Genomic DNA, 72,089 nt, shown 5'->3' with positions numbered 1-72,089 from the left:
CTTTGAATATCCCAGCACTCAACCAACACCAACAGTGCACAGCGGCAGCAACACGTGCCTTCTACATTATAAAATGCACTGCTACAATACGCACCTCTTCAGCAGCACCACCTGAACCACATCCTCAAATCAATGAGAAGGACAAAGGAAACAAATGCATTGAACCATGCTCCACCACTTGATCACCTTCAAGTCACTCACCATCCAGATATGGAATTATAAATCACTGTTTCATTATCTCTACTAAGCCAAACTCCATCAACTTCCTTCTACTAGTGCCACACAGACTGCAGTAATTAAAAAAAACAACAGCTCACACACCTTTTCAACAGGCAACTGAAATGGACAAAACTCAGCCTGCCAATGAGACTCACTTCCCAAGAACAAATCTAAAAAAAACTCTCTCAGAAGCTCATGTAGATCACTCAGCATAGAAGCGACGTGTGAACAGGACGTGGAGTAAGTTTGAATCTGGTCGGAGGATATATTAAAAAAAAACCTGCTTAGATGGTTACTGGAGGCCCTATATCACCACATTGATGGGGAGAGGCAGATATTTTGGTTCATAAATACAGCAAAGTTTGCTTTAACCAGCACCCTTGATAAAACAGCAAAAATTACATACCTCAAATACCATGTAATTTACTGTATTATTCTGTTCAATTATTATAGTTTGATTTATCTCAATGTAAATATACTTGTTCAATTGAATGGCCACACAAAATATTAACAATTGTTCCAATTTCTCCTCAAATACAACAATCTATCACTACACTCCAGTAGTCAGTTCAGGGTGCAAGTCAAAAGGCTCTCTGCCGCTAAGTTTTATTTAAGGCAATGTTGCATTATTATTTAAGTGATATTATTTAAAGTGATTTATACTGCAAATAAAAGTATAACAGTAATGTGTATACCCCCTGTATTATATTTGTTACATGGCGTGTGTTTTTACATTGATTATGTGGACCTCTTGATTATCCGAAACATCTGATAAAACTGCACACTTGTAGTCGCATATCTGCCAGTTAATAAGAAGCTTGCTGTGCATGAAAAAGTGAAGCGGAACTAATCAGTTCACTTGTGGCTGTGATCATGCCGTACACGAAAATATTTTTCAGAATAATACAGCATTTAAAGCAGAGATACTGCAGACGCATAAGCAGGCACTGTATAAACACATCTCTTTTAAACTTTTCCACATGTCTCTACCTGTAAACTTTCATTTGTTCCTATAGGATAGGTTTTGACCTGCCCATGCGATTTTTTTTAAAATGTGCTCAATGAAGCAAACAGGAAATCAATACCCATTGGACAATTTCAGATGGTCATTAAAATTACATTTTTCGTGAATTATACGTTCCTTCACTGTCGATAAGGAACTGATAAACACCTGCACACACTGCAGTTTACTGAAATCACTATTTATTATGTGTTCATACACATAATGCAACCATAAGACAATATGTAAAATCACTTTGCAACACACTGGTCTCTTCAGCAGAAGGATGCAACTTCCAGTTTCTCTGATGTTGAACAAGCAATACCCTTCCCATGGGGTCACATTTCCAACAAAAATTGAACAGAGGCCACATCTGCCTGCTAAAGTGGGGCATTTGTGGCAGCCACTATTTCACTTTTATGATTCTCTGAAGCTACATAAAAAGGCACTGCAGAGGTATGGCAACAGATATGACTTGTTCAAATAAAAAAGTGTGGCAGGATAAAGTAAAATAGCCTCCCATAAATTAAACTGCATAGAATTCATCGTATAGTTACTAAAATGAAAAAAATACTGCTATATTCCCATTCTTGGCAGTGGCCCAGACTCAGCACTTTGTTACAGATAATAGCTCATCAATAGTCTTCAAAATAGTTCACTTTTCTTCTACAGACTACTTTCTGGACCCAATTTCAGTTTCAGTTAATGATACACATTCAATGTAGTAACATGGTGATTCACAATTAAATAATGTAGTCTCAAGAGAAAAGATAAACACAGCTTGAAAATTACAGTGCTCAGCTGCAACTGAAAAATCACAAGCAAGCAGTCACACTACAGAAATATGGGTCAAAGGACAAAAATCAGCAAACTAGCTCCACCTTAAAAATATTACAATCCTTGGCATTTTAGAACAACTCAAATCACACAACATCATAATATACCACTGGCAATAAATACCAGACTCTGCATTACTACATAACATTCGGGACTTCAAATCTACGCCAGCTAAGAGAAGCTGAAGAGTTAGCTGCAGCAACTGCTAACACCAAAGGCCATGCGCAGCTTACAAAAGTAAGCATTTCCCCAAGTCTGCTTGTGTATACAGCATTTAACTCAGTAAAATGACCCAATGTACAAATTTCAGAGCAAATGCCACTCAAAGAAAAATTACCTCCCATCTCCTATGACATATAACTGTTATGCAACGAGTATAACAAATCCTGTGAAACTGAATACATGGGTAACCCAGTTATGTTACAGGAGAATGCCTTAAAACTTAAAGGATGATATGATGTAAACAAAAGCAATAGTCATGACAATTTTGCAGGTGACCTAAAAGCCAGTGGCAGGCAGCTACGTAGATTTTGAGAATCAACAGCAGCCGTCACTGCCTCACCATCAGGCTGATTCTGCAGACAAATGGTTCAGGACAAAAATAACAACATTAAGAAGAAAACCCAGTAACAATTATTACAATACACCCAATCAAGTTATCTGTCACCAGTCATCTGAACTGCTTCATTACCTCATCTATTAGACTTAAAATCATTTGAGGTTTTGATACCAGATGGTACTAATATAATCAAAATACTCCATATCTCTGAGTTTTCATATTGCATTGCTGTCAACACCCAAAATGGTAGTCTCATCCATGGCATTACTAAATTAAAATGTTTTAGGCATCATGATGCAAACACAAATCTTGGGGACATGCTGGTTGAAATTATTTTTAAAAGACAGTTTTATTTGAAATGTATTATAGTCCTGCCCTATCCTCCCAAATGGATAACTGCCCAGCTATCTGGCCCAATAAAGATTGCTCTCAATCTTCTGATCAGTCATCAATAGGCCCAAAGGAGGCGAGCAACACAGTGAAGCTTGTGATGGTGGGAAGGAAATGAACAGATACCTTTGTTTCACTCAGATTCATGTGGATGTGGATAGTATTTGAAAATATTGCATTTCTATCACAACTTTTCCAATCACAGGATGTTCCACAAATGCTTTGAAGCCAACTGCATATTTTTGAAATCCAGTCACTTTGATAATGTTTCAAATGCACTTATACCCTTCCAGCCAAGGCATTTCGGTAATAACGGTGATGTCAGGAATTGAGATTGGCTCTGTGTTCCTCAGCTAGAAGCTATTAGCAGAAACAGTCTTCCGGTGAGTGCATTACACAGTGAAGTAATGCAATCAGCTGTCAGCCTCCCTTGCGCTGCCAACTCTGCAAGGGGTATAAAGTTGAATTTTTTTTTATTTATTATAGTTAATATTTGAAAATTGACCAAATCAAAATCATTTCCAGAATCTTGAAATTCATCCTGCATACATACATCCAGCTTTTCAGAATACAAATTCAGGAAATTCAAGGTGTATGCTCTTAAAATGTTTAAGAGTAAGATTCACTTCAAGACTTTCAATTAATCCCGCATAGTGCAATTTTTTTCGCTTTGCACATTATGGCTTTTGAAATGCACATTTCAAAAGCCTGGTAACTGATATATTAAGTGGGTGAGGACAGGGTTGATGTTTGCTTCAATGATTATAGAACTAAATTAGTCAGTATTTAATGTCCAGGTTTGCATAAAATAACTTCAGTGAAATTTGGTGGGATAGGCAGTTCCAGTGGAACCAGACGCCATAACGAGTCAGTAACCTTAGCAGGGAAAAATACTGTGTTCTCATCCTCCAAAGTTATAGATTGCAATTCATTTACGGTTTAAGATAATGTATCCCGCATTCTGCAAATCTTTAAACCAACATTTTTGACATTGGTATGAGTACCAGCAATATTACTGCTAATAAATAAAAGGAACAGCAGTAAACCATTCAGCCCTTCAAGCCTGCTCTGCCATTCAAAGGCTGAGTATCCTCTTCCCATTTTCACCCCATACTCTGATTCCTTTAGGCCTAAGAACTGCAGCTATTTCCTTCCTGGAAAAATTCAATATTTTGGCCTCTACCGCTTCTATGGAATTGCACTCTCTGAATGAAGAAATTTTGCCTCATGTCAGACCTAGATGGCCTGCCTCATATCCTTAGACTGTGACCTCTGGTTCTGGACTCCCCAGTCATCAGGAACATCCTGTGACTACCTTGCCTATTCCTGTTAGAATTATATAGGTTTCTCCAGTGAATACAGCCCTAACTGATATAATCCCCATGGCTTCCACAGGTGGCTAAAGATTCAACCATGGTTTTGACTGAATAATCTATAGCCAATGATCTTCCATTGATGAGCACCCCTATTATCCTTTTATGCCATGTGCACTTCGGCTGTGCATCACTACCTTTAGGACTTCTACACACACAAGCTTCATATGAACACCAGTACCTTAAAACCAAGTACTCCTTATCTATGTTACACCAAAAACAGTTAACTGTAAACTTAAATCAGTTTAACTACAATAAACACTAGAGAGCAGAGGGAAAAAAAACAGACGATACTGGAAAAACTCAGCAGGTCTGGCAGTAACTGTGAAGAAAAATCAGAGTTAACATTTCGGGTCTAGTGACCCTTCCTCAGAAATCAGAATCAGACAGCAGTGCCGCTTGGAATGTGAGAACAGTTTCCTTTCTCCACTGTCTTCTTCCCTCTCCCAATGAATCCAACTCGTTGATGAAATACAACCTCCTGGGAACACTCCAGTATCCATCAATTTCCATGGCAAAGACAGATGGTGAGCACAGACAAAATAAGTGACCCAAGGGACACTCAAATCCTGTCCCCCATCTGATGCCCTCCTGTGCACTGCCAGAAAAGTGTAACTGGACGTTGATCAGGAGCAACAAATAAAGCAACTCTCAGCCAGCTAAGGCAAACTTTAATGCCTCAACCTACTGAGCTAAAATCAGACTAACTCAATCAAACCTGTAAACCTTCCTCACAACATTGCTGATGGGCTCAATATCTTCACAACACATTAATATGACGAAGGTCCAAAGCTATTTTCCAACAAACAAGGATGTTTGCAACTCTGGCTACTAATGATCAGGAAAGGCCATCAACATGTTTTGGTTGGGGGGTGGGGGTGGGTGGTTTTGCAGGGAAGACAAAGAGCAAATTTGCAATGAAATTACAGGTGCAAAAACTAGACTGTGAAAATAGGGGAGGGGCATGTTTAATTTTTTGAATACGAACTGGAATAATAATAGTGTAAAACGATAGAGAGAGGGGCAATAATTTCTAGAGTATTTAGGGCAATTTTCTAAATCCCAACGAGGAAGGAATTATTGCTACATCTGATTCTAGGGAACAAGAGGGGCTAAATGGATTAGACAACATTTAGGGAACAGTGATCACAACAGATCATAAGTTTTAGGTTAACTGTAAGAAAAGAAAAAGTGAATCGAGTACTTAAATGGAAAGAAATCAATTTCAGTGGACTGAGATCATGTGTGGACAGACTGGAATCAACAATTCGTGGGTAACTTTGCAACAAAACAATGGGACGCCTTTAAAGAGGAAACAGTTCAGGGACAAAAAGGGGGAAAAATAAGCTTGGGCAAACAAACCAGAGCTCCTTACATGGCAGCAGAAAGAGAAAAATGAAGCAGAAAAGAAGATTGCATGATAGATAACAGATACAAGGATGATAACACAAATGAGAACCAGTCTGAATATTGACCAGAGGAAAAATCTGAGAAGATGAACCAGAAGCAAAGGGACAGACACAGACACACACACACACACACACACACACACACAGAGAATGGCGCAGTGGTATGCAGTCAAGAGTCCGCAAGAATGACTTGGAATCCCATGATGTCTCATGCCATCAGATCAAACATGGAGAAGGAAGCCTCCTGCTGATTACCAACCAGCTGAAAAGATATTAAAAATCACCATTACACACCAAGCTGGTCAAGGCCTAAAGAACAAAGTTGTTAGACTGGATCTGTGACTAGTGGTGAGGGAACCAATTGGGAAAAACATAGTTTACCTTGGCATCTCCAATCTGCTTGTCACAAATGCATTTGTCCATGACAGTATCTGCAGGAGTGACCACTGCATGTACTCTTTGCAGAGGTGAAGTCCCATCACTGTACTAAATGGGATAGACTTTGAATAGACCTAGCAATTCAGACTAGGCATCAATGAGGCACTGAGGTATCAGCAACTGAACTGAACTCCAACATAATCTGCAACCTCATGGCCCAGTAAATCCCCCACTCCACCATCACCATGAAGCCAGGGATCAGCCCTGGTTCAAAGAAGAATGCAGGAGTGCATTCGACGAGGAGTGCCAGCCATACCTAAAAATGAGGTGTCAACTTGGTGAAGCTACACCCCAGAACTACTTGCATAACAGCATGCACAGCGAGTGAGGCAAAGCTAAACAATTCCACAATCAAATGGTAAGATCTAAGCTCTACAACCCTACAGAATCCAGTCATGAATGGTGGTGGACAATTAAACAACTCACTGGAGGACGCAGCTCCACAAATATCCCACAAATATGATGGGGAAGCCTTGCACATCAGTGAAAAAGGCTGAAGCATTTGCACCAGTCCTCAGCCAAAAGTGTCAAATGGATAATCTATTTCTGCTTTCTCAGGAGGTCCCCAGCATCACGCGTGCTAATCTTCAGCCAATTCAATTCTCTGTATGTGACATCAAGGAACAACTCAAGACAGAGGATACTATGAATGCTATGTGCCCTGGCAATAGTACTGAAGACTTGTGCACCTGAACACCTCCAGCCATGCTGTTCCAGTACAGCTAGAATACTAGCAATTACCCTGGAAGTGTGGAAAATTACCCAGGTTTGTCCGGCACACAAAAAGCAGGATAAATCTAACCTAGACGATCACTGTCCCATCAGTCTATTCTCGATGATTAGCACAGTAATGGAAGGGGTCATCAACAATGCTATCAAGCAACACTTGCTTAGCAATAATCTGCTCATTGATCCTGGCTGAACACAAAATGCACATCATTCATTACAACGTTGATCCAAACATAGACAAAGGAGCTGAACTCCAGAGGGGACGTGAAGCTGACTGCCCTTGACATTAAGGTCACATTTAACTAAGCAAAATTATAGTCAATGGGAATCAGGGGAAATCTCTCTACTCTTTGGAGTCACACCTAACATAAAGTAAGACAGTCATGGTTGTTGGATGTCATATTGTCTCCAAGACATCACTGCAGGAGTTTCATACAGAGGTGTCCTAGGCCCAAACATCTTCAGCTGCTTCAGTTATATTCCCTCCATCACGAGATCAGAAATAGGATGATGCCTGATAATTCCATGATGTTCAGCACCATTCACAACTCCTCAGATGCTGAAGAAGTCCTTATCTAAATGTACCAGGGCTGAGACAGAATCCAGGCCAAGGCTGAAAAGTGGTAAATAACATCTGTATCACACAAGTCCTGGGGAATGACTATCTCCGATTTGAAAAAAATCTAACTATCACTCCTTGACATTCAAAAGCATATCATTGTTGAAACCTGGACAGTGTTATAACAGGACTCAACTTTGCTGGCATGGCAAAAATAAAAGGGACAGTGGTTGCATGGACCCAAAGTTGTCAAAGTGATAGGAATCAGAACATAGTAGTGACTGCTGTTTTTCACAGACTAAAGTAATGTGAAACTGGGTTTCCCCAGGTGCTGCTATTTGAACGACTACTTTGCATTTAATGACTGAGGGTTTGGGTGTACAGGGCACAAATTCAAATCAAGTCTCATGAAGAGAAAGGTGATAAAGCTTCTAGATGACAAAGACTGACTTTTAGAATGGCCAGACACAGAGTCGAGTCATACAACAACACGGAAACGGACCCTTCGGTCCAACTCGTTCACATGGACCAGACATCCCTATCTGACCTAGTCCCATTTGCCAGAATTTGGCCCATATCCCTCCAAATCCATTCTATTCATATACCCATCCAGATGCCTTTTAAATGTTGTAATTGCTCTCACCTCCACCACTTCCTCTAGCAGCTCATTCTGTATATGCACTACACTCTGTATAGAAAAGTTACCCCTCACGTCCCTTCTAATCCTTTCTTTCCCTTCTCACCTTAAACCTATAGTTTGGGACTTCTCCACCCTGGGAAAAAGACCTTGGCTATTCACACTAACAATGCCCTTCATGATTTTATAAACCAACATGGCAACTGAACTTTAATGTGAAGTGTGAAATGATACCTTTTGGAGAGAAGACAAAAGAAAATGGACTCCAAAGCAAGTGCACAAACAAAGACTTAGGGAAATATGCGTATAAACTATTCAAAGTAGCAGTGGAGGTTGAAATTAAATCATTAATAGACCATGTGAAGGCTAGACTTTCTAATAAATGAGCAAGGAATTTACAATGAACTTTTATAAAATTCTGGTGCAACACTGCTGATTTGTTAGTTATGCACAATTCTTGGATATATACATTGGGAAGGATGTGAAGCTTATGGAGAGGGGCAAAGATTCATAAGAATGGTTCCAGGGTTGAAGGATTTCAGTTCCATGGATAAACTGGCGAAGTTGTATTCTATTTCCTACAAAGTATTGAAGAAAAAAGGATGAATGTGTACAAAATCATGAGGGGTCTATAATCAGAGAGAGCAAGAAAGAAAATCTGTTTCTCTTAACAGAAAGGTCAAGGACTAAAGGAGACCAAAATCAAGGTGAATAGCAAAGTAACAGGAAAGAGTGGTAAAATGAGAAAAAAAAGCTTTTCTTTTAAAACACTGTGTGTTTAAAATCTTGACTCCAGTGCCTGAGAGCATGGAAGGGGCAGACTAAATTATAGTTGACAAAGAGGAACTAAACTTACCTCAACAGAAAATATCTGGAGGGCTACAGGCAAAGGGCATAAAAATGGAACCAGCTGCAATGCTTTTGCAGAGAGTAAGTAAAGATAGAACAGATCAGTTGGAAAACATAGGTGATTTACAGTTGGTGGTTATTAGATGAAAGAAGTATATCATGGGTGATTTGGTGATAGGAAAAAAAAGTAAAAGGTACAACAGATCAAATGGCCTCTGTGCTATAACCATTTGATACTTCTACAAACTGAATAAAAAGTATCAAACAACTTTAATTTCATGAATTAACTAGCAAAATGCAAATATTCCATTGATGAGAACGATAGATTCTTCTGCTGGTTAGTTAACAATATTAAAATGGTGAAACTTTAATCACATTAGCAACTTTACAAAAAGGGAAACACATTACATCTCAACATCATTGTGCTGAAGGCTTCCGAGTAACTTTCATATCAAAGAGGATTTCTTAATAGCACATAGAAACCAATTGCTGTGTGTCTAAAATCACACATAGGCCAGACAAGGCAAAGATGGTTGATTTCCTTGCCTAAAGGACATTAGTGAACCAGTTGGGTTTTTCCAAAACAAAAAAAAACAAAATCGACAACATGCATAGTCATTACTACGATTTTTAATTCCAGACTTTTTTCTTGAATTCAGATTCCAACAACTACCATGTCAATTCTCAAACTCAGGTCCCCAAACATTTCCTGGATCTCTGAACTAATAACCTCACTAGGCCACTGCTTCCCCTTATAAATCATTTTCCTACTTTTTCTGGATGTTGCTGGTAAATTCTAACTAGAGGGACTAACTTTTAAAACTAAAATCATAGAATTGCAGACCAGGAGGCAAAGGTGATCGTGATCACCCACATTATACTGAATAATGTTTCAAACAGGTTATTTAACAAGCTGCCTGTTAACATTGCAACATTGAAAAACAAGGAAAGAGATGGATATCAGATGAAACCACCACCACCACCAACCCCCTGCCCCATCGCCCCCTAAAACATATATTGGCTGAATTGTACAACAGATTTGCACAAAAATGAGCTGTAATCTTTAAGTTAGGTTGCTAATACAGAATATACAGCCAAAAGCATGGTGACCCTTGGGTTGGCAATGCCCCAGCAAGCAACTGCCCACTCACCTCACTATCGTTAAGTGTAAATTTACTTTCTCCTTAGCCTTACTTCAACAGAAATTTCTTTTAGGTGGATATTTCCTGGTTGTTCAGCTCCGTAAACCTCTCAAGGACAAAAATATTTTTATAACACAGTAATGCTGCTGAGATTCAGTGCCCTCCATTCAAACAGTACATTGGAGTTTGAACATACTGGTCAACCTGTGATCACATAAAATAAAATACAAGAACCTTCTGAAAATAAAATTAGTTGACCAACAGTACAGCAACAGATTACAGGTGCAATTTAACACAGTGGCTGCTTGTACTTTTGTGGAAATAGGTGCTTTATAATCTCAATCTCATTCATGTCTGTATTACCCATAGCTTTGCATTCCTGGCTGACCTCCCTTCTTTCACCCTCCTTCAACATTAACTCATTCAAAGGTTTGCTGCACACATCGCGATGTGTACCAATTCCTATTTAACCACGACTCCCCTGCTCACTGATTTATAATGAGACTTTGCCAGAATAGGATTTATCACCAGGATGCTGTGTAAAGATGCTGAGAATAACATTATATAATCATCAGGCTGTGAAGGTGTATACAAATACTTGATTACTGCAGCGGTTTTGTGACATCATTGCACAATTCCCAAGGAAATTTTACAACCCAAATGGGAAAACTACAGACAAAGAGACTTCTGTATTTCACAACAACAACTTGCAGTTAAATAGCACATTTAATAAATTAAAAACATCTCAAGTCACCTCTCAGGAGTGTCAAACACAATCTTGATACCAAGTCATCCAAAAAATTAGATTGGATGACCAAAAGATTTTCTTTCCCTAATGTCTTAAAGGAACAAGAGGCAAAAATAGGGAGTGGTTTAGGAAGGGAATTGCCAAGGCAGCTGAAGGAACAATAACTAATGGTGCAGCAATTAAAACCGAGAATACAAATTACAGTAAAAGGAGTGTAGACATCTCAAAGGGTTATAGAGCTAGGGATGGCTTTAACAGAAAGGGAGGGAACAAGGTCATAGAACATGGGAATTTTAACATTGGGGCTTTGCCAGAATGGGCACCAATGTAGGTTAGTGATCACAAGTGTGATGGTTAAATAGGAGTTGGCACACATTGCAACATGTGCAACAAAACTTTGAATACGTTTGTATTTGATGAGCGTGGAGGAAGATGGAAGGCCAGCCAGATGTGTACTGGCGTTGTCGAGTCTATGGGTAACATAGGCATGAATGAGGGTGTCAGCAGCAGGTAAACCAAGACTGGGCAAAGTTGGACAATTTACCGAGGTGGAAATAGCCAGTCTTATTGATGGTGCAAGTACATGTCCAGGAGGTCCTCTCAGGAAAAAAGAACCCAGTTTAGCTTTTTCCTGTTAGTGAGAGAGAGAGAGAGACCACGAGAGAGCGAGCGACAGCGTTGGACAGTTAGGGAATAAAGTTTATAGCAGGAACCAAAGAATGGTTTCCCATTACTTAGTCACACTGAGTTTCTAATCAATCAGCACTTAAGTTGCATGGCAATCCACAGAAAGAGGAAGGGTTGAGAGAGGCAGTACTGCAGGTAGAACTGGATGTCAGTGTACATGTAGAACTGAATTCACATTCTGATGATGTCATTAACAAGCAATAATGCAGAGGGGAAATAGGAGGGGGTGATCAAAGATAGAAATCTGGGTAATCCCAGAAGGAATGCTATGGGAATGGGAAAAGAAGCTATTGTGATTGATATATATGTAATTGTAGCCAAAGTAAGAAAGTAACCAAGCAAGGTAGTGTCAAAAGAATAAGATCAGCCATCTTAAAAGCTGCAGATAAACTGACAAGGATGAAACGGATGGTTTACCACTTCAGAAAAGATTTACCAGGATGCTGCCAGGATGGAGGGTTTGAATTATAAGGAGAGGCTGGGACCTTTTTCACTGGAGTGTAGGTGATTGACAGATGACCTTATTGAGACTTATAAAATCATGAGTGGCATAGATAAGGCAATAGCAAGCATCTTTTCCCTAGGGTGGGGGATTTCAAGACGAGGGGTCATATTTTTATGCTGAGAGGAGAAAGATGTTAAAGAGACATGAAGGGCATTTCTTCCACAGCGGTTCATGTGTGGAATGAATTTCCAGAGGAAGTGGTGGATGCAGATACAGTTACAACTTTTAAAAGATATTTGGATAAGTACATGAATAAGAAATGTTTGGAGGGATATGAGTCAAATACAGGTAGGTGGGATTGATTTAGTTTGAGATTATGGTCAGCATGGACTGGTTGGACCAAAGGGTCTGTTTCTGTGCTGTATACCTCTATGATGTGATTTTGATGATGACCATCCACACCACATAATTCCACGCCATCACAAGGAAGAAAATCTGATTCAGGAATTCAAACACGAAGTTCTGGGAAAGATGAGCATAATAGGAGACATGTTCAAAGAATTTTCAAAAATGTCAGTGCCATGTATATGGCTGATCACAGAAAACGGAAAGTTTACAAACAAGCTACTTTGATCACCCCGAGCCACATATTACAGATATTTTCAAATCAGCCTGTTCAAAAAAGGAATTACACACCTCCGCAGCAGATGGGAGGTATTACACAGTCTTCCTGGCAGAGGAAGTTCTGGATACAGAAGAAAATGGTGGAAATGGGGACGTCCTCCGTTCCCCAACAGCGTTCACTACATCTAAAGTGTAAAACTAACACTATCGAAGGAAGCAACGCTTTGAAATCAAAGAAGCCTTTCAATCTGGTCCAGTTATTGAGAATGTATGTGCACATGTGTGGGAGGGGTCAATCCTAAACTTTTAAAACGAAAGAAATTCGGATTTAGAGAATGCTAATCACATCCTCAGAATTTCTCCATACTTCCGAAGTTCAATCACTGTAGAGCGCTAGACAAACGTTCCAACCATTCTGAACACGAGTGAGATAAATGTACTATTTTATTGATGTTTGATACTGAAGGTAGCCAACATTCCAAAACAATAAAGACAAAATATTAAGCTAGTCAGGGAATTCTGCACAGCAGTGTCAGATGCCCTGAAGTCTCGACAAAGTGGTGACAGACAAGCTCTCTCCTAGCCGGGGAGTTGGAGGCAGGCAGGAAGCATGAACCTATGTTCAAAGCTATCCAGTGAGCCATAAAATCTAATGACTAGACAATCCCGAATCAGAGGTGAAACTGGCCACCTCTCGGTTCAATTTTAATGAGTTGTTCCGATAAATCTTAAGATCTCAAGTTTAAAATCAAAGAATCTCTTTCTCTAATCATAGATTTTCTTTTAATTCTGTTTACAAACAGCTTTGGGGGTGCTATGGCTATCCTACCTTGAATTCACGGCTGAGCTGCGGAGTGTATTCTGAAGTCCAGAGTGCTCGGACCAAAGAAGCGAGCTGTTCAGTGACTTCTCCTCTCTGGTCCGCCTGGGTTTTCGATCGGAAGAAAACTCCGTTGGATTTGGAAGTTTTGTCCAGCTCTTGCTCGTCCTCTGCCTCCCGGCTCGGGGTCTCTGTCCCCTCGGGGGCATCGAGCCAGCCGGGCGGCCGCTCCCGGTACTGCTCCAAAGCCAAGAATTCGGCGAAGAGTTCGGTGTTGCTCAGACACTGAAGCACAGCGTTCATGAAGCAGGTGTTGCCGTGGTTCTTCAGGCCGGCCACGCCGGGGGGCTGCCAGCGCTCCCCGGAGAAACAGCTTTCGGACGAGTCGCTGTGGCCGGCAGCGGCGGCGCACCGACCGGCAGCAACAGCGGCCGGGTTGATGCCGCTCATCATCATGATGATGGAGGAGGCCGAGGAGACCACCCCGACTCCCGGCCCCAGCCCTATGCCTAGTCCCATAGCCGCGCCGGCCTCGGCCGCTCGGAAGTTCTTGAAGCCGCCGTCGTCCTTGTCGTCTTCAGCCGCCTCCTCGGTACCGAAGTGCGAAAGGGTGGACAGTGTCTTCAGCACCCTATTCATAAAACTCCCGACCGACCGTGCCGAGCCCCGCCGGAAAAGTTTCTTACTAAAGGACTTTTTCTCCTTAGCTACCGCCTTAGACATGTCCCCAACCTCCTCCAAAACAGTCGCTACAAGGAAAAGTTGTACGATGGATTAGAGATCCAACACCCCCAAAAAAGTGCAACTACAAGAACGCTTAATTTGTACTTGTTTTTACATTGCGTTAAAAAAGTAAACCAATTGTTTCATTTGCAGTTTGAGAAAATGCATTTTTTTTTCCAAATTGCAGTTTGAAAATGTTTTAAACTTGCGATTTTTTTTTTAAAAAACTGTTGTTTTTCCCAAAAAAAGAAGCAAAGCAACGATTTGTAAAATGCAAAAAAAAGAGACTTTCAAAGATGCAAAAGAAATCAATGGGAAAGTGTTCAGATTTGCAATGCAGTAATTCAAATGGGCTGGGGGTGTATTTCAAGGCGATCTTTCCAATGGATGGATGTTGTTGTTCAAGTTGTGAGGGTGAACTTGCAGCGGCCCCGGGGTGTCGAATGCGCGTGCGCCCCGGCCGGCTGCCCGACCCCGTGCTGACCCCCGGCGCTGCTGCCGTCCGCCTCAGAGAGGCGCTCGATCCATGAGGCGCCGCTCGGCTCGGCTACCCGGCTTTCTCCTTCGGCCGGGGATCGGGATCGACATCGACATGGCCCCTGCAGCCGGGCGGAGTCTGTGTGGGTTTGTGTATTTCTCTCTCTCTCCCCCCCTCCCTATGGTCGTTTTCCTTCGCGAACGGTTCTCTCGCTCAACCAGACTCGAGATTTACTTCGATCCTCTAGAAAGCTGTCGGCCTACAAGCCGACCGTCGGAGCCCACGCTCCGTGCCCGGCTCATTCTTCGCCCCGAGACGCCGGTGTGTGCCGAAAGCCACAAGTCACCGCCAGCCAGGCCTTTCCGCCCAACCGTCCTCCTGAACCATCGCTGGGGGCGGGACCGCTCCCCGTTGGGCGGTGTCCTACGACCTTTCACCATGACAACCACCGCGTCCTCACCCACCCGCCACTCTGATTGGCTTCTATTACTGTACCTGTGCTTTTGATTGGGTACAAATTATGTCACTCACCTGCCCCGCCCTGCGGCATTGAGTTGAAGCAGTTTAAAGGGCGAGGGACATTCCTTTAAAGGAGAGGGCACATTGTGGAAAAACGTTTGACAACATTGTTTTCCTGCATAAGATCGTAAAGATTCTTTATTCAATCCATGCTACGATGCATCACAATCTGCTCCTCAGTTTCTGGTTCTGTTTTCTTCCCAAAAATCATGTGTTGATTTCTCAACAACAACATGCACTAAATGTATGATCTTTAACGTCGTAAAAGCATCATTCAAAATTGGGCATTAAGTCAAATGAAGAGATTTTAAATAAAAACAGAAAGAACTGCGGATGCTGTAAATCAGAAACAAAAACAAGTTGCTGGAAAAGCTCAGCAGGTCTGGCAGCATCTGTGAGGAAGGATCACCGGACCCGAAACGTTAAATTTAATTTTTTTTCTTCACAGATGCTGTGAAGAGATTTTATGACCTCGGAGCAAAACTTGGTCAAATTGACATGAGTTAACAAGTGCCTTAACAGTGTAGAGTAAGATAAAGAAAGCCCGAGGGAGGGAATTCCAGCGCTTGGAGCCTACACAGCTGAAAGATGCTGCAAGATAAATGATCGCTGTAGCTCATAGGGTCATAGAGATGTACAGCATGGAAAGAGATCCTTCAGTCCAATTTGTCCATGCCAACCAGATTTCCTAAATTAATCTAGTTCCATTTGCCAGCATTTGCCCCCATCCCTCTAAATGGTTCCTATTCATATGCCCATCCAAATGTAGTAATTTTACCAGCCTCCACCAATTCCTCTGGCAGCTTATTCCATAGACGCACAAACCTCTGTGTGAAAAAGTTGCCCCTTGGGTCCCTTTTATACCCTTCCCCTCTCACCCTAAACCTATGACCTCTAATTTTGGACTCCCCACCCTGGGGAAAAGCCCTTGTCTTCTTACCTTATCCACGTGCCTCATGATTTTATAAACTTCTATAACGTCACCCCTCAGCTCCAGAGAAAAAAGCCCCAGCCTATTCAGCCTCTCCCTATAGCTCAAACCTTCCAAACCCTGGTAACATCCTTGCAAATCTTTTCTGAATCCTTTCAGGTTTCACAACATCCTTCCTATAGCAGGGAGACTAGAATTGCATGCAGTATTCCAAAGGTAGCCTAACCAAAGTCCTGTACAGCCGCAACATAACCTCCCAACTCCTATACTTAATGCACTGACCAATAAAGGCAAGCATACCAAACACCTTCTTCATTATCCTATCTACCTGCAACTCGACTTTTAAGGAACTATGAACCTGTCCCCAAGGTCTCTTTTATCAGCAACATTCCCCAGGAACTTACTGTTAAGTGTATAAGTCCTGCCCTGATTTGCCTTTCCAAAATGCAGCACATCACATTTATCTAAATTAAATGCCATCTGCCACTCCTTATCCTGGTGTAAACTCTATATGACAGATTTTCTTCCATCGTTCTCTTTCCTGAATGTGATCTTGCAAGACCTGTTGAGCCTAGTGTAGATCTAGAGCCTAGTGCAGAGTAGATCTCAAAACTGTGTGACCATGGTTTTGACTCCACCCTCTGCAATTGGATCCTCAGCTTTCTGACCCATCGGCCACAATCAGTGAGGATAAGTACTTGCACATCCTCTACAATAACACTCAACACTGGAGACCCCTAAGGATGCGTCCTCAGCCCCCTACTGTACTCCCTGTACTCCTACAACTGTGTTGCCAAATTCCGAACAAATGCTATCTACAAGTTCACTGACAACACCACTGTAGTGGGACAGATATCTCGCAAGAACAAGTCAAAATATAGAAGGCAGATAGAGGGCTTGGTGACATGGTGTAATGAAAACAATCTGTCTCTCAACACTGGCAAAACTAAAGAACTGATCATCGACTTCAGAAAGAAGAGAGGAGAACGTACGCCAACAGAACTGTGGTTGAGAGGGTGAAGATTGCCAAGTTCCTCAGAGTGATGATAACTGAAGACCTCCCCTGGACTTCCCACATAGATGTGACAGTCAAGAAGCTACAACAATGCCTCTTCTTCCTCAGGCAGCTCAGGAAATTTGACATGTCCATAAGGTCCCTCACCAACTTCTACAGATGCATCATTAAAAGCATACTGTCCGGTTGCATAATGGCCTGGTATGGCATCTGCTCTGCCCAGGACCGTAAGAAATTGCAGAAGGTGATGTGCACAGCCCAGACCATCACGGAAGCCAACCTTCTATCCATGGACTCTATTTACATGGCTCGCTGCCGTAGAAAGGCAGCCAACACCATCAAAGACCCATCTCACCCTGATAATGACCTCCTACAACTTCTTCCGTCAGGCAGAAGCAGGTTCAGGAACAGCTTCTTTCCAGCTGTTATCAGACTGTTGAATGGACTCTAGCCTCAAATAATATAACCTGCAATGTAACCTGTATGTCTCTAAGTCTTTTTGATCTGTACATCCTTTGCTTGCTGTGATCTGCCTATATCGCTCGTAAACAAAGCTTTTCACTGTAATTCGGTACTTGTGACAATAAAGTCAATCAAATCAAATCAGAATTTAACCACATGGTTGTCTAACAGGGAAAGATATTTTATTGCATGATAACAGCTAGGTACAAGTTGCGTTGGTATAATAGAAATTTTACTGAAACTATGAGACGACCTCAATGGTAGGTTTTACACCTTACACCTTACATTGGCAGTGCTTAATGCACTCCTAAGCATTAACTCTTTCAGGTTATCATCCCTGCCATGCCCCCAAACTATTTTCTCATTATTAACATTATACGTATGTGTATATAAATACATTTACTACCAACTCATCTCCCCGAAGTCCCTGATTTCATAAATTCAACAGTCTAGAGGTTTCACTATCCTCCCAGAACATGTTATCTCCAGACTTAGAAGATTTTTAATTGAAAGCTGTAGCCTTTGGGCTGAATTTTCCCTCTTTTGGCAGTGTTTTTTAGGTTGAGATTCATAATGGGCAGTCACCTTGGTTTACGTTGACTTTTGTCATACATTCTTCCTTTCTTCACCCCATTAATTATGCAAGCAGCCTCTATGTGCCCAGTTCGTGGAATTGTGCAGCAGGAAAGGCAGTGGTACTCGCCATTTGTTGGAACTTATTGACGTTCGAGCTCTGGCACCATATTTAAACCTCAGCTCCATAACACAACAGATGCTGCAAGCCAGGAATTGGCATTCATACTCTAGTTCTGAACTATTATCCTGAACAATATTGTCCGGAAAGGCAAGTTAGCTCCTTGTTTTGCCAGCAGAGACCTGGAGGTGCTTGTGAAAATGATAGTCAAAAGAGGGGAGTTTTTTTTTACTGCTGACCGGCAAAGACAGCTACGCTACCAAATGCAGCCAGCCTAAATCAGGTCAGTCTTGTGTCCCAGGTTAAAAGAAACACCCAGCCATGGACATAAGAGTAAGTGTTACCATCTTCTCTGCTACCTCACATTCACACCACTATTCACTCTAACACTACCAGTGCATGTTCCTCTCAGAAGGCTCAAGGATAACAACTCTCACATTGCATGCATCATTCAGTGCCTCACAACCACCTCATTCTGTTCTTTGAGTTTCCTACTTGGTGAAGACATCTATACTACCCCAGCATGACCACTAATACCTCTCCCATTTACCTCCTTGATACTCAAAACTTCCCTTTGTGACATTGCGGGAAAAATTTCTCACAACTGGGTTGAGAAGCTGAAGACTGGCAGCATGGCAAGTGGGCATTAGGTTCCTCACCCCCGGGAAGAAAAAGTGCCGGGGTGAAATGTTGGTCTGGAGATGCAAGATCTTCATTAGCAACCAACCAAGTGAGCTTGATCATGCTGTGCTGCACTATTCTTCCATTACCGACAGTGCTAGCTTATTCTTATCCTGAACAAGCTTGTAGTCCTTCTTTACAACTAACTTCAACTCTTGTCTTATATAGGCACCTATGGGACTCAGTGATCCACCAGGAGAAAGAGACCAATACTGGAAACCCTCCACCTCTGAGTAGGAAGCCACTCAACTCACAAAGGATTAAATGGCAAGTCCATCAGTTCAAAGACTTTCACCTCAGTGGGTTTTTGACCTAGATTAGTAAAATCTGGAGAGCACATTACTGACCACATCACTGGTCAAGAGTTATTGCATCATTGCATTCTCACTTTCAGATTTTCAAGGGAGTACACTGCCATTCAAGCTAGTCAAAAAAGAAAGAACCCGGGTCTCTGGCACTCAGTGGACCTCCGATGATGAGGCACCTGCTCAACCTAAAGCAGAAGACAATCTCACGGTTTTGGCCATTAATGACGTTGGTAAAATATACAGAGAGATTTAGAAACATCAGACAGGCTTGTCAGGGGCAATTGGTAAACTGGATTAAAGGTTGGAGGAATCCACCAATGCTATCAATTTTGTCCTGGTTCCAGCATGCATGCATCTTGCATGTTTCCATCAACAGGTCCAGCACACTCACTGACTGCCAGATATGCGCACAGACACATTGCTCAGCAACAATGGCAGACAAGAGAGATACAACAGACCTCAATCTCACAGGTTGGTGCCAACAGATACCCACAGGGAGGAGGACCCACATACAGAATCCCAGAAGCTTCCTCTCGAGATACTACAGACTCTCCGGTCCCTCCTCCTTCCCCTTGTGTTGCTGAAGCCTGCATTAGTCTAAGCTGAGGAGGGTGAGCCTGCATCTGGGAAGGACACTGGTAGCAGGCCTGGTCCCTCCAGGCACAAATGCCCCTGGGTCAAGTCTTCCAGGCCAACAAGACCTATTGAGGAGCAGGCATCTTCTACCCCAGCTGTGCAAACCAGGACTACACTTAATGGTTGTGGGAGGGAAAGAAATAAAAAAAACCCTGCTGCCGAGACATAGGTTGCACAGGTGACACAGCATTGTAAATATATCTTGCACTTTTGGAAATATGTGTTCACATACACATCAAAAATGTCTGCTGTATCATTTTGTAACTGTTATACCTGGTAAAGTTTCACCCATTTGAGATCTTTTTCAGACGTCCCAAAATTGAAAGAAGGTGTAATCAACAAGTATTATTTATCTCCTACAAGCAACCAACTCCTTGACTGCAGAAATCAGGAATCCTTGTTTTGTCACATTGATGACTGCAGTCAAGGCATCGCATTTTAAAGCAGACAACACTGATACTACAAAAATATTCCAATTTGTGGTCGGCTCTACCGTCCATAGATCATCCATACTTATACTCATCCTATGAGTGAGAGGACTCAATCAGTGATGATTCCACACATCTGTGAAGGTATTGTTGCATTCTAGCTTTCAGCTTTTCAAGGGAGCACACTGCCATTCACAGTGAAGTGGTATACAATGGGATGTTCAAGTTTCCACCCTCCCCCATAGTTCAGTGGGCTGTTGAAAGAAGCTGCTCACAGCACTACAGCAATCATCCTCTAGGATGCTCAAATGTTTGATGGGTGGCATAGTGGTTAGCACCACTGTCTCACAGTACCAGGGACCTAGGTTTAATTCCACCCTTGAGCAGTTGTCTGTGTGGAGTTTGTATGTTCTCCCTGTGTCAACAGAAAGTAACTTGGCAGAATTTGCAAGTTGTAATTATCCCTGAGTCCAAAAGTGAAATCCTGAAGTGTTCAAGTGATATGTGAGTTGGTCTAAAAGTAGCCATAATGATGTGATGAGCCTGCAATAAGATTAATTTTTCAAGGAAGTAGAGGAGACCTAGTTGTGTAGAAATGAGGTGAGATTCTCTAATAATGAGATGCAAATATAAGAAAATAAGGTAGTTGCTACTTTTTCGTGAGATTCAGAACACAACTCTAAGGGGAAAATTTGAATTTTTTTCTTGATGTTGAGAATCTAATGTTACAATTTTACTAAATCTTCCCAAATTTCCCGCCATTGCCCACGTTCCTCAAGAGCACAGAAAATACCATCTTTTGTTTTTGTTTTTGACAGTGTGAAATCTAAAAAACCCTTCAAACTGGACGACCTTTTACCTCTTGGATTTCCATTGCTAAGGATGTCCTTCTTGATGAAGCTGGAATTGTTCCATCTTAATATCTGGCGGATTTAATCTTATGAATTTGTTTTGCATTAGATGATTGTCCTGTTAAAACAGGTACTTTATTTTTTCAGTATCCTGGATCTCTGGGACGTCCATTTTTGTTCTTCTTGGCAGTATCCTCAATCTCTGAGTTAGGCAATTTAATCTTGACAATGTCCTGATTCCATGGACATTAGTTGTCCCATCTCAGTGTTGGCTTCAATGGAGTTGTGTGTGCTGCACCTTCAGTCTGTGTGAGCAGATTTTTAATGTCAGTTTACTGACAAACCATGAAGTGCACAGACCTTTCATTTCAACTTGTTCATTAAGTTTTAATGCATCCAGTTGCCCACAGTGATTCCATTATTGGTGAAATCAATATGTTACACTCCTCTGTTCTGCTATTCTGTCACTGAGGATTAGTCCTAGGGAGATTTTAAAAAAATGAAATCCTCTGTTTGAACTGATGTCTTCCCAATCACCTCAGCATCTGACATAACTCTTTGTTCACCAAAGTGTGTTCCACTTTATTACATCAATTAAAGATTTGTCAGTTAATTCAAATAAAGTATACTGCTCATAAACTAAATGACTGATTTTGTTTTCTTGCAAACCTTGTTGATCCTTGCAATCAAAATTCTCTTCAGTATTGATGGCAGTTGTAAATGTTTCTGACTTGTATAGTAACGGGGTTTCACAATGGGTTATGAAATCTTCAATGTCCTTGGAAATCCCCAGCCATCACACTGTCGGCCAAGCTCTGACTCTGTAATTGGCAAACCAAAGTGTCCCTAGTGTATCTCTTCCAGGACATCTTGCCAAAGTGACATTGGAATAATTAGTCTTCCATCATGCACCAGATTGTGAAGTACTGAAAACCATTAAAATATGTGTCAATTGACAACACACTGAATTTTTGACCTGATCATTCTTCAACACAGTATCGAGGAATGCTGACACATCTTATTCACTCTTCCTCTCCTGTCATGTATGGTGAAGTTAATTGTTTCTTTCTGGTCATTCTCTCTAATCAGCAGAATGAAACAAATTTCTTCTGCCAACAGGTGATTTTAAAGCATTCTATCTTTTGTTTGGGTTCTGCCATAAGTCTAGGAAGCCCAATGAAATTCTCTTCTAGTTGCCCCTGGACCAGTTGTTCAGTAACACGAATCTCTTCCACTTGTTGTTCCCTGACTGCCTGAACCTAGACAGGTAGTTTCTCCGCCTAACTAATTTGACTCCATCTGCCGTTTCAAGAAGATATACATACCCAAGAGTAAGAATTCTTGATTGTGAAGAATGTACAAGTTCTCTAGTATCTGACACCTCATGTGTTAAAGCATAACTTGTACCATTTGTTTAAATGCTAAACCTCCCAGACCATGTAGTTACATTGTTCTAAGCTATAAACAGTATTTCTTCAACCACAATACACTTTCTGATAATAGACTGACATCTGCCTTTGTATCAAGCTTAAATCAGTGAGATGTTGACATAAATATCTTCTTGCCAGAAATCTAAATATGGTTCACCTATTTCCCCTAGAAATGCCGTTAGCCTTGTTTTCCATTGTAGGCTGGTATACCTCATTATCTTCTTTGTTTGAGTAGCTATTTGTCTTCTTGCTGCTCTGTGGCCTACTTTGGTACATTTTCCGAAAGTGATCTATTGTTTAAAGATAAAGCATTCTTTCATAATAGCTAAGCACAACTTGTCCCTTGAGCTTCCCTTCTCCACAGCACTGACACTGACTTTTAGTATCTGGTGTTTGTCCTATTCTCTGTAGGACCTTATGAACTGAATGGATTCTTCTGAGTTCATATGATAAGGCTGATCCTCTTCTCACAGGATTGATTTGGGTTGCTCCTGGACTTCTGCCTCACTCACCAGCTGAATAGTTTTCTCCAGAACCAAATCTTCTTTTGACTATAATAAAGTCATAGAGATCCACAACACAGCAAAAAACACTTTAATTCATCGTGCCTGCGTCACTCAAAAACAACCCTTTACTAATCTAATCCCATTTTTCAGCACTTGGCCCATTGCCTTGTATGCCTTGGCATCACAGACGCACATCTAAATATTTCTTAAATGTTGTAAGGGTCAATTACTAAATGCCTCGACTAATAAAGACCAAATATACCATAAGCCTTCTTAACTACTTTATCCACACGTCCTGATACTTTAAGGGGACCGCTGGACATGACACCAAGGTCCCTCTGATTATTGGTGCTTCCCGGGGTCCTACTGTTCATCATATATTCCCTTGCCTTGTTTGTCCTGCCCAAATACGTCAGCTCACGTTAATCCACATTGAAATCCACTTGTTCCTGATCAGCCCATGTGACCAGCATGTCTATCGGTCATCAACAGTGCAACAACAATTGTGCTTATGAATTCTGACTTTAAAGCTCCATAGTTACATTTTTCTATTAATCAGTAGAGATGATTAATGAAATTATCTGTGGATTCCCCTTGAATGTGAAGATTTCTATTAACTTTTCCTGTTTCAAGAATTGTATTTGTTCTAAGATTAAAATAATTGTCAATGCTTGCAGAAAGTATCTGTTGCTCCGGTTGCCCATCGGTAAACTATGTCATCAGGTATTAACCCATTTGAATTCAAAAATGTATTTACTTGTTCATCTTATAATTTAGTCTCTAGTTTGAAAGTAATTCTGTATCTTAAACATTGATTCCTCCTAGATATCAATTCTATATTTTATTTGGACCATCTTGGAAATTAAATCTTCCCAGCAATATTGTTTCTGTTGCTATTTGCTTCTGATGTGATTACTTATTTACCTTGCTTTTTCTTACGTTCCTTGCTATACAGCTTTTAATTCTGCAGCACACCTTTATTGCTGATGTGTACTGTTATACAGGAGGTTTCCCTCATTTGGGCAGTCAAAATAGAGGATTCACAACCATTGTCAGTAAAATGGGTGATTCCCACTTTTTTGCAGCTTCTCTAGATGAATCTTGCTAATTGTGGATTTAATAGGTGATTCGTGTTTCCTTAATGACTTTACAGAGTGAATCCTATGCCTATGGTTTTAATGAATGGTTTCCATTCTTTTAACAGCTACACTGATTTAATCATGCTCTTCACAGCTTTATAAGGTGAGTCTCAAAATGATTAATGCTGAAGTTCTACCATTTATCCCCAGTTCTTCACTGGGGTCCATGTGATGTCATCATATTGGATTATATTTAATGCATTCTTCAGCATTAACCTTTTGAGATCCTTACCTTATTAGCTTTTCAGGCTCTTATACCCTCATCCACCAGAAGATACAACTCTTAATGGTGAAGCAAAAGCAAATGGGGGGCTCAACAGACCAGAGTTGGAGGAGATTAGATTTCTTCCTTGCTGTTGCATCTTAGTGCCATGATAAAAGCCCAAGTTCTGGTGTAGGTCTTGAATTCCCAATCTTCTGACTCAGGAAAATAAAGTTATCTAAGTTTATAAAGCAATGATTTTCAAGTGGTAATTGACAGATAGCATAAGTGAATGTCTCAGCCATTAAAACATTCACTGAGATGCACATAAACTCTGTTTCTGTTCTTACATTTGCCTCAGAGAAAACCCAGAAACAATGAATCCAATAATAGGGTCATGGTTGATGATATAGTTTAAATATGATATTGGTATATTGGTCAAAACAGGAAATCAATCTTGGTGTCACATTATCTCTCATATTATTAGTAACCTTGTGTGTTGCCCAAGAGTGATAGCGAGCATATCCTGATATATGATGTAATTGTTTGAACAGTATTACAATAAAATCTGACCACAAAAACCACACTGTACAACTATTGGCTGAGTATTCAGCAGTAAGAAGCAAAAAGATGCTATTTACTAGCATGGTTTGGGTGGAATATCTGGCTTGAAAACAAAGTCAATGGTGGAACTAACATCAATATCAAGCTCAAGGCAAGTGTAATGCAAGCTGTAATGGATTTTGAATGACTTTATTTGATTTTCAAACATTTCTTGATTCCTATCAAAACTGATTCACTGATTTAGATCTCCAATAACCACATAAGTTTAAACAGTAAGGCGTTAAACAGTAAGGTATTCGAATACTCTGTGCGTCATTGTCAATGTTTCAGTATAACTCAGCCAACAGAAATTGAACATTTAATGAGTCATTGGTTGGGAGTATGATTCCGTGATTACACCATTATAATTATCCAGATACATGTGAACTATATGTTGCAATGTTGTAAGTTAGATATTTGCAGGGCTCTGGGGAAAGATTGGGGAAAGGAACATATTGAATAAAAGCAAAGGACTGCGGGTGCTGGAAATCTGAAATAAAAACAGAAAGTGCTGCAGAAACTCAGCAGCTTTGTAAATAGAGAAACAGAGTTAACATTTTGAAATAGTAAGAACTGCAGATGCTGTAGTCAGAGATAACACAGTGTGGCGCTGGAGGAACACAGCAGGCCAGGCAGCATCAGAGGAGCAGGAAAGTTGATGTTTTGGATATTTTGAGTCCTGTACAACCATTATAAGTTTGAAAAAAGAGTTATAGTGGATCGAAACATTAACTCTGTGATTAAATGGATAGTTCTTTCATAAAAACAAACAGAAAATGCTTTAAATACTCAGCAGACCAAGCAGTATTTGTAGAGTAAAAAAAAAGAGTTAAAATTTCAGTTCTAACAAAAGGTCATTGATTTAAAATGTTAACTCTATTTCTCTGCTGCTGCCTGGTCTGCTGAATATTTATAGCATTTTCTATTTTTGTTTCACATTTGCAGCATTCTTTGTGTTTTGCTTTTGTGCTAGAGCTTTTTCAAAGATCTTGCATTTACACAATGGGTCAAATACCTTCTTCTGTGTGTATGATGGCATTGATATTGTCTGATAACCTGACCAAGAAAGAACAAAGGGATTACTAAAAGGTCCCTGAAATACCACTAGAGTCATTGCTGTATCTGGTGACTGATCAAGCAGAAGTCAGCTAAAACCCTGAGTAATGGAAGTAATGGAAAGATGATGGTTTGTTGGTATTGTTCTGGGAAACTAAACTCAGGTCCAACCATGGCAGATGGAATTTGAATTCAATAAAAATCTGGAATTGAAAGTCTAGTGATGGCCGTGAAACCATTGTCAGTTGTTGCAAAAAAAAAAGCTGGTTCACTAGTGTCCTTTAGGGAAGGCTGTCCTTAGACTTGCAGCAGTATGGTTGACTTTTAACTGCCCTCTGGGCAAATAAAGATGGTCAGTAAACAATTGCCTGCGAGCAACACTCATATCCCATGAACAAATGAGAAAAAGATCAGCACAATGTTACACAGAGGCTGGAAATAAGGTGAATGTTAAAACCTGCTGTACTCATGGTTAGCAGAACTTTCTCTTAAAAAATGCCATTACATTTCTTCAGAATAAATTATTAGGAAAGCTAACCAACATATTAAGAGCCTATTGACTTCCACTTTTAGATTATAACATTTGTTAAAGTTTGGGACACCATAGCACCATTTAATTGTAAATAAATTCAGGAAAGGTAGTCCATTTGAGGCTTACTGTCATTCATTCCAAGATAAGATGATGCCATTGTAACATAATGTCATGTTGACCAAGCCAATTACACATGACAGGCCACTACCGTGGTTCCTACACCAAAACTTCATTCTCTGTAGTAAACTGTCTCTCGCTTGATGGAGTCTAGTGTCCAGCACTGCCATTCCTGATGTTGTTTCACCACCACCCCCAGGTCTCAGAAGATCAGAGATCAGATTTAACTTAGTGTGGAGTCTTCTCCCTATTAACAACTCGACTGGAGCTATCCCTGTTGTTGTATAAGGGGTAGCCCTATAATCAAATAGGAACCGGGACAGTTTGGTATCAAGCAAAGCTGCAGGCTGTTTCTTCAAGCCTGCCTTAAAAGTTTAGACCGCACTTTCTGCCAGACCATTAGATGATGGATGGTGTGGAGCTGCCCTTATGCATTGAATCTGATTCAACTTTAGAAAATACTCAAATTCCCTGTTGGTAAATGATGACCCATTATCTATGGCCAAAACTTCTGGGAGTCCATGTATTGCAAAAGATGTGTGCAGTTTTTCTCTCTTCATTCCTGTGATTGAGAAATGAATTCTACACATGTCCAACCACTTTGAGTGAGCATCTACAATGACTAAGAACATTGACCCCATGAAAGGACCTGCATAGTCAACATGTAAACAACTCCAAGGTTTACCCAACTATTCCCACAAATGTGAAGGAGCTGCTGGAAGTAATTTTTGTTCTTATTGGCACTCTGGGCGCTGCTCCACCAATGCAACTGTGTCTGCATCTGTACCTGGCAACCAGACATAACTTCTCACCAACATCATCATTTTGGAAATCCCTGGATGACACTGGTGGGGCTCAGCCAGTATCTGGCAGCAGCCTTTGCATGGGACAATCATTCTTGCTGCCCAAAATAACATGCCATTCTGTACTGTCCCTCTGATTCCAAAAAAGTTTCAATTCAGTTAAGGATTGTAATGTTGAACCTGTAACTTTATTTCTTTATTTTTCTACTTTATAAGGACTATAATGTTGAACTTTTAACTTCTTTTTCCTCTACTTTGTACCCAAGATCGTGCGAGGAATGGTGACTTTGTACACTTTTCACTGTATTCTGGTATCCCTGTACTTGAGTAAAATCTAATTCTAATTCTAGTTATTTTTGTCTATCAGCCAGGGCTCTGTGATTGGTCCATATTAACAGCCCCAATCAGGAAACTCATATTCTATGAAGTCCATCCGATTGACTTCTTTACAATCACTACACATGTTGGTCATTTTTATCAAAAGGAGCTGGGCAATAACACTATACACCTTCTACAATTGGAAAACAACTGTTCTTCATTAGTCTGCTTTCTGTTCCTTAGCTAATTTTGTATCTGTGCTGATTTTGTATTTAATTCCCAATAATTTAATTCCCTTTAATTTGACTAACATCTGTTTTGTGGTACTTTGTCAAATGACATTAGAAAATGCATAAACACATTAACTGCATACCACCATCAGTCTTCTCTGTTACTTCATTAAAAATTCTGTTAAGTGAATCACAAAATTTACCTTTAACGAATCTCTGTTGATTTTTATTTATTTATATTACCAGTGCAATGTTCTTCCATCCACTCATGAGTGTTGTTGCATGTGGCTCTCCATTAGGTTGGTCATTCTCACAAGGGAAGAGGCCCCGAGCAATGGTGGTAATTATGAACTGAATGGATACCTCTACCGTCAGCCAATGATGCCATTCTGCCTCAGAGACTCTGTCTTGTGGGCACACATCTGTCACTACTGACCAATTTAGAACCATCTTTCTTATATTTCCTAAGCCCTGCATCTGCACTCTACTGGGCAAAACAGTGCCTATCCTCCAAGTGGAACTATGTAAGCTGGCTCTGACTTTCTCAGCTCTTCCTACTCACTAGCATCATGCTGTTTATCCAGTGCTATCCCGTTAGCCATGTGCAAGGACCCACTGATATGACTGTCAAGTGCTGTCGGAGTGTGCTTTTGTATGATGCGACAATGTTGACTTTGTTGGTTCAAATGCTTGAAATAGCTCGTCTGACATGGTGGAACTCAATTATTCACCCTGTGGGAGACACAAGATGGACATTGCGAGTACTCGTGTCTAAAAGCAAAAATCCCCGAGGCTTCCAAATACAGCTGATTCTTTGGTACTGCAGAGATCATTAACATTGGAGGCAGTCTGTTCTACAGTTGGATTGACTATTCCTTAAACAAAACTATTGAAAATTTTAATATGTCATTGCACCTTTTTAAAGGGTACAAACAATAAATGGCAAATTTTATCAAAAACTCAAACTATAGTATTGTCCCTTATATCTAACATACATTCTAGTGCCCTTTAGTTGCAAAAGGTCTCAAACCTATTGGCATCTTTTCTCTCCAAGAACATTCAGGAAGACTGCAGTCCAGATTACTTTGGGTTTTGTGAGTATGTTCATTCTTCTTGTGGAAGTCTGTCCCAAGAGTGTGTCTAACAGTCAATGGCTAGGTGGCAGCAAAACACTGGTTTGCAAAACACTGCAATTTTGCTGAACTCACACGCTAGTGGGCTGTATTCACATCAAGCTACAGATGTACATACCATTAATTAATCACACCTCATAGAACTGTTGGAATAGAATCTATGGATTGACTCTTACATTTTTTTGGCTAAATCCAAGTCGCTTCAAGATTTTCGGAGGGTTTTTCACAGCAAGGCCGAGCATGTTTTCTCGCTGCATCTTACCAAACCCACCTCAACTAGGTACCCTGCCCAAGGTAGGGCAGTCACTTCTGATTCTAGCTCCACCTTACCATGTGCCATTCCCCTACAACTTACCACTCAACTGATATGTGCCAAAAGTCCAACATCCCTGCATGCATGTTATCTTTAAAAGGCATTATGCATCCAGATGAGCATTGACATTCTGATACTGCCCTTCTCGGTCATTTGCATAAGGCATTAGAGAAGGGGTAAATGATACCTCGATTTTCCAAAAAGAACCCAGACGTCTTCGTCGCAGGGTCAGTGCAAAGGTAAGGCGTCCTCTTCCTGGAGGACTGGCAGCAGCGTTCCCTCTAGTTGTCTTTCCAGCTGTATAGGCCTCTGAGATCTGTGTACATCAGTAACCTCTGCAAATGGAAGTCAATTCTGTGATTGGTAAGCAGACACGGATTGCTATGTGCAGATCATTGCAGTGGCTGTGTGGGCAGATTAGAAGGAACACTGACCACACCTGCACTCCAGCATGCAGCCCATTGGTCCTCAAGACTAAAGGCATGGCGACAGGAAACCTAATGCACACTCCAGATGCCCCTTCCTCACGAGGAGATAGGGCGTTATCAATAGACACACATTCTGAGGAGGAACTGTGCAAAAGCCTCCCCAAAAGTCTCCTTTCACAACACACCAAAGGTGGTCAGGCCTTCCATTGAACCCAGCCTCGTGTCCTGAGCCCCACGGCACTTCAAGTTGAGGTGGGTTCCAAACAAGACACTCTCAGCATGTCTGGGCCATCGAGACACAAATACCCCAGCATTGTGCTACCAAATCTGCAACACCACAGGCTTCACTGTAGGGAACAGCCACCCCAGCTGTGGAACCCAGGATTGCACTGAGACGTAGTGGGAGGGAAGGAACAAAGACCTTCTGAGGGCACATTGATGGCATGAGTGACACTTGAATATAAATAAGTTATCACATTTGTAAACATCTGTTCACTTCAGCTATCCATGCCATTGACTGTCTAGCTGTAATCACAACTTTGAAGTCAGCCTTAGCGCTATACAATGTTCATTGGGCCAAGGTGTGAAGTGAGAAGCTCCTGTACCATGTGCAGGCAATGCATAAGTTGCAGGTGATTGCAACTTTGGCAACTGAGTCAATCTTTCCAGGAAGCAAAACATTGATAGTCCGTCACTGCCATTAGTGGGATTGATTTATTATGTTGCATGATGTGGTCAAGAATGCTTGAGGCAAGGATTTGGACTGCGCACATTAGTTTTATGCCTAACATTCCCACATCATGTTCTCCCAGGCATCTTTCAACTTTGATGTATGGGTATCTGTTTAATACTGGTATGCGGAAAAAGCAGAGATTAACATTTGGTAATACTGCTTATTTGAGGAGCCAGTGCAGGTACAATAGGCCAAATGGCTTCTGCATCGTAAGACTTCTGTAGTTCTGTGAATGGCATTGAATTTCAAGGGATGATGGCTAGGTTCTCCCTTTTTAGAGACAGTTATTGACTGGCACTTGTGTGGTGTGAATTTACTTGCCACATTTCAGCCCAAGCCTGAATATTGTCCAGGTCTTTTTGCATATAGACACAGATTGCTTCAGTATCTGAGGAGTCACTATTATTGCTGAGTATTTAGTAATTATCAATGGCTATCCCCACTTCTGACTTTATTATGGAGAGACGACATTGATGAAACAGCTGAGGACAAATGGGCCAAGAACAATAACCAATGGAATCTCTGAAATGATTTCCATGAATGAAGCCACAACTACGCTCCTTGTGCTAGGTATGTCTCCAATTAGGGGAGAATTTTGACCTGATTTCCACTGATTCTAGGGCTCTTTGATGTGATACTCAATCATACGCTGCCTTGATTTCAAGGTGAGTCACTGCACCGTCACATCTGGAGTTCAGCTCTTTTGTCTATGTGTGACCCATGGCTGATGTGAGGTCAGGAGCTGACTGGAACCCAAACTGAGCTCTGTTGAGCAGTTTATGACTTTGCAAGTGATGTTTGATAGCACTGTTGATGTTCCTTTCATCATTTTGCCAATTATTGAGAGTATGGCAATAATTGGCCAGGTTGGATTTGTCTTGCTTTTTGTGTATGGGTCATAGATGGACGATTTTCCATTTTGCTGGGTAAATGCCAGTGTTATTGCTGCACTGAAATAACTTGGCTAGTGGTGTGGCGAGCTCTGGAGCACAATTCTTCAGTGCTGTTGTCAGAATGTTATCAGGGCCCTTAGCTTTTTCAGCACCAGTGCTTTCAGCCATTTCTTGATTTCACGTGGAGTAAGTCAAATTGGTTGAGTACTGACATCTATAGTCCTGAGGACTTCAGGATGAGGCTGAGGGTGAAGGGGTTTTTAACAGCTTTCATTCAAGAGACAAACACAAGGGTGAAATTTTGAGATGACCTTGGAAAAGGTGCTTCTAATTGGTTCCAGCCCATGCAACTAAAGCTGTCAGGCATTGTACATAGCATAGGACAGCAACCCAATCCGAAGTCCCCCATCCCCCACCACTCCATTGGAGCTAAAATGCTAATGGCAGCAGGATATGGCTCCTAAAGTGGCTATTAATTGACCATATAAAGGCTTCAATAGGCCAAATGTGGGCAGGCTGACTGACATTACCTATGTAAAATTTCAGACACATCAGAGTGGGCAGGAATGTGGCAGAAAGGCACACCATCTTCAAATGTGTTAGCAAGGGAGTGTGAAACCAGCTCAGAACCACATAGAATGACAGAATTGTTATGGTGTCAAAGGAGGCCATTTGGCCCATCGCATCTGCACCAGCTCTCTGAGAATTTTAACTTAATGTTGATCTCCTGTTTCTTTCCCAAATAACCTTGAATGTTATTTTTATTTAACTAAGCCTCTAATTTCCTTTTGAATGCTTCAATTGAACCTGCCCTCATCACACTTCCAGGCAGTGCATCCCAGACCCTAAACACTTGCTGTGTGAAAAGATTTTTCTCACCTCTCATTTGCTCTTTTGCAAAACATTTTAAAACTGTACCCTCTGGTTTTTAAACTTCTTGTAAGTATGTACAGTTTCTCTCTATCAACTCTATCAATACTCCTCACAATTTTGAAAACTTCAATCAGATCTCCTCTTAGCCTTCTCCTCTCCAATCTATTCTCATAACTGGAGCTTCTCATAACTGTGACCATTCTTGAAACCTCTTCTGCACTCTCTCCAATGTATCCACATCCTTCCTGTAGTGTGGCATCCAAAACTGTGCACAATAATTCAGCTGAGATCTAACTAATGTCTTATATGAACTTACGATAACATTCCAAATGTTGTACTTTATGTGTCTATTATGAAGCCTTGAATACCATATGATTTATTATCACGTCCTTCTACAGTTAATATATTATACTGACTTACACCAGATCTCTCTGTTCCTGCGCATCCTTTAGAATACTATCTTTCATTCATGTATTTCCAAATGTATCATACTTCTCCACATAGAACTTCATCAGCCACCCCATTTGCCCACTCAACCAACTTATCTGGGGCAGGACGTCCCATGCGGTAGTGGGATTCAGAGTGTGGGATTTACTCCCTTTCCTGTCCTTCGTTGTTGTTGCTCCACCTCATAATTTAAATTTTGGGACTAAAAGCATGTTGCAGCTTAATGGACAAGCGACCACCATTCTGTATGATTAGCAACAAGCTCTCCCCATTAATGCCAATACTGCAACACTTCAAGCAGAGTTTATGGCTTTGAAGCATTTGCTTTATTTTCCAAACCTTGACCCCACCCTGGAACACTGACAATTTGAAAGTTGAGAAAACAGGTCCTATATGGGAGATGGTATTCAGCCACCTGGACAGAGTGTCCAGTCCAGTGTAGTTGATTTTGTAGGAGTTTTGCCTGAATGCTTATGGAACTGGCTTCAAGAAAGACACTAACCTTTGTTTAAAGGTCCTCTCATTGAATCTGAGGAATGTAGCAGAGGAATTAAAGATTATAAGATCATAAGAAATAGGAACATGTGTAGGCCATTTGGCCCCTGAACAGAATCATGGCTGATTCGATATTCCTATGTCCACTTTCCTTCCCTTTTTCCATAACCCTTGATTTCCCTACTAATCAAGAATATATCTATCTAACCTAAATATACACAGAACACTACCCCTACTCTCTGGCAAGGAGTTCCAAAGATACACAATCCTCTGAGAGAAGGAATTCCTCCTCATCTCAGTCTTCAATTGCCACCCTTTGTTCTGAGACTATGCCCTCTTGTCTTAGACTCTCCCATGAGGGGAAACATCTCCAACCATTTACCCGTCAAGTCCCTTAAGAATCCTAAACACAAACAGAAATTGCTGTAAAAACTCAGCAGGTGTGCAGAGAAAACAGAGTTAATGTTTCAGCTGCAGTGATCCTTCTTCAGAATCAATTTTCTTGGATGTGTCTGGCAACAAAGACCATTTTAGAGGATGGTCTATAAATGATAAAGTATAAAGATAAAGGAGCAAATTTCAGCCACTTGGCCCATCAAGTCTGCTCTACCATTCAACAATGGCTTATATGTTTCTCAGCCCCATTCTCCAGCCTTCTCACCATAACCTTTAATCACCTTTTTAATCAAGAACCTATCTACCTCTTTCTTAAAGACATTCAATGACTTGACCTCCACAGCAGCAATGAATTCCACAGAGTCACCACCTCTGGCAGAAGAAATTCCTCCTCCTCTCACTTCTAAAGTGTTGTCCCTTCATCCTGAGGATGTGCATTTGGGTCCTCATCTCTCCTACTAGTGGAAACATCTCCTTCATTTCCACTCTTTCCAGGTCTTTTTGAATTGTGTAAGTTTCAATTAGATCGCCCATCAACCTTCTAAATTCCATCAAGTACAAACCCTCAGTCTTCAACCACTTCTCACAAGATAAGCCGATCATCCCTGGGATCATTCTTATGAACCTCTGCTGCTTGCAATATTCCAAATGTGGTCTGACCAGAGCTTTATACAGCCTCAGCAGTACATTCCTGCTCTTGTATTCTAGCCCTCTCAAAATTAATGCTAACATTGCATTTGCCTTCCTAAATGCAAAATGAATCTGCATGTTGACCTTAAGAGAATCCTGAACTAGGATTCCCAAGTATCTTTGTCCTCCTGATTTTCGATGCCTTTTGCCATTTGTAAAATAGTCCATGCCTCTATTCTTCCTACCAAAGTGCACAACCTCGGGCTTTCCCACACTGTATTCCATCTGCCTTCCTTGCCCACTCTCCAAGCCTGTCCAAGTCCTTCTGCAGCCTCCCCACTTCCTCATCACTACATGTCTCTCCAGTTACCTTTGTGTCACTGACAAACATGGCAACAACGTCCTCAGTTCCTTCACCTCGATCACTAATATATAACATGAATAGTTGTGGTCCCATCACTGAACCCCATGGAACTCCACAAGTCACTGGATGCCATCCTGAAAAAGACCTCTTTATCCCCAATCTCTGCCTTCTGCCAGTCAGCAAATCCACTATCTATGCCAGTACCTTGCCCCTACCCCATAGGCACTTATCTTATTGCATAGAATCCCTACAATATGGAAGCAGGCTATTCAGCCCATTAAATTCACACCGATCCTCCGAAGAGCATCCCACCCCCCACCCTATCCGTGCATTTCTGACCCCAGACACTATGGGCAAATTAGCATGGCCAATCCACCTAACCTGGATTAATTCAGAATGTGGGAGGAAACCCATGCGGACATGAGGAGAATGTGTAAACTCCACTTAGATTGTCACCCGAGGCTGGAATTGAACCTGGGTCCCTGGTGCTCTGAGGTAGCAGTGTTATCCACTGAGTCACCATGCCGTCCCCTATTTAGCAGCCTCCTGTATGGTGTCTTGTCAAAGGCCATCTGGAAATCCAAATAAATCACTCCCACTGGCTCTCTTTGCCTAACTTGCTTGTTACCTCATCAAAGAATTCTAATAGATTTGTCAGGCATGACTTCCCCTTGACAAAACCATACACTTCAAAGTACTCCGGAATCTCATCCTTAAAAATGGATTTTAAAATCTTATCAATGACCAAGTTCAGGCTAACTGGCCTTTAATTTTCCATCATCTGCCTCCCTCCTTTCTTAAACAGAAGTGTTCAATTAGCCATTTTCCAATCCTCTGGGACCCCCCTTGACTCCAATGATTCCTGAAAGATCACCAACAATGCCTCCACAGCTATCGCCTTTAGAATTTTAGGATGAAGTCCATTTGATCTGGTGATTTATCTGGTGGCAGATCTCCGACTCACTTACAGAATGCTCCTGCATTTCAATGCTGCACCTTAGGCTGCACCTGGGTGATTATTGTAATGCTGCAATAAGGACAGTTTGCACTCAGGAACATGCCCATGGACTGGAGCAGACTGCATTTCCACATTGTCTTAGCACTCACTATGAGCCTACCTGGATGCTCCCAGCATCCCTGCCTTGCAATGCACATCTTGCCTTGCCTTTTTGTGTCTTTCCCCTTTAGCCAGAGATTCCTGGCTGAATGTACTGTTGCATTGCCTTAGCATTTAGTGCAGACACAAAAACAGAAAGTTTTCATGGTTGTCAGCGATCCTCAAGTAAAGCCAAGGTATATAGCCTTCAGTGAGGGGGTCCGGGACAGTCAATCAAGCCCAGCCTCCATTACCTGTTCAGGAACTTGGACACTGTTGGTCAGTTACTGGGGGCAGTCAGAGTAAGGATCCTTTTCACAAGGGGTGAGGAACCAAATGTTGGCAACCCAGTACCTGTTCCTGTATTACTGTGAGCTGTTTTCCTCCTTGAATGAGAGAGAGAGATAAGTACTAAGGGAGATGAAAATAGATGGCTAAGCAATTACTTCTAGTGCAGTGACTAAGCGAATGAGTCAGTAGTGCAGAAGGCACGCAGAGTTAGTGCTGTTTGGGGGTTGGGGTCAGCGCTATTGGATGTTGGAGTCGGTGATATTGAGTGAGGGAAGATTTGCAGGCAACAGTCAGAATGGTAAAGCATGGGCTTTGGTGGGCGATCAGTGACTGTAACTCTCTCAGATTGGTCTCCTGGTTGAGTCTTGTCTGACTAGTTACCTCTGGGTCAGTTTTCATGCAGTTTTGCCCGACACAGTTGTGCCTCCATGTGGCCCAGCAGTGACAGAGATAGCACTGCTATTGGCTATGACTGTATCAGTGCTGTTGCCTGGCTAAATGACGCAGAGACAAACTACAAAGTGGCTGTTTGATCCGCATAGATCCAGGTGGTTAGCATAGCTTAGTACCCACCCATCAAAAAGAAAAAGAAGAGACTGGTTGGGAGCGTCCAGGGCAAACAACTTCCTGCAGGAGTGTCAGTGGTGGTGCTCTGTGATAAGTACAGATGCCACACAAAATCCAGTTGTCCATCAGAAGAGACACTATACCGTTATACTGTTCCTGTGTAGAACTGGATTCGGTCTCAGGCTTGTTAGAGCAGGGGTTCCATAGTTGAAGACTAGCGTATTATCAATGAGGCTGTCTGGGCAGCCCGCCCAAAGGGTTGTAAGACTCATATCATCTATATCAGAAGGACTGGACTGGAATAATAGAATAGATATTTATACCTATGTTAAAACTGAGCTGGTTTTATGCAATGAGGACAAACATTTTCTCTTTGATGCCAGGGTATCGTGTGTATATAGGGGAATTGATGATGTGGTCAATGTTGGCACTTACACATGGTCTTACTGTATGGATGGTTAATTTGTGAATTGGTTGTTATTGTTACTTGATGTTTAATGAGATTGTAATTGTATTGGTGCTATTAAAGAAAGCAAAAAGGGCACATCAAATGATGTTTTCAGTAAACTGATTAAAATAGTTTCTGGCTCTATGTTCCAAGGGCGATGATAATCCATGCTTGGTGATCTGATTCATTTAGCATTCTAGGTAACATATAATGCCACTCCTCTATAAGACCAGTGGTTAGCTACTAGAGGTTTTAAAATATCAATGGACAATGTATAAACCAGGACAAAATCACACATCAGTGTATCTCAAAATAGCAAAGATAGAGTGAGTGAGTGTGAGATATCGGAGAGAAGATGGTGACACTTATGCTAGCAAAGCGGAGAAGGTTATTGACCTTCTTCCTATATTGCTGTGGATTTATCTAGACAGCTGAGACTACACTGACCCAGATAGTGACCACTATCCAGACTAGCATGGTTGGGTGTCATGTCCTCCAAGCCAGTTCTGCATGTAGTGAAAGTCCTGCCTCTGCATTACCTTGTCCACCAGGTCCTCCAGGTCCTTGCCCACAAAGCAGGGTGCCAATTTTCCCTTGTCTACGATATCAGGAACAATATAGGGCAGCTCCAGATGAGCAGTGCTTGCCTGGGTGCAGAATGACCTTTTAAACATGGCCACTGCACCAGGGAAGGCAATCCATTCTGGGATATCCCAATAGTGATGAGTTATTCCGGGTACTGCAAGTGCTATAATGGATCGAGAATCAGGCATGAGAAAAGCCATGGGTGGAGTAGGTAGTTAATGATGTGAGTTCAATAAGGTGAGTTTGGTAAGATACAGCAAGAAATTTCATTTGCCCTCATGAAGAGCAACCCTCCATGAGACTTGACAAAACTGACACTTATCTAAAAAAAGACTCAGCTCTCAGGTTTTCATTTCCTACCACTAACTGTTTTCTTCTGGACTTGTCTTTGACAGTGAGTTGTTGAAGTGCTTAGAATCTTTTTTTATTTGCAATTTTGGGTTGTTCTGCCAGACAAGGTAGGCTGCTCAATTTTTATTCTAGGAGGTCTCATATTCATCATCGTTTTCATCAAATCAGTTCTGTTGACAACAATATTAAACCAAATGGTCTCATGTAGAAGTTTAGAACAGCAGGCTGTATTCAACTCCACTATTAAGGAATTGAGTTGGTGTATAAAGCTTTTCCAGATTCATCATGTGCTGCATTTGGATTTCCACTCTTTTGTTAGGCTGATTTAGAGCTGAGACATTGACTTCCTCTTGCATTTTTGAGCCTTGCAATGACTTGGTGCCTGATGGATGTTCATCACCAATCGACCAAGACAAAGTACTGTCATTCAGGGGAATGTTATTATCCAAACAATCTCAAGGGGGTGATGATCAGATTTCAGGGATATGTTAAACCATGATGATTGGGATCACCCTGCCAATGCTGACTTCTTCTGCTTTTGAAATTGCCAGTGAAATGCCTAGTCTTCATCTGTCTGTTTTGCTATGGATAACATTTTGGATTGTACTTTGTTTGGCATCTTCATGCCTTGCACTATGGATCGCCCTACCAGGAGCAAGTGGCTCTCAAAACCATTCAAGGGATTGTTGAAGCATGGAAGTCTCTTCACCAGGTAAAGGTGATGATCCATGCACAAAGATCCAATCATAGTGTATCTCACAAGAGTTGGCATGTCACACATAAATTATACTGGTCTACCAGTTGTAGTTTGTTTAACACCAGGCATAGTGAGTTTCATCATTCATTGCGTATCTCATACCTTATATAGTGTGTTGTAAAGTGTGTGATTTATATGTGTATATTAATATAATTTAACTTACAATTTGGATTTTGAACTAATGGCATGCAGAGTTTGCTCTATGTATATGAGGGCGTTTAATAATTAATTTGTCAGTCCTTCTGGAGCTATAAATTTTTGAACTAGTTTGAGAGAAAGAAAGAGCTCCAAAGTGACAATGTGAAATTATTGGAATTGTGGGAGCTTTACAAATGACCAGAGTAAACATTGAAAAACATTAGCTTGCTTTCAGTTCAGTTGAATCAGGAATTGATATTTTTTGCTGAGGGGAAGAATCTATAGATTGGAAAGATTTTGGTTCATTGTTCACAAAATTCCTGTTTAAATTTAGATGCAAACACAGCTTATCCTGGAGAAAGAAATTAGTTCAGCATAGTTAGAAAATAAATTTCAGACCAAAAGTGTGTGGTTAAAACCCTGAGGGATTCTTTGAAAATGAGAAAATCTAAACTCAGTTGTGTGAATAACCAAGGAAAAAGCTATCAAACTCTCAAGATCAACAATCGAAAGAAACAGATAAGTCATGCCTATAGATGTGATGGAAAAGGGAACTCTCTCTAAAAAGTACTGTGAAGTGATGCTGTTGGGACAGATGGTATTGTACTTTTACTGTGTTTAGGAATCTTTCAAATATGGACAATGTAAATAGCTTGGTTTATTCTAATTCATCTTAACTTCTTTTAAAAAATACATTTCTGTTTTACTGTTAAAACTAAATCTGCAACATTGTGTGCTTGTGTTTCATTAAAAGACCACCTTGTTCAATTAAGAAAAGCAGAATATGATATATCAAACCAAATTTCAATCCAGGACCTAACTTGTCCAGTAATAACACCAGCTGGCATCATAACAGTAATATGTCTCTTTCAGTTGTTATGTGTTTCACCCATAGCTCAAAATGACTATCCAAGATACCTAAAACTTTATCCTCCCACAGATCGAGCAGTCAGATCAACACCTATGCAGATTGAGTATTGGGACCTCCCACTGCTACATTGGTGCAGTTTATGCCTGTTTTACATTAAAAAAACAGGTACAACCTGTACCATTTACTGTCCCCTGAAGTGGTGGAACAAGTCCCTCAATTGTATCATCAATCACTTTTAGCAGTTAGGGTTGGGCAGTAAATGCTAACTTTGCAACTGTTCCCATCCCCTTACAACCTGCTGTTTTATATTTTCCACTATATTCTTAAACTGGTAATTAATTTGGTCTCCCAGCTTTCTTCAATTTATCGATGTGTGCTGGACGTAGGGCCCAGTTTGTTTGTATGTAGAATAAGGTTGTTAGGTCATTGACCAGGGGTTGTACCAGAAGGTGTCACTCTGAGTCTTGGAGCAGTCTCTTCAACTGGGGGTGGCTCTGTTCAGCAACAGCTGGCAGTCAAATCAGACTGTCCAAATTTACAAGCCACACAAACAACTTCAGGACTCTGCATTCCCAGCTTCCAGGATTTGCTTAAACTGCAGCTCTGTGTGTCTCTCTCTCACCTTAAACAGGTATGTTCAAGGTTTTTTTTTAATGTGAATAATCCCTAGTTATAAAGTAATGTAAAATGTAATATAACTAAATACAGTTAAATAGATAATCTAAACAAAATCTCATTGAAGTGTTGGTTGAAATACCTTTTTTAACATCGTTTACGATCATGTTTGATTGAAACTGTTTCCCTACACCCTCACTACACCTGAACCTTTTGAAGTGGATTTTAATGAGATTGATATAAGAGAGGACACTTTCTGGTAAGTTGTGCAATTGAATTTAATGTGACTCCAAGTACTGAAGCTTTTTGGAATTTCATTGTGTTCCTTCTTTAAGTGGCAACCCTAACAAGCTTAGAGAAACATTTACTTCAAATATCTTTCAGTTGTAAGAAGGAGCAGTAATTTCCCCAAATCCTTTGGGGATTTGGAGTTGGCGAGTACTGACTAATTGCCTGTGCTGCTGGTAAGTACAACTAGAGTCACTTCAAAAGACACAGATCTTCCTTTAAAAAAATTAAAAACGTTTATGTATAAATATTTATTTTCAGAAGATTTATCTTCTGATAAAGGAGTTCATCATTTTTTTTACTGCAATTACCTTCTCAATCTACACGCACACCCCCACCCCCATCCCTACTCCCACCCCACCTCATCACAATGCCGTCAACACTGATTTATTTCTGGGGCGTGTGCCCCAAAGTGTAAGTCATATTTATGAATTGTACTTGGTTGCTTATTCTCCAAATGTGGGACCAGAGTAGGAAGACTGCCTTTTACCTTCAATGTGGGCATTGTTATCTGGCTGTTGGCTGTAACTCAATGAAAATAGCTGACAGACATGAGCCTGACCCAGCTATTTGACTGTGGGTATCTTGCTCATTATTGTTGAGGTCAGACACATATTTTACAATTCACCTGATTTTACTCATCAGTGACCTCAATAAATTTCAACCTCAAACTATTCCTTTCTCCCCCTGGCAAGCTGGTTTAAAATTGGACTTACAATATGCTTGCTATTTATTTTCCATTTAAGCAAAGCCATGGGAAGTAGATGCTTATTTATTACAAACAACCAAAATAGGAATAGAAGTAAACCATTTCACCCTTTGAGCTGCTGCATCATTCAGCAACATTTGTTCTCTGCATGTTTAGAATTCTACATTCCCACCTATCTCCCAAAAGCATTTGATTTCTTGCCTACCAAGAATCTACTGTCCTTCATCTTTAAAATATTTAATGACCCCACTTCTATCGCATTCACTATGTAAATAGTGAATTTCACAGTGTAAATTCACTATTTACACTGTGAATAGTGTAAATTCACAGATTTACACTATCCATGAGGGGCATGGATAGTGTAAATAGCCAAGGTCTTTTCCTCAGGATAGGGGAGTCCAAAATTAGAGGGCACATGTTTAGGGTGAGATGGAAAGATTTCAGAGAGAAAAAAAGTTCTCCTCATCTCTGTCCTGAAAGGGAAACCCCTAATTTTAAAACAGTGGCCCCTATTTCTGGACTGACCCACAAAAGGAAACTTCTTCCCACATTGACTTCATCAAGACTATTTAGGATCTTCACCTCAGTCAAGCCACTCCTGACTCTCTGAAATTCCAGAGGAAACAAACCCAGCCTATCCACCTTCCCCATGAGCCATACCACTCATTCCAGAGATCATTCCAGTAAAGTTCCTCTGAACCAGTTCAAATATGTTTAATCCTTCTTTAATTATGGAGACCAAAATTGCGCACAGTATTCAAGATGTGGTCTTACAAATGCCCCTATTCTTGGAAAGAGGCTACAGGGTGGAGGGATTTCGGATATGTTGGAATAGAGAGGGAAGAACTGGGAAAGGGAACAGGATAGCATAAGGGAGAAGTGGGGAAAAGGAATAAGGGAGGAGATGGGGCATGTGGAAGAAGGACGAGAGACAGAACACGGAAAAAGAGAGGTAGATGTGAGGCAGAAACAGGATGGGATGGAGGCATAGGACAGGTGAGAAAGTGTGGAAGAAGGGAATGAGGAAGGGCTGCTAGGGGAGGGGAAAAGGACAGGGCATAACAGTGTTGCCGGAGTTGGAGGGTTTGAGCTATAAGGAGAGGCTGAATCGGATGGGGCTATTTTCCCTGGAGCATAGGAAGCTGAGCAGTGGCCTTACAGAAGTTTATAAAATCATGAGGGGCATGGATAGTGTAAATAGCCAAGGTCTTTTCCTCAGGATAGGGGAGTCCAAAATTAGACGGCACATGTTTAGGGTGAGAGGGAAAGATTTAAAAGGGAATTAAGGGGCAATTTTTTCAAACAGAGGGTGGTGCGTGTGTGGAATGAGCTGTCAGGGGAAGTGGTGGAGGCTGGTACAATTACAACATTTAAAAGGTGTCTGAATGGGTATATGAATAGAAAAGGTTTAGAGGGATATTGGCCAGGTGCTGGCAAATGGGACTAGATTAATTTAGGAAAACTGGTCGGCATGGACAAGTTAGACCAAAGGGTTTGTTTCCATGCTATACAGCTGTATGACTCTATGACTCTAAATGGTCACGTAGAGTTTACTATGAAACTTCTTCCTGTGTCAAGGATCCACGGCAGAGATACCATGGAATCAGGGAGAAAGCAGTTGAAGAAGATCAAAGACAAGCTGCCGGTGACAGGACCACAGGCAGCGAGTGTCCCTGAGTTACTGCGATGGTACTGCTATCACACCAACACCCATGGCTGCCGCAGGATTGTGGTATCGAAAGGCCGTCTGCGGAGGGCAGCTTGGATGATCCTGACACTGATTGCGGTGGGCATCATCGTCTGGCAGTGTGCCCTACTCATCATTTCTTACTACACTGCCTCTGTCACCATCACTGTCCAATTTCAGGAAATCACCTTCCCAGCTGTTACCATATGCAACATGAATCCATATAGGTCAGTATTTATGATCCACAACCTGCAGTTCATCAATTCTCAATCCTCAGCCTCTTACTAACTCTACACTCTCTGTGGATACTAGGATCTGTCTAAAGAATACACCTCCCATTTATGTAGCATCTTTCTCAATCTCAGGACACCCAAAAGTGGTTTATACGCATTGAACTACAACAGAAATGTTGTCACTTGTGTAGGAAATGCAGCAGCTAATTTGGAACACTGCAAGCTCCTAAAAGCAGTGAGGACTTGATAGGTAATGTGCTTCGGTGGTGTTGACTGAAGGATAAATTTGGCCACAAAAGTGAGGGAACTCCTTGTTCATCTCCAAACTAACACAATGGGACCTTTACATCTACTTGAGAGAGCCAACAGGCCATGGGTGTAATAATTCATTCAATAAAATTTCTGAACGGATGATGTGAGCAATTAGTGAGTGAGAGGTCAATTTATAGACTTTAGTGTTAATACATTCAAATGCAAAGTAATTAAATTTATTTGGGAAAACAATAATATGGATACAGTATCTGAGTAGTTTTAGATTAGTCACGTAGTGAGTGCACCGTAAGTTTATAGGAACATGTGATTTTGTACCTATGCTTCCCAAAGCTTTTCATCAATGGGGTTTCCTCAGCACATATCTGGGACTGTCAGGCATCTAATTGATGGAGATTAATCATTATGAATAGTCAACAACTCCACTGTCATCTACCAGGATGACAAAAGCCGAGCATAATGGATATTGAATTATACTGACCCAGTGATTCTTATTCATCTGGGTTTGCATATTTCTCTTCACAGAAACAATGCAACAAGGCATCTCTTTGAGAAACTCGACCAGGAGACTCTGATGGCCATCAATGAGCTTTACCGCTTAACTGATAATCCCAACAACAGTTATGTGAAAGCTCTTCACCAGATTGTTGTAAACAACCAAGATAATATCCGGTTCCCAAACATTCCATTGCTGTGGATTGGCTTGGTTACCCAAGAGTACAGCATTGTATCTGACCTCATCACCAAGAAATGGCACAGGATCGATGGCACAGTGAAAATCCAGTCCTTTGAGAGCATCAACACGCAAGACCGAACCAATCTGGTCGGCTTCCAACTGGTGAGTTCCACTTCCAGTCTCCCAGCTTCTTTTGGCTCAAAAATAACCTGGGAAGTGGAGGGGGCTGTGAAGCAAAGCTCCATGAAGGGATCAGAGTGGCCCAAATAACCAGAGAAAACAGTTGGTACTGACCACAGTGAGCAGGCTGATTCTGACAAGAACACGAGATCAAAATCTGACCAGAATGAGAGAGTGGATTAGAACTGACTAGAATTAGTGGACTGGCACTGACTAGATCAAGCAAACTGCCACTGACCAGAGTGAGTTGATTGGCACTGACCAGACTAAATAGAAGGCACTAAATGGAGTGAGTAGATTGGCATTGAACAGCATGAGTGGACTGCTGCTCACCGGAGCAGGTGGGCTAGTATATACTGGACTGGGCAGAATGGTGATAATCAGAATGATTGGCCTGGCACTGACTGGAATGAATGGACTGGCTGTAATTGTTTTAAGGGAGTTGTTAAAGTGAGTGACCTAATGGTAACAGGAGTGATTGAACTGGCACTGACCAGAGCAAATGGCCTGGCACTGACTGAGGTAAGTGGATGGACATTCACTAGGGTGAATTGGCTGGCAGGGATTGGAGTCAGTGAACTAGCTCTGAATGGAGCAAGTGGAGTGGCACTGTTTCGACTAAATGGACTGGCACTGACTGGTCTGGGTGAACTGGAACTTATTGGAATTAATGGACTGGTGCTGACCAGAGTGAGTAAACTAGCACTGATGAGAGTGAATAGACTGATGCTGACAGGAACAGGCAAACAAGCACTGCCTAGACAGAATGGGTCTGGTGCTGACTATAACAAGTTCACTGGCACTGACCAGAATAAATGGACTTGTATTAGCCAAAATAAGTGGGCTGGCACTGATTGGAGGGAGTGGATTGGCACTAGTAGGAGCGTGTGGACTGGCACTGACCAGAGCATGTGGACTGGTACCGATTCTATCAAGAGGTCTGGCGTTGGCCTATTGAGCTGGCAATGAACAGAGCGAATGGCAATGACCTTGTGCTTTCGTAACTGCTGCCAGTCTTAGTGATAACATTTTTCTTCTTCCCTCACCATGGTGACAGTGTGACAATGACAATAATGAAAACTCTACTTGCATCATCTACACATTCAACTCAGGCATAACTGCCATTCAGGAATGGTACCGACTACACTACCTCAATATCATGGCACAGGTGCCCCATCAGAAGAAACTACAGATGGGTTATTCTGCTGATGACCTCATATTCAGCTGTCTGTTCGATGGACTACCATGTGATTCAAGGTTAATATATTGAGATTTATGTAACTGCATTTTTAAAATTATTAAGCCTTAGAAAAGTGGACAGCACTCTAGCCTCTGATTGTGGTCATGAGTTCAAGGCCCTCTCCAAGCTAACACCCGACGCAACACTGCCAAAAAGGTAGTGCTGTGGAAGATTTGCACTGTGAGAGGAGCAATAGTGAGAGTGCACTGCACTGTGGGAGGGGCAATATTGAGGGAACGCTGCACTGAAGGACTGTATTGAGTGCACACAACAGAGGCACAGTAATGAGAAGATGTTAAATTATCAACGTGGTGGTGCTGAGGGAGTGCTGCACTGTTAGAAGACCAGAACTGAGGGAGCACTGCTCTTTGGGAGGATAGTAATGACAGAGTGCTGCACAGTTGGAAGGGAACTGCTATGGGAGCCTGCACTGTGGGAAAGGGAGCACAGCACTATTAGTGAGACAGTAATGAGGTGCTGCAGGTGCTATAAGAGTGGCATCACTGAGGCAGTGCTTCAGGGTTAGAGAGATGCTACTGAAGGAGTTCTGCACTGTCAGTGGAGCAGTACTGAGTGAGTGCAGCAATATTAGAGGGGTGGTAATGATGAAGTGCTGCAATCAGAAGAACAGTAATGACAGACACTCTGAAGCCAAACACATGCTTGCTAAGTGGTAGCACTTGTCCTTTCTTTCCAATGACTGCACTGCCTTGCCTGCATGGGTTTTCCTGTCCAGTTATTAAGATTCGTGACTCTGTCTCTCCTCAATGCAGGAACTTCAGCCTAATGCACCATCCTTTGCATGGAAATTGCTTCACCTTCAATGGTGGAGAGAACGGCAGCATTCTCCGGACCATCATTGGTGGCAGTGAAAATGGTAAAACAAACAGGGTTAAAAAATATTTACCTCCAGCAGAGGCAATGTTAAAAGTTAAAGAGAAAACTGAATTTCTTATGAGTTTTATTTAACTCAGGTAGTGCAATATAGTCTGGCCCCCAGGTTGGGCCTATCCTTTACTCTGTCCCCTCTAGGTGGCTTGAAGTGAGGTGTCTTGGTAAACTGTTGATCTGCCACTATTATGGTGTGATACAATTATTAAGTCCCACAACACAAGGATGAGAAATGGATCACATAGTACGTGAGGAATTCAATGAATTTTTATTACAGCTCCTGATATTTACATACACACACTACAATCACAGGTACTCATATGTCTCAACTCAAGCTCAGCAATTCAGATGTACTGTAGCACACACTTCCCTCAGCCTATAATGCTGCAAGAGGACACAGCTCAGTAAGATGGAAACAGATCCTTTACTCTGGCCCTTGAGAGCAGCCAATCCTTTAAAAGGGGTGCAGCCTATACATTGGTCCCAGGATGTGGTTTTTACTCTGAGTGCCTGGGTGTGGCCTACACCTACACTCACCCTTGGATACAGTCTTTATTCTGGGCCCCCAGATGCAGCCTACGCTTTATTCTGGTCCCCTCTCGTTATAGTCCAGTACCAGCTAACAACGCAGAGTAAAGCTTAACTCTGGCTCCTTCACAACTTGAATCATTCAATTACTGTATGGATTAACTCACTGAAACTATCAAGAAAGCAAATCTTATATCATATATTTTGCATCATTTTTCTCTTTATTTTTCTTCCTTCTCCTCCAAAAATTTCAATTTGTTTCCTCAGTTTTGCTAATGATTATAACCACAAAGTAGATGACCTTCAAGACAGACTTAAGCTTGCATGTAAAATCTGACCGATATCCATCATAAACTCTGACTGATAACCATCTCAAACTCTGACTGATAACCATCTCAACCATATGCAGTCTTATTCGCTCCTATACCCATTATCCTCTTATCAACAGTTTTCAACTTTACATTAAACATACTGTCACACTCGATAGATGCATGATTGCACTCAGGAACTAAAATTACACACCTGGGAGCACAGAAGGTGATTATTTGGCCCATTGTGCCTGTGATGGATGGCTCTTTGAAATAACTCAAACCAGCTTCCCCATTTCCTTTTCTTTCCCAAGCATTTATTCAATTTGCTTTCAAACGTTCTTATAAATTCTGCTTCCCTCAAATGTTTAAGGTTGAGTATTCCATATCCTCTGTTTAAGACATTCCTTCAACCTCTCCTTTTATTCTTAAAATGTTTATCCTCTAGTTACCAAATTTTCTGGGGGACTAGGGAGTCAGCCATGGCTCAGTAGGTATGTCTGTTGTTCCCTGTGTTTGATGTGTTCAGGCACCCCCTGATTTGAGAACATAATCCTGACAATCCAGAACAGTATTGAGGGAGTGCTATACTGCTGGAGGCGCTGTCTTTCAGATGAAATGTTAAACCAAATTCCTAACTGCCCTCTCAAATGGATGTACAAGACCCCTGCATGGCACAAATCAAAGAAAAGCAATGGAGGTTCTTCCTGGTGTCCTTGTCAATAAATATTCCTCATTCAATATCAACAAAACAAATGATCCAGTCATTGCTGCTGTGACAACTTGCTATAAACAAATTGGCCGCTACATTTCCTATAGTGTATAACAGTCACAATAGCTCATTGCTTATAAAGCAATTTGGGATCGTAGAATCCCTACGGTGCATGAAGAGGCCATTCGGCCCATTGAGTCTGCACCCTCCACAGAGTATACCACCCAGACCTAGCCCATCCATGCAACCCCACATGGGTTTTATTTTAACCAGGTCTAACACATCTAACCTGCACATCTGGGGAATTTTTTAGCATGGCCAATCCACCTAACCTGCACATCTTTGGACTGTGGGAGGAAACAGGAGCACCCGGAGGAAACCCACTCAGACATGAGGAGAACATGCAAAAACGCTACACAGGCAGTCACCCAAGGCATTGGATGTCCTCAAGTCATAAAATGTGCTGCGTAAACACATGTCTTTCTTTCCTCTCTCCCAGGCCTGAAGATGATTTTGCATTTGGATGAAAATGAGTATAATCCATATCTGGTCACCTCAATGGGAGCGAAAATTGTCATTCACGATCAGAATGAACAGCCCTTCGTGGAAGACATGGGAATTGAAGTACAGACAGCAACTGAAACAGCCATGGGCCTCGAAATGGTAAAGCAACAAATTGGAGCTTTGTCCAGGAGGGTTAGGACATAGGGAAATTAAATATCATGCAACAGCTGATAATCACAAACAGATCAGCCATGATCATATTGAATGACAGAGCAGACTTGAAGGGCTCAATGATCTACCTCAGCTCCAATTGCATATGTCTGTATTTCCACATTGACGGGTGTCTCAGTAAATCTCATGGTGCTACAAAGTCAGGGCTGTTTTATTCAGGAGAAAAAAATGGGAGATTTTGAGGTTAATAAGAACAGAAAATGCTGGAGTAACTCAGAAGTCCTGCAGGACCTGTGGACAGATGAACAGAGTTAAAACTGTGAGCCCAATACAACTCTTCATCAGAGTTCAAAGTTTGAGTTTATCTGACAAAAGATCCTTAAAGAAATGGATAAAACTGTTGCTGCAATTTTAAATGTTGTATATTAGGATTAAAATGAGAGAGAGAGAGACAGGACTTTATGGATTGCTATGGAGTGTTAATTGTACATTAATTGTGTTTGATTGTCAGTGATGGGCAGTAACAATGGTTTCATTTGAGCATATATTTAAAAGAACATTCACTTCATAGGGGCATGGAAACTGAAGGTGGCTGAGTTAGGAGGTGTATGTTTGTAATGTTTAAATCTGAAATTAAATTGCTTCCAGTAATATCTTTTTACCAAATAGCTTTCCAGAATATAACACAGAAATGCAGCTAGTATAAATGGACTGAGTGGATAATTTAATGTGTTTTTGGATGGAGAGAAAGAAGAGTTCAGAGAATTGGTGGGAAAGTGAATATATTTGTTTGTTTAACTGGTTCAGTTTTTTGATGGAATAACAGAGAGGGTTAGTGAGGTTTATATGGTTGATGTGGCGTACAAATTCCAGCTGACTTTTGATAAAATGTCACAAAGCAGGCTTGGCAGCAAAGTACATACCCATGAACTAAAGGGGATAGCGGCAACATAGATACTGATTTGGTTGAGGGACAGGAAACAGAGTAGTGATGAAAGCTTGTTTATCAGACTGATGGAAGGTACTTGTGGAGTTTCCTATCTGTCAGTATTAGGACCACTACTTATTTTGAAATGTTTGATTGACCTGTGCAGAGCACAGTTTCAAAATTTGCAGATGGCCCAAAAAATTAGGAACATTGTGGGGTATAAACAGATTTTAAGAGGACATAGACTGGCTGGTAGAATGGTTGGACACATAACAATAAAATTTAATGCAGAAGAGTTTGAAGCAATATGTTTTGGTAATAAGAATGAGAAGAAGCAAAATAAAATTTAACTCATAGATTTCACGACTTACATTACCCTCTGTTACAATCACATCACTGCTGCGTGAATTCTCTTCTGTGATGCTCATTTTAACACTTGTAGGGCCTGATGTTCCTGGTTTATGGTTGTGCATCTCCTTTATGTGATTGAAGTTCGGATTTCTAAATAAAGACACAGAGTGTAAACGAAAGTAAGCTAAGGTGAACCTCTATAAAACACTGGTTCAACCTAAGTTGAGGAGCTGGATCCAACCTACAGACATTGAGCTACATCAAGAAAGGGAAAATTTAGCTAGACACTTGGTCCAGGAGGCAGTCACACTTCCTGAATTAGATCATTCAGTTTTGGTCTATGATCAGGGACAGGAGGGTGTGACTGTAGATAAGCTAAGTATAAGGTGCCAAGGGTTTGGATTTGAGGGCCCTCAGCTCCTGCAGTTGTTTAACAGTTACAAGGTTCTTGTAAGCTGTGTGCATGAGAGTGGGGACTGCACAGAGGATGAGCAAACTGATCGCGTTACTGTGGTACAGGGAACAATTCAAGTGGAAGGAGAAAATAGGACCATAGTCATGGTAGGGGACAGTATGATTAAGAAGATGGATACAGTTCTCTGCAGCCTTGACCATGTGGCCTGAAGACTGATGCCAGGATTAAGGACATTTGCTCTGGGTTGGAGACAAACTTGGAGTAGGAGGGAACAGATCTACTCGTCTTCAGATTTGTAATAATGACATTGACAGTGGCTGGGGCAGCATGGTGGCTCAGTGGTTAGCACTGCTGCCTCATAGCACCAGGGACCTGGGTTCGATTCCACCTTCAGGCAACTGTCTGTGTGGAGTTTGTACATTCTCCCTGTGTCTGTGTGGGTTTCCTCCAGTTTCCTCCCACTGTCCAAAGATGCGCAGGTTAGGTGGATTGGCCATGCTAAATTGCCCATTGTGTCCAGGGATATGCAGGCTAGGTGGATTAGCCATGGGGAATGCAAGATTACAGGGATAGGGTAAGGGCTGGGTCTGGGATGCTCGTGGGAGGATCGGTGTGGACTCGATGGGCCAAATGGCCTGCTTCCGCACTCTGTTCTATTCTATGATAGGACTGAAAAAGAAGCTCTACTGAAAGAGTTTGAACAGTAAGGAGCTAAATTAGGAAGCAGAAACTCCAAGGTCATAATCTGGATTAATACCTGACCTACAGTCAAACTGGCATAGTGCAAATAAAGTCAGAGTTAAATTCATGGCTGGTGTGGGTGGAATGGGTTTCAGTTCATGGGCACTGGCACCAGTACTGGTGTAGAAGGGAGCCCTCCAATGGGACGCTTTTCCCTTTAACCACACTGGGATCAAATAACTAGGGCTGTAGAAAGGGGTTCAATGTAATTAGAGGGGGAAGGGTTTGGGAGAAGGGAAAAGTAGGCTTACAAAGCAAAATGATAGGGTAGCTATTGGGATCACCATAGCCAGAATGGGATTGCAAAGGACAGAGAGTACAAATATAGAAAAACAGCAAATGGGGTCAAAGGGGGAAAAAATGGTAAAAAGACAAAAAGAATGGCTCTTGAATGTAAGTAGCATTCGGAACAAAATAAATGAATTGACTGCATAGATAGAGTTGATGAGTGTGATCCTATTGCCATTATAGAGACATAGTTGCAATGAGACAAAAGCTGAAAACTAAACATTCAGGGGTATGTGACTTTTCAACGTGACCTTATTGAAATGTTCAAGATCCTTATGGGTTTGACGGGGTAGATAGTGAGAGGTAGTTTCCTTTGTGGAAGAGTCTAAGAGCAGAGGGCATAATCTAAGAGTAAGTGGACACCCAATTATGACTGAGATAAGGAAGAATTTCTTCTCTCAGAAAACAGTGAATCTGTGGAATTTTTCACTGCAGATGGCTGGGGAAGCTATGTTGTTAATTTAAAGCTGAGACAGACAGATTTTTAAACAGTAAAGGAATAAAGGTTTATGGGGAAAAGATAAAAGTGGAGTTGAGGATTATCAAATCAGACATGATCTCATTAAATGGTGGTCAGACTAGATGGGCTAAATGGTCAACTTCTCTTCCTATGTTTTATGGTGTAACCTCACTGAAATATTCAATTCTGGACACCATACTTTTATAAAATGTGGAAGTATTAAAGACATTGCAGGCAAGATTTACAAGAATGGTCTGAAGGTAGAGGATATGCATTTATAAGATCTACTCAAGAAGCTGGACCTACTCTCCTTAGAGATTGGGAGGAGATTTCATAGAGGTGTTCCCATTGATGGAAGGGTCGAGAACCAGAGGATAAAGAACCAGAAGAACAAAGAACATGAGGAAAACAGTTTTCACATACAAGTAATTAGCCCCTAACATAAGATTATGGGGATACAGATTCGATTGTGGTTTATCGTGAGATATTGGGTAAGTATCTGAAAATAAATGAAATTGTAGGGCTGTGGGAAGAAAGCAGATGCGTAGGAGTAGTTAATTTCTCTGGCAGAGAAGCAAGATGGATACAACAGGCTGAATGGCCTCCATCTGTGCTGTAACCATTTCATGTTAAGTGATATGATTAATTCAGTTGATGTACAGAGGCTGGCCACATTGTACTAAGTGATAATGGTTTTGTTGGCTGTAATTTACCTCTTTCTGAAGTTTCTTGGAAGTCCACTGTTTTCCAAACAGTCATGTTTTGCTGATTTTTTCAGACTGTATTGAAGAGGCTGAGCAGTCCATATAATGACTGTACAGTAGACGGAGCTGACGTTCCAGTGACAAACCTTTACAACAAGACCTATTCATTGCAGGTAAGGCTCCAACTCACATGCAGGGAAGAGACCATGGTCAGGAAGGTGACAGCTATAACCAATTATACCACAACGGGGTCCAGAACACAATTCAGATAGTAATAGAGAGGAAGACACATCAATGCACTGTACATTTTCATAACCTTCAAGAACACCAAGAATATAAGAACCTTGACTTTCTTCAAGGTCTTCGGGGAGAAGAAGAACTTGCTTCAGCTAAAATTCTTCATGGCGGAGCCACTGTTTATTAAATCAAAAAAATGGATGGTGATAGTGTACCTCTACAACACCCATCTTGCCATCTTGGAAGTGTGTATGTTCCAAACTACATCTCTGCTCTTAGTATTCTAGTCCTCTCAAAATGAATGCCAACATTGCATTTGCCTTCCCTGCTGCCACTGAACCTGCATGTTAATGTTAAGAGAATCCTGAACTAGAATTCCTAAGTCCCTTTGTGATTCAGGTGTCTGAAGTCTTCCCCAGTTTAGAAAACAGACGACATTTCAATTCTTCAAATAAAGTACATAACTTCACACTTTCCCACACTGTATTCCATCTGCCACTTCCTTGCCCACTGTCTTATCCTGTCCAAGTCCTTCTGCAGCCTCTCCACTTCCTCAACACTTCCTGTCCCTCCATTTATCTTTGTTCACATCGCAGACTACCAGCAGCAAGCCATACCCTTACAACACAGATGTCAAGTACTAGTACTTTATAGATGAGGAAAGAGAAGGGTGACTCCTACAGAGGAGGAACAACACCATACAGAGCTGGAGGAGACATCAAGGCACAAATCATTGTGGACAGCGTACACTAATTACTAAGCAAAGCAAAGAGACAAGCACATCTCTGCTCTGGGAAGCTGGGAGCAGTGAAGTTCTCAGCTCAGGGAAGCAGAGAGCAGCAATGCCCTCAAAGGGGAACTGATGTAGATGGGGACACTCCAATTGGGAATAATCTAAACTTTGCATGGATCCAGCAATGACACCTGGCTGGACAAATAGGGTAGGACCAAGATGGCTTCCTCAACCTACAAAAAATGAAATAATTTATGACCACTCTAGGAGTACAAAAGATGACTGCAACTGCAAAAGGCAAATGGTAATAGTCAGTGACACTTTTAAAAATGGGTATTCAGATGACTTCAATTAACATGCGCAGCATTATGTTTATTAGGCAATGTGTTTCAACCTTGAAATGCCTGGCCAAGACTAAAGCTGACCAGCTGTTTCTGCAGGAGCGTGCAATACAATACCTCAGCTCCTACAGCCAGTGGTCACAATGGTGGTCCAAGTCACCATCAATCTAGTCTGGAGGAAATGGCATGTACCTCTCATCTATGTATTCTGCTGTGGAGAGACAAAATTCATCCTCTCCAGATTTAAGGAGAAGATGGGTAGGTGCCTCTTCATAACAGATGCAATGTACTGAAACCCTGTAATCCAGTTTCTAACGTGTATTTCCCAGCTCAAAATAGCAAGCAGCTGGACATCCTTCAGCAGCTCCAATCGTTGCTGGTAATGTCCAGTCTGGTCGTTGTGGAAAGTGACTTCAACTGCATCATCATTGTTATGATTGGATGATCCAGCAGGGCCAACAGTACATTGGACACCAGGTCCAGACAACTTATGGAAACAATGTAAAAAAAAGCAACAAATTGCAGGTCTTCAGCAGCCTGCAAATGTGCTGTAGTACAGATAGACCTGGTCAAGGTCAGATATGTGCCTGGTCCAAGATAGTATTACCTGGTTGTGTCCTGTGCATTAATGCTCTGGTCCACCAATACCAAACCAATGTTCTTCTCTGACTGCTGCCTCCTACTGGCTGATTGCCATGTACAGGAAGACTAGGCATTGGCAGGGGGACATGGAAACTGAATGGGAGTCTGCTGACCCAAGAAAACATCAAAGAACTTAAAGAGGGTTTCAAAGTTTAGAGACCCATGAAACCCCCACCCCTTTGAATCTCAGGACATTGGTGGGATGCAGTCAAGGTGTTCAGAAAATGATAGAGGAACAGAGGGAAATCACAAAATAACAAAATTGTTATGGCATAGAAAGAAACTATTAGACGTCAACTCCAGAAAATCATGCAAAATATGCTCCAGATGAAGTCAATGAGAGTCAATGTTAAGGAGAATCTCCAAGAAACAAACAGTCAGCCAGACCCGTTGTTTGATTCAGAGGATTTTAAAATCATCTTTCAGTCCAAAGTCTGCTCCAAGGTACAGGCTAAGACAAGTTTGTATTTCTTCTTCCAGAAGGTACACAAAGAGAGCTCCATGATTAGCATCCTGAAGGAAGAAGATGGCTTGATAATGTCATCACTGTCTGACATTTTGAGGATTCCATTTGATGCTGGGCTGTATGACATAAATCTCAGACAGCACATTCTCCCAGTTATTCCTGTCCTTGATCCCAAAGGTCTCGGATTGCAGTTTGTGGGAGAATCTGGACAAATTGCTAACTCTGGAAGAGCTGAGCAAGACCCTGGAGTCTTTTGATTAGACAAAAAGTCACAGAAATGATGACTTACTGGCTGAGCTGTATTCATTTCTGCTAGACTTGACTGGCCAAGACATACTGGCTGGCAGCGTGTCTGAATCCATGAAGGAAGGCATCATCCCTCTCATTTACCAACAGAGGGAGGAAATTAGCAGCACAGCAAATCACTTTGACAGCTGCTGTGATAGGGTATCTATGTATGGTAAGGGTAAGGGTGCTACTTTGTTGGGGAGATATGATGTCAGGGTGCCAGGTAGGTGAATGAGTGCTTACAGTAGGTCAGAGATTGAGGGCATATCAGGTCCAGCAGCAGTAATAGTGGTTGCTAATGCATTTGATGGGTGAAACAGGGGTATCAGATCTGAGAGGTGTCAAAGGCAGGAGGGTGGATGGGTCTTTGATCCAGGGCAGATCAGACCAGCAAAGGGGCGAGAAATAGGGTGAGAACTGTTGATGTCAGAGGATTGTCAGATCCAGCCGGTGTGGAATGGTGAGTTATGTTGGGCCGGATCCAAGTGGAAGACCTAGTTGGGCCTGGGGTCTGCCATTGGGGTTGGGAGGGAAGAAGGTGTTCATTCTGGGTGGGTGCTCAGGGCATTGGGGAGGTCGGAGCACATCCAGGGAGGGAATCAAGCCAGTGGTAGAGGGGCGCATTGGTTTGGTTCAGGGGTTTGTCAGGTCCTGGGGAGGGGGTTGTTGATGTTACGCCAAGGTCCAGTTAAGTGATGGGTGTTGAAGCCACCAGTGGGGGCAAAATCATCAGTTTTGTAGTGGTAGGCCAGCAATGGGAGAGGGGGAACAGGGGAGTCTCCGGTCCAGCAGGGCGGGGCTGGGTTATCATGGGGGGATAGTTGTCTATCGTCTGGAAGATGTAAGGCATGGGATGGGGGCGACGATGTAGACGGCGGGGGGCATCAGTGATGAGTCAGGGTTCAGCTTAATAGTTACCTAGGAGTTACAGTAGGTTTTTAATCTTTTTCTGGTTAAGTATTAAAGCTTAAGAGAGTCATAACTCCAAATTCTATGAATTTAGTTTCATGGAGGGTACTAGACGTTGGGAAATTGACCATCAGAAAGTTCAAATTTGCAGACTACTTCCATGAAGTCAGCTACATCTGCAATTCCATATGGTCACAAAGTGTAATTCTAGTCTATGCTGCTCCAATATCAATTTGGCCATTAAAGTATCTGTGTTATTCTCTACAGAGAAGTTTATATCTACTGCATTTTCTGTAATCCCCAATTTGAAATGTTTTAGGCCTCGGGATGGAAACCTGACCTAGTATGTACTTTGTAAATATCAAGCCTATTACAAATGTATCGATGATATGGAGGTGCCAGTGTTGGACTGGGTTGGATAAGATCAGAAGTCACAGGACACCAGGTTATAGTCCAACAGGTTTATTTGAAATCACAAGCTTTCGGAGCACTGCTTCCTCACCTGACAAAGGAGCAAAGCTCCAAAAGTTTGTGATTTCAAATAAATCTGTTGGACTATAATCTAGTGTCCTGTGACTTCTGATAAATGTATCGAGTGAAACATGCTGTACGGTAACAAGTTTCTTGAAAATATGTAATGTTCAAATTAAAATGTTTTGTAATGTATTTTTTGCCAATCTTATAATTTTTGGAGAACAAAAGGCAAACCAAATCTAAAGGTCAAGGATAAAGACAGCAATTTAGCATATGGCTAATTTTCTGATTTCTACACAGATGTGCCTGCACTCATGCTTTCAGATGGAGATGGTTCGTAGCTGTGGCTGTGGTCACTATGAGAAGCCATTACCAGTGGAAGCAGAGTATTGTGATCATAAAAAGTACCTAGGTTGGAGTGAGTTCACACTTTCCTGGTCTCTAGATATTTTCACTTGTGTAGAATTTTATCACAGCCAAAGATGATCTTATAGAGAATTCCTTTGAAATAATTTAGCCTCCATGTATTTAGATATGGTGGCCATTCTGAGGATAACGAGATCCACACAAACAGACACATATTGGATTGCTGGTTAGTCCCTTTTGAAAAATAATGAATAGGGGGAGAATGTACAGCAGGATGTTTGGTTAATAGTGGAGAGAAAGATCTGTTTGCAGTATTTAAAATTGTTACAGGATTTGATTGGAGATTTTGTAAAACGTAATGATTGATGTTGAAGCTGCAATCATCTCTAGCCAATCTGATGATGTTACGCAGCCGTAAGATGAAGAAGAAACAATCTAGCATTATGTTCTGATGGAGACAGACACATCATCTCCTAATACCCTTTGTAATTATACCTAACTACTCTATGTACATTGTACATATTGCTATAATACAATAAGCTCCATCTTGTTGTTCCTCTTCATGTTATGTCTCAATAATGGTTTATACCGTTCTAATGCTAATTAGGTATATCTTACACTTAGGGTAGAAAGAAGGATTCTTTGGCAATGAGTAGTCTTCGCAGGAGCTAGGGTCCATCATCACCACTGCAATGGCCTTTTGATATAATTTTGTCAAGTTTCTGTTTACCTTTTGACTGTTTGTTACAGTGCCCCATCAGTAGCTAACTAAGCTACTAAGGTTTATTTACTTCGAAAGAAAGATTTTTCTGCAAATGATGGGCGCCACAGGGGCTGGGTTCTGTTATCATCCCATAACATGACATTTTAAGTTAAATTTGAGAAGTTTCCTTAGAAATTTTGATTTTCCCTTCGAGGCTAAATTGTTCATTTTTAAATAGTAGAAAGGAGATTAGTGGCAGCAGTCTGCCCCAGTCACAAGCCACCAGTGGCTGCTTTCGAAACATAACAATTGGAGAAGTTATTTCATGTATGTGGGGGACAGGAGGAGGACTGGGGAGGGGGGCGGGGGAAGAGTCTGGAACTAGGGTTAATAATGTTAAAATTAAAGCTTGGCCATTCAGAATTGAAATAAGGAAGCATTTCTTCACACAGGAGCAATAAGAATCTGAAACTATACAAATTTAATTCTATGTTTACTGCCAGCCACATTATTGTCGTACATGTGCCCGTTTAATAAACTGTTTTTGTTTTCCTGCAGTTTTCTGCTATTACAGACTGCGCAGCCAGTTTATTCAGGAGCAGTTGGTTTGCCAGAAGACTTGTCGACCTGCCTGTCAGTAAGTTCCTGAGGCTGAAAACCTGACAATCTTTCCCCAACTCAGAAGATACAGAATTGCAAATATTCCCAACTGCAGTTACAACACTGCACCTCCTCAGCACTCATTACAAAGAAAAGTATCTCCCTCTCGATATTTCGATTAGCAGACTGCCTGAACGTACAGTAAAGAATTTTGTCTCTTTGCAACCATTGTCCAGTTCAACACTGTTTTTGTTTTGATATCTGGTTAGATGTTGCTTCTGCCAGTGTTTGGTTAAACTGAGCTTGCAGTTAGTGTCCAGATAAATTTATCTATTTTTCTTTTTATTAGATTCTGAGTCACTCATGTAATGCTTTGTGTGATCTTTCCACAGTTCCAAGGAATGGACAATGACTATGAGTGTTGCTCAGTGGCCTTCATCAGCATCTGAGGTGAGAGGTATCATCCTGGGAGACGTATCCATTCTCTGATAACTGGATTATTCATTTACAGTGGGATTATGTCAAATGAGAAATGAGTTTAAAAGAAAGCATTGTTGAGCAGTCAAGTTGAATATGTACTGGTAAAACAATCATTCGCACTCAAGCTAAACAAATACATATTCAATTGCCCACAATCTCTCTAGCATCCTGACTCTCTCAGACATTCAGATATACATATATACACATCAGAATTTATACAAACCTATAACAAAGATATACACAGACCCAGGGACACAAACAAACACACGTGAGACAAAGGAGAGAAATTCAGCTGGAGGTACTGAACTAACGCTTGGTTGAATATGATGATATTATCTTACTCCATTATCCTTCCTCCAATAGGAATGGACTCTTCGTCTTCTGAGCTGGGAAAAAGGACTCCATGGAAACAGAACTTTAAGAAAGTAAGCTCTGATTTGTTAACTTGTCCAATTTCCTGAGGGAGCTGCCTAGTACAGTACAAAATGAACCTTCCCTCAAAATCCTCATCCCAATCACATTCTTTCGTTCACACTTTCTCACTCACTCTCTCACACACAAACTCTGTTACTCAAACACACACGGTCAGACATTCACACTCTACTTCTCACACACACACGTTATTACTCACATACTCCCTTTCACACACACTAGCTATCCTAGACACACTATCACACAGATACACTCACATATGTCTACAAAATTAACAAAGTGATTGTAGTGTTCAGCAGAAACTCCTGACACCAAATGTTCAGCAAACGGATGGGAGGAATTGTGTCCATTGGGATTGTGTGCAATGGGAGTGAATGGGAAGTGATTTCCTTTCTCGACAGTAATGACTGCACTTCAAGAAGTCATTCGTTGCCTTTAAATAAATTAGGGTGCCCTGGGGTTGTGAAAGGCACCATGTACAACATACCTTGACATTCGAACACATTGTAATCAATAAATCACCCTCTATCAATATCCTTGGGGCTTACCATTGACCAGAAACTGAAATGGACCAACTTGTTTAATACTGCAGTTACAAGAACAGGTCAGAAGTTAGGAATTTTACAGTGAGTAACTCAGTTCCTGTCTCCCCAGTGTTTGTCCACCAACTATTAGGTACAAGTCAGGAGCGTGATGGAATGCTTTCCTCACTTGCCTGGATGGATGCAGGTCCAACAACACTCAAGAAGCTCAACTCTATTCAAAACAAAACAGCCCTGTGGATTGGTACTCATCCAACACCATCAACATTCACTCCCTTCACCACTGATGAACTGTGGAGGTGGTGTGCACTATCTACAAAATGCACTGCAACAACTCACCCAGTTTCCTTTGTCAGCACTTTCCAAACATGAAACCTCTACCACTTAGAAGTACAAAGGCAGAAAATATTTGGGAATCTACAAGTTTCCTTCTGAGTCACACACTGACCTGATATGGAAATATATCACCATTCCTTCACTTCACTATGTCAAAATTCTGCAACATCCTAAATAAAAACCGAAAGAACTGCAGATGCAGTTAACTGAGTTCTAATGAAGGATCACCGGACCTGAAACATTAACTCTGATTTTTTCTTCACAGATGCTGCCAGACCTGCTGAGCTTTTCCAGAAACTTCTGTTTTTGTTCTGCGCCATCCTCCCTAATAGCACTGTGGATGTCCCTGTATGACATGGATTGCAGTGGTTCAGAAAGGCAGCTCAAGGGCAGTTCAGGTTGGCAACAAATGCTGGCCGAGCCTGTGACACCCACATTCCATGGAAAAAAAAATAAAAATAAAAATAAAAAATAAAAAATAAAAATAAAAAAGTCTTTCTTCTCTGACTGGAAATCCATACAATGAGAGTAAGGGTGAAGGATTTAGCATATTTCTCACCTTTATGTCTGTGTCCAAAATGCCTGTATATAACAGACAGCACAGATTGTACTGAGAAGTCATGATCTTATCCTTCTTTGACAGGAATGAGTTGGCCAATCTGGGCATCTTTTACAAAGATCTCAATCAGAGGAACATCTCAGAAATAGCTGCAAATAATGTAAGTATTGAAATACACACACTGGAATCCGTAATGGTCTGTAAAGCTTATTGTGACTTCCTGAGCCGAATGGAGCAGGAAGATCTCAGGTTTGCTCATCATTCTGTGCTGACCTAAACAGACAACAGCAGGGGCACAGAACAGTGCCAATGACTAGTGATTAGAAAATTGGTAAGAGTTCCCATCCCAGTGTTGCAGGCACCTCAAAACAGTAAGTTGTATGTCACAGAGTCATAGAATCAAACAGCATGAAAACAGCCCACTAGTCCATGCCAACCATGTGCCCAAACAAAACTAGTCCCACTTGCCTACATTTGGCCCATATCCCTCCAAACCTTTCCTATTCATGTACTTATCCAAATCTCTTTTAAATGTTGTAACTGCTCCTGCATCCACACTTCCTCTGGCAGTTCATTCCACATGTGTACCTCTCTCTGTGTAAAAATGTTGCATCTCATGTCCTTTTTAAATCTTTCTCCTCTCACCTTAAATATCTGTCCCCTAGTTTTGAACTCCCCCACCCTAGGAAAAAGACCTTTGCCATTAACATTATCTATGCCCCTCATGATTTTATAAACCTCAATAAAGTCACACCTCAACCTCCTAGGCTCCAGATATAAAGTCCCAGCCTATCCAGCCTCTCCTTATAACTCAAACCCTCCATTCTCAGCAACATCCTGGTAAATCTTTCCTGAACCCGCTCTAATTTCATAGTATTCTTCCTATATAAATTTCCAGTGCTGTCCACAGGCATGTCATCAAACAATATTTCACACTTAAATCACACTAAATGATATTAGGTGAAATGACCAAATGCATCTTTCATCAAAGAAGTGGTTTTAAGGTGCATCATAAAGGAGGTGAGGGAACTAGAGAGGCAGGATGGCTTAGGGAGGGAATTCCAGACTTTTGTATCTATGAGCTGATAATATGGCCACTAATGGTGGAGTGATTAAAGTCAGGATTGCAAAAAGCCAGAAATGGATGTGTAAAGAGATTTTGGAGAGTTGTAAGGCTTAAGGAATTTACAGAAGTAGGAGGAACAAAGCCACAGAGGGAAATAAGAGCATTGGTGAGAACTTTTAAATCGAGGCATTGCTGGACGAGAAATCAATGGTGAAACGTTATTGCACAAGGTTGGAGCTCACAGTATTGAGTGTATTGTACTAGAATAGATTGAGGATTGGTTAACATGTGGAAGACAGAAAATTAGAATAACAGGTCTTTTTCAAGTTGGAAAGATGCAACTGGATGAAGAACCTCAAGGATCAGTCCTACGGTCTCAATTATTTACTATCTATATCAATGGCTTGGAGGAGGGGACAGAATGTATCCCAATTTCATGATGGTTTAAAAATGGGTGGGAGGGCATGTTATAATGAGGACATATGGAAACTGAAAGGGGATACGGATTGGTTGAGTGAATGGGCAAAACTTGGCAGATAGAGTTAAATGTAGGAAAGCCTGAGGTCATGTACTTTGATAGGAGGAATTAAAATGTAAATATTATTTAAATGGAGAGATATTCCAAAAGACATCAGTGCTGAGGGATCTGGGTGTTCTTATGCATGAAACAGAAAAAGTTAGGATGCAAGTGCAGCAAGTAATTAAGATGGCGAATGGAATTTTGGCCTAATTTGGTAGGGGATTAGAGTTTAAAAACAGTGAAGTCTTGTTTCAAATGTATAGGGTGTTGGTGAGGCCACACCTGGGATGCTGTGTACAGGTTTAATCCCTGTATTTGAAAAAGGATGATTTGCATTCGGGACAGGTCAAAAAAGATTCACTAAGCTGATTTCTGGGATGAAAGGGTTGTCTTATCAAGAACAACTGAACTGTTTAGGCCTTTATTCATTAGAGTTTAGAAGAATGGGGGAGTAGTCTTATGAAAACAAATAAAATTCTGAGGGGACTTGACTTGAGAAGATGGTTTCGCTAGCGCGGAAATCTTGAACTAAGTGACATAGTTACAGAATAAGGGGAATTTCACTTAAAACTGAGATGCGACTGAATTTCTCCTTCCAGAAAGTAGACAATGTCTGGAATTCTGTACCCCAGACAGTTGTGAAGGCTAGATCATTGAAAATATTGAAAGAGGAGAGAAAATATTGGCAAGTTGAGGGCTATGAGGAGCTAGCATGAAAGATGACTCCAGGCCTGGAGTCCTTTTTAATGGTAGGGCAATTCTTTTGAGACCAAATGGCCCACTTATGCTCCTGCTTCTTACGTTCACACAAGTGTAAGGTAATAATCATCTCCCCTTGACATTCAATGGCATTATCACTGGTGAATTCCCCACTTTCAACAGCCTGGGGTCACCATTGACAGAACTGAACTTGTCCAGCCTTATAAATACTGTGGCTACAAAAGCAGTCAGAAGAACTGTGCAGCAAATAACTTACCTCCTGACTCCCAAAACCTGTCCATCATTTACAAGGGACAGTTCAGGAGTGTGATGGAATACTCCCCACTTGCTTCATTGGGTGAAGCTCTAACAACATTCAAAAAACTTGACACACCCATGAGTGGAACCACAAGAAATGGGTGAGATACTAAACAAATATTTTGCATCAGTGTTTACTGAAGAGAAGGATATGTAAGCTAGAGAACTTGGAGAAACAAACAGTTGTATCTTGAAAAATGTCCATATTACAGAAAAGAAGGTGCTGGATATCTTAAAATGCATAAAGGTGCATAAATCCCTGAGATCTCATGAGGTGTACCCTAGACCTTTGTGGGAAGCAAAGGAAGAGATTGCTGGGCCCCTTGCTGAGATACTTGCATCATTGATAGCCACAGGTGAGGTGCCAGAAAAATGGAAGTTAGCAAATGCGGTGCCACTACTTAAAAAATCTGGTAAGGAAAAGCCAAGGAACTATAGACCAGTGAGGCTGACATCAGTGGTGGGTAAGTTGTTGGAGGGGATTCTGAGGGAGAGGATTTACATGCATTTGGAAAAGCAAGAACTGATTAGGGATAGTAAATATGGCTTTGTGTGTAGGAAAGCGTGTCTCACTAACTTGAATGAGTTTTTTGAAAACGTGACAAAGAAGATTGATGAGGCAAGAGCAGTGGATGTTGTCTGTATGGACTTCAGCAAGGCGTTTGACAAGGTTCTGCATGGTAGGCTGGTTAGCAAAATTACATCACGTGGAATATGGGGACAACTAGCTATTTGGATGCAAAAATTGGCTCAAAGGTAGGAGACAGAGGATGGTAGTGGAGGGTTGCTTTTCGAACAGGAGGCTTGTGACCAATGGTGTGCTGCAAGGATCAGTGCTGGGTCCACTGCTTTTTATCATTTATATAAATGATTTGAATATGAATATAGCAGGTATGGTTAATAAGTTTGCAGACGACACTGAAATTGGTGATGTAGTGGACAGTGAAGAAAGCTACATCAAAGTACAAGGGGACCTCGATCAGATGGGCGAATGGGCTGAGGAGTGACTGGTGGAACAAAAACAAAGTTGCTGGAAAAGCTCAGCAGGTCTGGCAGCATCTACGAAGGAGAAAACAGAGTTAACGTTTCGGGTCCGGTGATTCCTTAGAACTGATGGTGGCTGGGAAAACGTAAGTTTATATGCAGAAAACAGGGAGGTGGGTGGGATAGGGAGTAAACGATAGGATAGAGCCCGAAGAGAGTGAGAGACAGTTGGACAGACAAAGGAGTTGCTAACGATCAGGCTGGAAAGGTGAGTAGTTGTTAATGGGGACTGTTAGTGACTAACAACAGGGGGTGTGTAATGGCAGGCTATGTGGAAACAAGGTATGGGGTGGGGGGCTGGGACATGGGAGAGTTTAGACCCTAAAATTATTGAACTCAATACTGGGTCCAGAGGGCTGTAGGGTCCCCAAGCAGAAAATGAGGTGTTATTCCTCCAGCTTGCGTTGGGCTTCACTGAAACACTGTAGCAAGCTAGAGACAGAGATGTTGGCCAGGGAGCAGGATGGTGCATTGAAGTGGGTAGTTCAGGGTTTTTTTTGCGAGCAGAACGTAGATGTTCTGCAAAGCGGTCGCCAAGTCTACGTGTCATTTCCCCAATGTAGAGGAGACCACACTGTGAGCAGCGAATGCAGTAGACCAGATTCTGGGAAGTCCAGGTGAAGTGTTGCTTCACCTGGAAGGTATGTTTGGGCCCTTGGATACTGGGAAGGGAGGAGATAAATGCGCAGGTGTTGCACCTTCGCTGGTTACAGGGGAAGGCACCATAGGGCTGTGGGGAGGTGTTGGGGGTGAAGGAAGTGTGGACCAGGGTGTCCCGGAGGGAACGGTCTTTATGGAAGGTGAACAAGGGAGGGGAGGGGAATATGTGTCGGGTGGTGGCATCTTGCTGGAGGTGTCAGAAATGGCGTCTGATGATCTTCTGGATGTGGATGCTAGTGGGATGGTAGGTGAGTATAAGGGGAACCCTATCGCTGTTGCGGGAGGGAAGAGAAGGGGTGAGGGCAGAAGTGCGGGAGATGGGTCGGACCTGGTTGAGGGCCCTGTCGACAACGGAGCTGGGGAATGCTCGGTTGAGGAAGAAGATGGACATTTCCGAGGCTCCCTTGTCAAAGTTGGCCTCATCTGAACATATGCGACGGAGATGAAGGAACTGAGAGAATTGGATGGAGTCTTTACAGGAAGTGGGGTGTGAGGATGTATAGTCCAGGTAGCTGTGGGAGTCAGTGGGTTTGTAATGGATATTAGTGGCCAGTCTATCCCCAGAAATGGACACAGAAATGTCGAGGAAGGGAAGGGAGGAGTCAGAGTTAGACCAGGTGAAAGTGAGGGCAGGGTGGAAATTGGAGGCGAAATTGATGAAGTTTTCCAATTCCAGACGAGAGAGGGAAGCAACACTGATGATATCATCAGGTGGACAACTGGAGTTTAATTTAGATAAATGTGAGGTGCTGCATTTTGGAAGGGCAAATCAGAGCACAACTTATACACTTAATGGTAAGGTTCTGGGGAGTGTTGCCAAACAAAGAGATCTTGGGGTGCAGGTTCATAGTTCCTTGAAAGTGGAGTCACAGTTAGACAGGATAGTGAAGATGGTGTTTGGTATGCTTGCCTTTATTGGTCAGTGCATTGAGTTTAAGAGTTGGGAGGTCATGTTGTGGCTGCACAGGACATTGGCTTGGCTACATTTAGAAAATTGTGTTCAATTTTAGTCTCCCAGCTATAGAAAGGATGCTGTGAAACTTGAAAGGGTTCAGAAAAGATTTACACGGATGTTGCCAGGGTTGGAGTGTTTGAGAGGCCGAATAAACTGGGGCTATTTTCCCTGGTGCATTGGAGGCTGAGGGGTGACCTTATGGAAGTTCATAAAATCATGTGGGGCAAGGATAGGGTAAATACACAAGGCCTTTTCCCCAGGGCGGGGGTGTCCAAAACTCGAGGGCATAGGTTTAAGGTGAGAAGGGAAAGATTTAAAAGGGACTTGAAGGGCATCTTTTTCATGCAGACGTTGGTGTGTGTATGGAATGAGCTGCCAGAGGAATTGGTAGGGACGGATACAATTACAACTTTTAAAATGTATCTGAATGGGTATATGAATAGGAAGGGGTTAGAGAGATATGAGCCAAATGCTGGCAAATGGGACCAGATTAATGTAGAATATCTGGTCAGCATGAATGAGTTGGACTGATGGGTCTGTTTCCATGCTGTACAACTCTATGACTCTATGGCCTTCCAGGATAAAGCAACTAATTTGTCTGCACCCCCCCCCCCCCCCCCCCGCCATCAGCCACCTGGAATATTCACTCTTTTCACCACTGGTGTACTGTTGAAGCAGTGAACAATCTACAAGATACACTGCCGAAACTTAGCAAGGTAACTTTGAAAGCAGCTTGCTAGCTTTTAACCTGTGCCACCAACAAGGACAAGGGCGGAAAATGCAAGGGAATGCCTGTAATTTCCCCTCCAAGCCACTCACCATCCTGATTTGGAATTAGATCACTGTTCCTGGGCCATTGTTGGATCAAAATCCTGGAGCTCCCTTCCTAACAGTACTGTGCATCTACGAACATCACACGGATTGCAGTGCTTCAAAACCGCACTTTCTTGAGAGCAATTAGGGATGGGAAACAGATGCTGGCCGAGTGAATCAAGTTCACAACCTGTCAAAAATTTTTTTTAAAAAGCCAGTGCAGTCCTCTGATTAAGCAATCCCCATCTGAAATTTGTCCCCTTCCCACTCCTGAGTCCAGGCTATTGTCATCATCTCTGCAGTTAATCTAGTATCTCTACTCTCTTATCGCAGATTGTCACCTTACTGTCGAACTTTGGAGGCCAGCTGGGTCTGTGGTTGAGCTGTTCTGTTGTTTGCATCATCGAGTTTGTAGAAGTGTTCTTCATCGATATGCTCATGATCATCGTGCGGAAAGTCATGCAGACTGTACACAAGTGGTGGCAGAACGAACAGGAGGAGATCCCTCCAACCGTCAGTAATACAACTCATGGATCTCCTGTCTACATAAGTGACGAAGACCCACCAACTTTTAACACTGCCCTGCAGCTGCCTCGAGCACATGTCCAAGACACACTTCCCCCAACTTACGAGACCTTGCGCATACACAGCAGTTTCAGCCCTGAGACCTCCACTATGGAGTCCTGCAAGCACTGACTGCAGCATTACAAAGGATTCTGAAAGCAGTACTGTATATACTTTTACTTAGCTGTAGAATGATACAGTACAGGAGGGGTGGGGAGCCAGCCAATGTAGGGTGAGCATAGGGAGAGGTGGGCCAATGTAGGGTGAGCTTAGGGAGAGGTGGGACAATGTAGGGTGAGCTTAGGGAGTGGTGAGCCAGTGTAGGGGGAGCACAGAGAGAGTTGAGCCAGTGTAAGGGAAGCACAGGGAGAATTGTGCCAGTGTAAGGGGAGTACAGGGAGAGGTGAACCAGTGCAGGGGGAGTATAGGGATACATGAGCAGGTGTAGTGTGAATGTGGGGAGAGTAAGCTAGTGCAAGGAAGGAACAAGCCTATAGAACACAATCATCAAAGCAGATAATTCCAGAAGTCCAGAAGTGAGCCTTACCTTTTACTTAGCTTTTATCTTTGTGATTCAATCAGTAGTAAAAGATGTTTCAAACTGTTTTCAATAACAAGCCACTGATTATCCAGCTAGAACCAGTTTAGTCCCCACAAAACAAGTTCTTCTGTGTTTGATTCTGACACGTAGCTAAGGGTGATGTGTGAAAAAAGTCTCTTCATGCAGCAAATGGTTTAGGTCTGGAATGCACCCCTCGGAAATGTGGTAAAAGCAGGTTCAATCGAGTCTTTTAAGAAGGCATGAAATAATTATTTGAATAGAAGCAACTTTCAAGGGTACACAAAAAGGGCTGGAGATTGGCACTAAGTCATAATGTTCATTTGGAAAGCCGGTGTAGAAACGATGGTCTGAATGGCCTCCTCTGTGCCATACAATTCTATGATCCTATAAAGTCATAGATTGTATATTGTTTTCCCATGACGCTACTGCAAACTGGCAACTAACAACTTTTGTAAAAATAAATATTTGATTTATAATCAAGAATGTGTCACTTCCATTCAGTATAGTAAAGCTCACATGTGTCTCAGTGTTAGCTCCTCTCCCAAAGAAGTGATTGATTCCCATCTTGCACATTGTCTCCAGTTGATTTTTTTTGGATCATTGGGCGAGTTTTTATTTTGTGCTCAGGAGAGTGAGGAATTCTTTGCGCAAGTTTTGCACTATGCCTCAGCATTGAGGTGTTCCATCCTATCCATCTCCATCCACAAACTCTGTATCCTCTGACAATAGACAGTTAAGAATTTCTGGCAAAGAATATCGAGCAGACCAGAAACACTGTCCATCAGTATCTTAGGGGTTATTCTCTTTAAAGCAGAGAGGCTTAAAGGGGTGATTTAATAGTGGGTTTCAAAATTGTGAGGGGTTTTGATGGATAAAGAAAAATCATTCCCACTAACAGGAGGAACACTATCTAGAATTTAACAAAATTGGCAAAAAAAAGGAGTTGAGATAAGGAAGTTTGTGCAGCAAGCTTTGATCTGGAATATGTTACTTGAATAGGTGATGGAAGCAGGTTTAATAGGAACCATCTAAAGAGAATTGGAAAATACCTCAAAAGGAAGAAAATGACAGAGGAATGGGGAAACAATAGGGACATAGTAATAATGGGATAGCTCTTTCAAAGAGTCAGCCAAAGATAGACATTTGGTCTCTTTCTATGCCACAAGATTCCGTGATAATGTAGAGAGAATTCGGCTTCAAGTCCAGAAAAGAAAATAGCCTCAGGCAATTCTGAGGTTATCAGATGTTTTACAAGTCTGTTTTGACCATTTTGATTTCCAGGTCCATTCTCAGTCACAACACATGCAGGAGAGGCTGTAACAGCAACTCCAGCTCATTCAGGACATGATTGTTTTGTGTAACTGTCAGATAGGTCGCTCTACATTCCTGGCTAATTAATTTCCAAATGAGAAAAGAAATGGTCTTCCCCCACCCCTCCGTATACTTTACCGCTCAGAGTCTCTCCCAATCCACACATACTTTAATGCCATCTCTTTTGACACACATTACCACTCAATACTCATCTGCCTCACACTCTAATCTTCAGTGCTCTCCTGCAGTACAGTACAGGGTAGTGTCCTTGGTCCAGCCATTTCTTCAAGTATCTTCTCTCACCACAGGTCAGAATTGATAATTTACTGATAATTGCACAGTGTTTGGCATCATTTGTGATTCCTCAAATACGCAGCAGTCTATGTCCAAATGCGGTAAGATGAGAGCAACATCCATTCAGAAGTGGAAAGTAACATTACTGCCACGGAAGTGCCAATAATTAGCATCTCCAACAACCGAGAATCTGACAACTCCCCTTAACATTCAATGGCATTACCATCACTCAATCCCTCACTGTCAACATTCTTGCTGCTACCAATAAGCAAAAACTCAATACTCCACAACAAACTGTCAACAATCTCCTACTCCATACACTTATCCCGCAAAATTCCTCAATTCCACACCAAATCCTCAATACTCCCCTATTCCATACTTTAACTCTCAATACTCCCCTACACCACATCCTTATCTCTCAAAATTCCTCAACACCACACTGAATCATCAATACTCCTCCACTCCACACCGAACCCTCAATATTCCCTATTCCACACTCTGTCAACACTCCCTCACTCGACACTGTAACTCTCAATATTCCCCTACTCCACACTGTAACCCTCAATACACCCCCACCCCATACTCTGACATTTGGAGACTCCCACCTCAACCTTCACATGTCAATACTGCCCTACTCCTAATTTACTGCTCAATACACCCACACTTCATACTGTAACCCTTGTTAGGCCAACCCTGAAAGACCCTGAAGAATATCAGAATCCTGAAGTATTTACAGGCTTTTCTTTAAATTGTAAAATATGTCTTTTTTTTAACAAAGGCAGAATATTTTAGAAAAAAAAAACTGCAGGTGCAAATTCAGTGACAGGCAAATTCCTGTGTGAAGTTGACCTGTAAAGTATCAGAGAATGACTTCAGAGAAAAGTAACGAGAATCAGATACCCCTCTGTCAGCCAAAAGCCATTTCTTGTAGGCACATCTTTTCTACTCTCCAGAAGCATATTAAAAAAGTGAATTGAAAACTGACTGCAACACTTGTCTGTATGTGTAACTGGCTGTGCATCCCAGTGTGTGAAGTGCTGCGAGGGTCACAGCTTTGACAGCAGCTGATAAAAACACAACTCCACTTCAGTTAAAGCAGAAGGAAAGTCTCTTTCACTCTCTGAATGCTGGAATTCAGTCACTGTGAAAAGGAATCAGAACAGCAGAACTTCCACCAAGCTACAAAACCAAGAACCTCAAAATGAACTGCTGAACTGCCAATCTCAATGGTAATGTCCACAAAATCATCAGATCTGCTCTTCACGAACAATTCAGAGAACGATCCGCACTTTTCTTACCTTTATCTTTTTGGAATTACCTTTTATTTGTGATCGGTGTTGCAGTGCTATTTCTTCTTGTACTTAGTAACTAATAAACCCATTCCTTTTGTTAATTGAAGGAAGCCTGGTTTTAATTAGCTCCTTTTAAAAAATTGGCTCATTGGGGTCTGGGAGAAAGGTATCCACAAGATAGAGATCCTTTTCAAATTAACTCTGTTATCACCAACCAAAGGAGTAGGTGAATAGTCAAGGAGAGCCAATTCATCCCTCCTTACCCTGGAGTTTAATGATTTTTGGACATCCCATGTGAAGCTACAACAGTTTGATGAATCTTGCCTAGGATATGGTCATACCACCCTCAATACCTCCCCATCACCCCCCATACCCCTGCACAGTCCACTTATATGTCAACACTGCTCCAATCGAACCTCAAACTCTCATACTACCTAATTCACAATCTGACCCTTAATACACTTCCGTTTTTCACTTACCCGCCAATAATTTCCCTCTTACCCCTCTGTGCTACCCCCTCCTCTCTTACCCCTCAATGCTACCCCACCCCAAACCCTAATCCTTAATACTTCCTCAGTCTAGACTTATCCCTCAGTACTCCTGCACTTTTCACTTACGCCCCATAATTGTTCCCCTTTTTTTAACCCCTCAATACTCCCCCAGCTCATATTCTAACTCTCAATACTCCATCATTCCAAATTCCAACAGTTAATACTTCCTCAGTCTACACATCATTACTACCACACACCTCAGTTTTTTACTGTCAAATCCAGATCCCTGATCCAGTCAGGATCCGGTTCTTCCTGAGTTGTGATAAGGGGATTGATGTATAGATGCTGGATTCCTGGAATCAGGTCTTAGAAAACTGAAGTTATTAGGTCTCAAACTCATCTCTGGTTAGAAGGTTGGAGGTTGAACCCCTACTCCAGAAATGAGCACATAATCTAAGGTTTTTCAGTGCAGTGCTGAAGAAATGCTGCACAGTCAGGGGTGCCAACTTTCTAATGATACTTTGAAAGACTCGAGCTAAGAGTTTATTTAAAAGTGA

General features: G+C 41.7%; 2 protein-coding genes across 3 annotated transcripts in view; one reads left to right on the top strand and one right to left on the bottom strand.

The window, feature by feature from the left end:
* The window catches only part of usp31 (ubiquitin specific peptidase 31), a 119,508-nt gene extending 105,294 nt beyond the window's left edge, over positions 1-14,214 (bottom strand). Inside the window, exon 1 of the mRNA XM_048609639.1 lies at positions 13,475-14,214. Within this exon, the coding sequence (XP_048465596.1) occupies positions 13,475-14,188 (714 nt within the window). The 5' untranslated portion in view covers positions 14,189-14,214. The remainder of the gene's footprint in view (positions 1-13,474) is intronic.
* A 26,247-nt stretch (positions 14,215-40,461) lies between these two features.
* LOC109916140 (sodium channel epithelial 1 subunit gamma) lies at positions 40,462-68,585 on the top strand. 2 transcript variants are annotated; one of them, XM_020515845.2, is made up of 13 exons: positions 40,462-40,567; positions 43,127-43,462; positions 44,264-44,576; positions 45,652-45,851; positions 46,608-46,711; positions 48,773-48,936; positions 52,910-53,008; positions 57,226-57,343; positions 58,553-58,631; positions 58,987-59,044; positions 59,438-59,499; positions 61,028-61,103; positions 67,352-68,585. In XM_020515845.2, the coding sequence occupies exons 2-13, from the start codon at positions 43,146-43,148 to the stop codon at positions 67,712-67,714; spliced, it is 1,953 nt and encodes a 650-aa protein (XP_020371434.1). In that variant the 5' UTR covers positions 40,462-40,567; positions 43,127-43,145; the 3' UTR covers positions 67,715-68,585. The 2 variants fall into 2 exon arrangements, with proteins under 2 accessions (XP_020371434.1, XP_048465610.1); XM_048609653.1 differs by lacking the exon at positions 40,462-40,567 and adding an exon at positions 40,955-41,015.
* The last annotated feature ends 3,504 nt before the right edge of the window (positions 68,586-72,089 follow it).

Source organism: Rhincodon typus, chromosome 21 (assembly GCF_021869965.1).
Source record: "Rhincodon typus isolate 14 chromosome 21, sRhiTyp1.1, whole genome shotgun sequence".
In the NCBI taxonomy this organism is placed as follows: domain Eukaryota; kingdom Metazoa; phylum Chordata; class Chondrichthyes; order Orectolobiformes; family Rhincodontidae; genus Rhincodon; species Rhincodon typus.
This window is presented reverse-complemented; position numbering and strand designations above follow the sequence as displayed.

Coding starts and splice junctions, on each gene's coding strand:
- LOC109916140 (XM_020515845.2), top strand. CDS start 43,146: ATGGAATCAGGGAGAAAGCAGTTGAAGAAGATCAAAGACAAGCTGCCG. Junction 48,937..52,909: donor CAGCCATGGGCCTCGAAATG/GTAAAGCAACAA, acceptor TGATTTTTTCAG/ACTGTATTGAAGAGGCTGAG. Junction 57,344..58,552: donor TAAAAAGTACCTAGGTTGGA/GTGAGTTCACAC, acceptor GTTTTCCTGCAG/TTTTCTGCTATTACAGACTG.